Source organism: Anas acuta, chromosome 12, assembly GCF_963932015.1.
Source record: "Anas acuta chromosome 12, bAnaAcu1.1, whole genome shotgun sequence".
Classification (NCBI taxonomy): domain Eukaryota; kingdom Metazoa; phylum Chordata; class Aves; order Anseriformes; family Anatidae; genus Anas; species Anas acuta.
In genome coordinates this window covers 19,861,878-19,932,948 of record NC_088990.1, presented here as the reverse complement: position 1 = coordinate 19,932,948, position 71,071 = coordinate 19,861,878, and the positions used below count along the sequence as shown (strand labels likewise).

Below are 71,071 nucleotides of genomic sequence, written 5' to 3'. Positions count from 1 at the left end.
GTACTGTACCCTGTGTGTAACAGGTTTGCCGAGGGCTTTTGGAAAGTCCCTGACAAAGACCTTCCTTGGTGTACTGAGATACAGCAGTCTTTTAAGGATTGGGGTTAGCTAAATTGTGATAAGCTGCCGGAAGAGATTTTGGGGTTCTGTTCAGCTCAGGGGAAAACACTTTAATCCACAAATCATACCTCGCTGAAGGAGTTTTTGTTCTGCCTAATTGGTTGAATGGCAGTTCATCTGTGTTTTCAGTTCTGTTCAGTGCTTAGGAAAAACACTGGCCTGTCTGAACCCCGGAAAAGGTTGTGGAGAGGCTGACAATAGGAACGATCTCCTCCCTTAGCAGGAGGAGCCACCAGAATCCTGTTTGTGAATCTTGGATGACAGTGGCTATGTGGCACGCTCACAAGGTCTTGGATGGGCTGTAGTCAGCCTGTGGGCCTTAGAGAGCTCTTGCTTGCATTTTTGCAAGCATTTAGTAATCCTCTGTGCCCACAGGATCAATTTACATGAGGTGTTCAACAGTCAGTATGCTCTGCTCCTTTCGGAATCCGTCTCTCTGATTCCTTTCCAATGCCCATCTGCATAACTGGAGAATCTCTCCAAGAATCTCCTTGTTGTGTTACCATTATTTTTAGTGCTAAATTACACTTTCTTCTCTGCCAGTTTAGAAATCCTTCCCAGAATGCAGGCATCCTCGTTCTTGCGTGTTTTTTTTTTTTCTTTTTTTTTTTTCTTTTCCTTCATGCAAACATGACCAGCAAACTTTTTAACTGACAAGCTTAACTTGTGTGGCTTCAGATGACCTTGACATCTGAAGGAATTTCTTGTATTGCTGATGGTCTAGCATGGAAATGCTTTACGCAGTTAGTTCAGACATTTGAGATTAAAATAAATCCTGATAGTGGAGCCTCCATAAACGCGATTTGGATGAAATCACTTTTCTGTGGGACATTGCCATGGTGGGAGCACCATGCCTGGGCTGTTTGTGATCCAGACAAATGCAGCTAAGCAGCCACTAAGACGCACCCACCCCTGCTCACACACCCCTTTTAAGCTAACAGGAAGACACAGCTTGCTTAAAGCCAGGTCAGCAATTAGTGTTGATTAGAGAAGATTTCCCACAAGTACAAGAACTGTGGACCTGGCCAGGAGCAGCTCAGCAAAGCGTGCCTGCAGGGACCTCCTCGTCCTGCGCAGTGGTGCAGCTGAGGCAGCCCATCAATGAGCATGGGGCAGGAGCAGTGCTCGTGTGCCAGCCTCTGCCTGCAGCGTGTCATGCAGACGTGGAAGCTGATCGTGTTCAGCCACCTGAGCAGAATTCTGAGGTCCAAACCTCAGCTGGTGTGAATGGGCTTCAGTTCCTCACATGTGGCTTTCTGTTCCCAGCGTGATCTGTGTGACGGGGAAGGGAGCGCCAGCCTTGGAAAGCTGGCTGTCAGCTGGCAATCAGCCCTGCATGCTGCTGGTGCAGATCAACATATCTGAAGCAATGTGAGCCCCGTGGAGAATTAAATGAGGAAAAGCTGTCCGTCAGGAGCTGGTAAGCCTGCTCCTCACAGATGACACGAGGAGATGTGCTCCTGTCAAGGCAGTTCTCATGCCTGCTGGGGACAGGAGTTGTGGCGGTGAGCAGGAGCTCAAAAAGCCCTGGCTGCAGCGGGGAGGGCTGGCGTGGCAGCGTAGCTGCAGGCTGTACTCCGAGGGCTCCCTTGCAGCCCTCACAACAGGAGCACGGCAGCAGAGCTTCAGGGACTGAGCTCCTGCTTCCAGCTGAGGGGAACGTGGTGTTGTAAATCCCGGTTTTGTGTCTCTTCAGGTGAAACTGCACTGTAGAAAAATATTTTTTTCTGAGGCTTGACCTGCAAACAGCTTTGCAGCAGTGTAGCTGAAACTTTTACACAAATAGAGCACAAAATCCTCTCTGGACACTCATCTACTGGGAAGTGGTGTCCTGCTTGGCAGGGGCTCAGGCATGGGTCATGGACAAATGCCTCCTACCAGCTCCTGCCACCCCAACGGAGCCACCTGCTTTTACAGAGGCCTCCTCAGGGCCAGCCCTGGGGGTGCTCAGCCTCCTCAGGTGGGAACGGATCGGTTTGGGACCTGCTGCTTGTATGCTTAAACACACAGCCTCTGTACAGCTGGGCCTGTAAACTCTCCAGCAACTGGTTTCCTGTAAATATTGCTGGTCTAGCTAACAAAGACCAATGCTTTACAAGCGTTTCACAGCCCCCTAATAACACCACAGCTCGAAAGGCAGCAGCTTAGAGGCCTGCTCTGTGACACCAGGTTCTGAAACGTGTGCTTTAATATCTTGTTTCCGGCCCCCGGAGTGAGGTTTCCCGCTTAGCGCTGTAGGAACAATCGCGGCTTGTATTTGATCCGCGCTTCAAAGCGAGCATTGTGCTGCCACAATAAAGGTCCTGTTTGTGCACAAGGGCCCATCCAGGCCTGGCACTGGCGGGGACAATGCTGGCGTTGACCTCGGGCCGGAGCGTGGTCACTGCCTGGCGCAAGCCACATCTGCAGCATGGGGTGAAGCTCTCCGTGAGGCTCTCTGACACAGCTGTGGAGGGTGGGTGACCCAGAAGGGGTAGGTCTTTGGTGAATGAGCTCAAATGTCACCCTTAATCTCAGAAAAGTTAGTAATTAATATATGTGATCGCTTCCTGATTTTTTCTGGTTTTTGTTGTTGTTTGTTTGTTTTCAAGGGAGTCAAATTCAGTTTGGTGCATGTTTTTTTGGTTGTTTTTGGGACTTGGCATAGGATTGGAGCTGTGCTCTTGCCACAGGAGTGGTCACTGGTTTCAGCACAGGGCCTTGTGGAAGAGGCCTCATGGGTCTGTGTCTTGGTTTTCATTTCTGTAGAAAATTAGCAATGCCTCCCTCACTGTCACGCTGAATCAGTTTTGTAGATCATGATGCGCTCCGAGGTGGCAGTTTTAAGGGCAGGCTGTCATTGTGGGATGCAGTCACGTGAAGCTCTTAAGAAAGGGAAGAAAAAGGAAATCAGTTAATCTCTGATTTCTCCATTGTGAAGAATCTTTTCAGATAGTATGTCAAATCAAGAAGTCTGCACTGAGATTAGACCAGTCTTTGGTCCCAGACATTACTAAAGCTCCTTCTTTTACAGTTACAGCCCCACCTGAAGCTGTGCGAAATGCAGCAAGCCACTTCCAACGTGTCTGAGCAGACACAAGATGAAAAAAAGATGAGTATTCTTGTAAGTCAGCAAATGTCAAGTCTGGCAGTTAGTATGCAGGCAGACCTCTGTGCTGGTTAGTGCAGGTAGGCTGGTGCTCTAGTTCGTGCGGACAACGCAGTGTTCATCGCAGGTGGCGAGAATCAGCCTCAGTAGCTACGTAAATACATACACACTTCACCCCTGGTAAAATCCCCTGTTGCTGCAGTAAATTTGTACTGTAACCCCAGCAGCTGTGCTTTACTGAGAGGTTCCTGCAGTGTAAGTGAGCTCTAGTGCATCATGTCTTGTAAAAAATTGCTATTTTGAGATTGCTGCTCTTGTAGTTGCCTTTGCATCCAGTTATGTTGGTGCTTGTGAATATTCTCTAGCCACCTGAGTTGATCGCTTTGTTCTCTTCTGGTAGCTGTTTTTACTTTTTCTAATTTTAAGCCTTTTTAAGCAGATACCTAAATGAGTAGCCGTATTATTTGGAGGTAATTTTGAGAGGTAAGAGCACCAAGTAAGGCAGTTTATGACTTGTCCTAGCCAGCCAAACGTTATTCTACTCAGTCTTCGCAGCCATCGCTGGATCCAACCCTGCACTCCCACCCGACTGCAGTTACTGTACAAACTCATTGTTCCCAGCTAATTGCTTGTGCCTGTAACAAAGTTGACTTTCTTTAAACTGCAACACAACGTGACACCTAGCATCACGTTGCCTTCTGCCTCGTTCTTCTGTGGCATGTAGCAACCTGATACAGCTACGACCAAGATAAATGCACAAGGCTGCTAAGTCAGCGCAACTCCCCTGTGTTTTAAGAGAGCATTGAACAGAAAAATGCTAACGTGATGGGATCTCGCTCCAGCTTTCACTGTTTGATTAACAAGACTGAGCTCAGAGCACCTGGTCTTCTTCCCTGCCTTCAGACAAGCTAAGCTGTATTGATCACTTTATAAAGAACTAGCACAGTGCCGTGTGGTAAGCTTTCTGTAGGATTGGAAGCACAGGAGAAAAAGCAGTCTAAATGGTTATCTCAGGAAGTCTTCGCCTTATTTTAAACTGGGACGACTGAGTCCTTTTGCAGGCAGCTTGTTTTGGCTTTCTACCGTACTCCTTTAATTTGTAATTCCCAGGCTTTCTTGGTTTCTCCTCTGGTTCCCCATGGCAGCAGCTGCTCAGTGGTGAGGCTCCCTTTGGACTTTCAAGTCTTAATATCTCCAAGTCATCCTTGAGCAACTTTTCCCTCTGGTGGCTTTCACTGCCCTCCTAGTCTCTTGCTTGACCACAGTATGTCAGGATGTAAATTAATGTCCCGTTGTCCGGCACTTTCCTTAGGCTCTGGCGATGGATTTGCAATATGAAAGCAGCTGGAGGATTTAGAGAACCTCCCAGTGCAAGTCTTACCCCACCACAGCACTATGTCTCAACTCAGCAGTGCCCTGTCTGTGTTCAAGCCTGCTCTGGCATGTGCAGGTGAAATTAAAGCATTTTCATTGGAAGTCCTAGGTTGCTGGTGTTGGTGGTTTTTTTTTTTTTTTTTTTTTTTTTGTGTGTGTGTTTTGTTTTGAAGGACTATAACACAGGATCATTACATGGTTGCAATATGATTTGTTCTTCTCCACAGCAGAATAACTGCTGCTGTAAGTCCCTGCAAGTTGTTTCCCTTGCAGGGAAAATAAATTGCAGGGAAAATAACTTGCAGATGGGCCCACAGTCTTTTGAGATCCATTTGCATCTCAGAGCTCATCTGACATCCATCAGCAGTTGGTATTTGTTCAAGTGAAAGAAGGAGTGCTTCTTCCTCACTCAGGTCCCTTTTGTGTGTCTGTATGCAAATTTCTCATAAAAGAAATTCTGGGGAGTCCCCGGCATGTGACTCACGGTGACTCACAACAAATTTTTCATTTTGGTATTGTTTTCCTTTTAGGCTGGGGTTGTGGTTTTTTTCCTCTTGGTTTTTAAAAGCAGAAATAAATTTGTCCTATTTTCTGTGAAATGACAACACATGTAGTAGTGCAAGTTTCTTCCTTTCGTAAGAAATTTGTTCCAGCTTCTTTGTAATACGGATGAACTTGGATGTACAGAAGAATATTTCATCAGTTGGAATGAAATTGATTGGACAAGGTTCACAATATTCTCATAGTAAATATGAGTAACAAATAACCTTAACCTTGTGAACGAATCTGAAAGAGCAAGAAGAAACCTGTGTGTCTGCAGTGCTCCTGGCCACCCTGCAAACAGTCCTGGCTTGTCAGGTCTGGGCAGCACTTTTCTTTCCAGCCTCTCCAACATCACCTGAGTCCATGGCTTCAGCTCTCAAATGTACTGAGCCCAGTTTTACTGAGGTTTTCACTCAACCACATGCTACCTGCCCAGCTGGAAGTGTCTGATCTTAGGATGTGCTGAGCTGGGGTTTGGTGTTGCTGGTGCTTTCAGATACTGGGAGACTAATATTGGGTTCCTCACTCTGTATTCTGGTATGTGCATATGCTACTACTAAGGATTTAATCTGTGTTGGATTCATTTTCAAGTGGTTCAGAATCTCCCATGAAAGTTGTAGGAAAAAAAAAAAGTTTTTTTTTTTTTTAAAAAGACTTCTTTAGAGGGACAAGTCACTTGTTAGTTTAAAGTATTTAGCAAGGAACCAAGATAGGAGGGTGCTAATCCTGTTTGACGTCAGTTTGTTGTGTCATTTTATGCAAATTGAATCTCTGAAAGCTCTATTTCCTTCTGTTAAGACAGGAATATTACTACTTCTGTGGCTCAAGAGAAACGTTGGCATTGTCCATTGGTGTGGTTTAACCCGGCTGGCAGCTCAGCACCAGCACCACACAGCCGCTCGCTCACCCTCCCCCCTCCCTCTCTGGGATGGGGGAGAGAAACGGGAAAGCGAAGCCTGTGGGTTGAGATAAAGACAGTTTATTAAGACAGAAAAATAATAATAACAATAATAATGGTGATAATAGTACCACTAATAATGATGTGTGTGAAACAAGTGATGTGCAATACAATTGCTCACCACCCGCTGACCGATGCCTATCCCCAAGCAGCCGGTGCCCCCACCCTGGCTAGCCACCCCTATATATTGTTTAGCATGACACCAAATGGGATGGAATACCCCTGTGGCCAGTTTGGGTCACCTGTCCTGGCTCTGTCCCCTCCCAGCTCTTGCTGCACCCCCAGCCTGCGCGTTGGCAGGACAGAGCGAGAAGCTGAAACGTCCTTGGCTTGGTGTAAGCACTGCTCTGCAGTAATTAAAACATCGGGGTGTTATCAGCACTCTTCTCATCCTAATCAAAAACATAGCACCCTACCAGCGACTAGGAGGGAAATTAACTGTCCTAACTGAAACCAGGACATCCACTGAGAAGGTCGTAGGAAAGTTTGTCCTGTATGACACAGCAGTTGGTCCCCTTACCTAACACACAGCACCAGATGAAAATCAGGGCAAGTCGGTGGAAAGGATTTGTTGGGTGTTGTTTATGTGTGTATAGTATATGCTCGAGGAAGAGAAAACCAGAAAAGAGGCAGGGAATGACTGAATTATTTAGGTTGGAAAAGACCTCTAAGATCATCTAGTCTAAGAGTTAACCCAGCACTGCCAAGTCTACCAAAAGGAGCAGAAAAGTAATCACAGCTGTAGTAGGAGTTCAAAGGGTTATTCTGGAATGACCAGCCCACTAACACTACTTCTGACTAACTAGTCATGTTGATGTATTCCAGGTTGAGTGTTTTTTTTTTTTGTTGTTTAGCTTCACGTGTTAGCAAATATATTTTTCCTCTAGAACAGCAGTCTCTTTAGCATTAATCCAAAATAATGATTTGACTTTTATAGCATATAAAATTGTAATATTCCATAATTTGGATCAAATTTCCCAATGAAAAAGGATCTCTTGGGTTAATTGGTAACTCCCAGAAAAAAAATATTGGAGCAAAGAAGCTGGCTGTTCCTATCAAGTTCCTTTTACACCTAAGGAAACAGGATTTTGTATGTTCCTTACAAATAAATTTTAAAAGGGAATAGAGATGTAATTCTTTCTCACACAAATGAAACTGTGTGGGTTCCAGCACGTGTTCAGCTCCAGGCAGGAAAGTACTGTCCATCTAAGTGACGTTGGTACAGAGCTAAACAGGCATGGAGGTCAAAGCACGAATACTTCTAAGTGTGACAGAAAGCCCTGGGAGGTGTTTGCTTCTTAACCTGTCCCTGATCTTCACTGGGCAGTGACTAGCAGGAGCTCCCGAGCTGTGGGATGGTGGCAGGAGGAGCCTGGGCTGGGTGCAGGGCTGCTGGACGACCTGGAGCTCTCATGGGAGGCAGCAAGGGGGCTTAGGGGCTGGTGGCTTTGCCTTTGGGCCATGTTGGGCCTCAGCCCATGCTGTCCTGCAGGAGTGTGGAATTCTTGTCAGTTGTGCTCATGCCCCATTTTAGTAGGCACTGTGCTTAAACCTATTGTGCTTGGGAGTAAGCGTGGATGGAAGGGTTGTTAAACGGAGGGAGACAGACGCTTAGAGACAGTCCAAGGAAGAGAAAGGTGGATTTCCATGTTTGTTCCCACATAGCATGGTCAGGACCTGGAGTGATGCTTCATCATTTGCTGCTTATTAACGTGATTTCTAAACTTACTGTGCTCTCAGTTAATGGAGCCCGTTGGATTGATGAGCCCAGATTCCATAGAATAAAATTGTACATGTATTAATTGTATGAAAGACAACAAACATGGAATAGGACAGTTCCATAAATACGTTAATTGGAATAAGTCATTTGTAGCAATGTTCATCTCTGCTCAAATGCAAAGGACTTCTAAGAATTAATAAGATCAATTTCAATAACAGTTGACAAATGGCGGAGTCTTCAGTCCCTAGCTTGAGCTATCACAGATTTTATAGATAATTATTCACGGATATGGTCTGCCAGAACCAAAAACGTTCCTATTGCACTCTGTTCTGGAAGTTATAATAACTCCAGATTGGTCATGTTATGTCTGTTGACAGCTGCAGAGGATCCTTTTCCTCTTTGTCCCTACAGGGATGATCTTTAGACAGCACTGAAAATCATCTACTGACAATGCTAATCTGTGTAACCTGAAACAAAGGAGAACACAAATACAAGGCAGGCAGCATCTCCTGCTTCCTGCAGAAATGCATGGTGAGGTTTGAAAATATCCTGAATCTTTTCTCTCCACTAACATAATTAAATAAATAAATAATGGATGGCCAAATAGCTGATTAAGAAGTTGTATTCTCTAACGGTGGAAGTCTATGCCTTGGTGTGAAAACTCAAATCCTATCTAATTAGTTTGCTAGCTAGACATAGTGGTGGCTTTTTTTGCCTTTTTTTTTTTTTTTTTTTTAATTCTGTTTATATGACATTTTTTAAGTAGCACTTTGTGGAGCTGATCTACTTTGTCTAGAGCTGTGTATTATCAACCAAACTGCCAACTCAGCTTTGGTACTTGATTGTGGATGGTCGGGACTGAAGTTGGAATAAACTGGAGAGATTTTGTCTTCTCTCACTGCTGGTTCCCACGTGCTGAAGTGAGTAACACCTGTAAAGAGAACAATCTTGGGGCAAATACTACACTCAGTAGCTGCAGCTGGCATCATGTTCCCCTCAGCACAGCTTTGGCCACAGGATAAAGGGAGTTGCAGTGCATGATATCCTTGAGCTGTGCAACGCGAAGACTACAAATAATCTGAACTATGAATTCTTACCGCTTCCTCATTTGGAAGCGTGAGACGTGAAATCAGTTCGTAACTGCCTCTGCTGTGGAGCTTATGCATGAAATGTGTCTCTTGCAGTGTGCTTCAGGAGCCTGGTGAAGAGTATGGGAGCTGAAAGACGAGAGATGCGGCAACTGATGGCAAGCGCTGCGGTTGGACAAGGCTCTTGGTTCTTGCTGCTGCTTCTGGAGGTATGTAGACTAAAAAAGGGCTGTGACTTTTCTGTGGTTTGCAGTGTAACTTTTCTATCTGATGCAAGAGGAGGCTATTTCAAGATGGGTATAAAAATGTTGGTGGGTGGGGTCTGGGACAATGGCTAGCAGTGAAGGGGCTTCTTGTGCTTGGTGAATGTGTGGGAGGGCAGTGAAGTGGCATCAAAATTAAAGCTGCTTTTGATCCCTTATAATGATTTTTCATAATGTTAGATATTTAGTGGTTTTCTTTTTTTAAACTCTTTTTTTTTGGGCTTTGAAATATCATAGTGTTTTAGAGTCCAGCTGTGTAACTGGGTATATACAACAGTGATTTCTTCAGATCTTTAGGGATGCCTCCTTGACAACATAATAACATATGAGAGTCCATCTTGGATGCAGACTGTGGTAATTAGCTTGTTTTGGTATAAAGTTGTTTTAAAAATTCTTTGAAGCTATGCCAGCTGACAGGGCCCTTCAACTCCGCTAGGGCAATGCAAGATGTGGAGAACTGCAGGTTACTTTTATTGATCTTAGTCTTTAAAACTATGTATGGCAAATGTTGCAGGCAGCAGAGATCCAGCTGGATTCTGTGGGTTTAAAGACTTTATCAAGAAGTGCTGTGTAAACACTGCATTTTTGTCAAAATGTTCCAGATCAGTCTTCCTTCCAGACAGAAATATGGAGTGAATAAGCTAAGCAATAATGGTCTAAATAAAAGAAGTGATAAAATTTACCTGTGTAGTCAATGTGATGTTGATTAAGTTTTATGTAAATCATAAATTGATAGGCTCTGTTTGTATTTTCTTTTGACTGTGCTACTGCTCCTGTGATGATCAAAAAAGCTGGATTATTTCAGAAAGCATACAGCTCTGAGAGGCTTGGAATGTTTACTTGAAGTTTATTTTTAAAGAATTCTAAAAGGGTGCTACTCAGAAGATACTTCACATAGGAAAAAATATACTTGGAAAAGGCAGTGAAGAGGCGATTGGGAGTCAAATATAGTAAAACTGTCCAAGAATGATTCTTGAATCATTGGATGCATTTGTCTGTGTGCGTGCTTCAGAGAATCTTTTAGAAAGGACTTCAGGATTTAAGTTCCTTTCTTGTAGCAATGCAAGTCTTCTCTAACACTTCAGATATATTTCCTTTATTCATTATTTCAAACATACGGCTTTCTTTACTATGCGTGCTTTCTCCTTGTAAGTAAGTAACACTTCATAAGTACTCAGGATTATATCTTTAAATGAAAATATAACATCCCATGTTAGTCCTACAGGACAAGTGGCTATAGCACAACGTATTATTTACCTCTCAACGTAATTATTTACCAATATTATTTTGTTTATTTTGTTTGAGGCAACAAAGCTGTAAGAGAGCTTTGACGTTCAGAACTGACTACAGTTGAATGAAAGTAGTTTTTAAAACTGCTTCTTTCTTGTCTTTTATTATGTTTGTTTATGTTTCCTTAGAAGAGTCTGACTTTTATAGTTGTTTTTAATCTCCTCAAGATGTTGTAGAAGCACCTACCATCTCTTTCTCACATTAATGACTTTAAAAGCTGTGTTACTTTTTAGCATCTCTATCAGCCACTAACTGATCTTCACCCAAATGCCACTAAGGTTACAATGAGAGGTTGCTGTAGCTGTTCTTCATTACATCTGACCCCTTCACAAACCCAGGGAGCCTACAACTTGCATGCGATCGGCTCATGGAGGAAAAAAACCTGCCAAGGCAGACAGTGTTCTCACAGACAGCAGACAGTGTTCTGAAGGGTCTTAAGGCATTGTGTGTTTTTTGGTTGAAAGTAAAAAGCTGTAATTGTCCAATTCCATCTGTATTTAGCAGTACTGTTGGATTTCTGAGTGCTGCTAAACTTTCTCACAACTTTCACACTTGTCATTCTTCCCAGTATCTCATGATGGCTTGCAGTCTTGGCCCATTTCACTAATTTTGTCAAAACATTCCCACAAATGCAAAGAAAGCTATGAAATCATGTTATTCAATGTCTGCTGGGCATTTCTCAGTCAGACCCAATAACAAGAAACCACCCCAGCTCTAAGGGATGAGCTGTAGAAGGGTGGTGGTGTGTAAAAAGAGCCTGAACCTAGCCAGAGCCCTGTGTCTGCTCTGGGGGGGCAAAGTGCCCAGTGGATGTCAAGGTGGATCAAGCACATCCAAGCTGTTGAGATACTGGTTCCTCCCTACATCCCTTCTCTTCCCCTTTGGGAATGACTCTTCAGTGCTCCACAAACAGCTTTGCTGTAATTTATCTAACGCACACAGCCAGGAAGGGTGCCTGTTGCTGACGTATTTCAGGAACTTGCAGGAACAGCAGCGTATGCCATTTGCTGGTCTCAGTGTTGCTGCTGCAGCTCCCTTAGTTGGATCCACGTTCAGCATTACCAGAGGCATCCTTTTATATGGATATCATTGGCTAGGATGCAGCAATGAGGGGAAAGTGAGCTGTTTCTCTTGTGCTTGTTTATGGGAACACGCGGTCAGTCCTTCCTGCCTGCCGTGGTAGGGTGTGGAGTGGGGCCTGCCCCTGCCCCGCTGGTGAAGCAGTGCTGGCAGTGCACAGTCTTCTCTTGGCTTGAGGCAATTTCAGAGCTAGTTATTGAGGAGAGCTTTAAGAGCATGTCAGCAGTGTCTGTCATTGATATAAATCTATTTTTCTTATGGTTCTAGCAAGTTGGGAAGTTGGACATTTTGGACATTTGTGTGGATTCCTGGATGTCTGGAAATGCAAGTGCTTACCTGGAGTTCAGTGTTTCCTGGCAACTTTTGACTTCTTGTACCTTTCTTGTAGAGATAGGCTATGCATTGATGCTAACTAAATCTGATGCATTTGGTATGTCAGGCATTTTGCACTGCTACAATCTGTACAAGTATATTCTCAAAAGGCGAGGTACAAACTAAACACACTGGGACTTTGAGGCAAACTGTGCCTCAAGGAGACACTAAGAGTGAGCTGCAGGTGCCTCACTGTCTGTGCCAAAGAGTACTGAATACAGGCAGGGTGAAAATGGAGGCGTTGACTAGTTCCATGGATAGTGCTCTTCTGCTGGGTACCTTGGTGTGTAGCCCAATCCTGGCTTTGTGCACCATCTCCAAGGGAATGATGAAACCTGCTGCTGAATTTCTTGTAATTTCAGAAGGAGTATTACAGAGTCCTCATCCCATCCTCCTGCTCTTTCCTTGGTGTCCTGTACCAGCAACAATCAGAAAAAAGGTTAGGCTAGCTTGACAGCCTGATTCAGTCTGACCCGCTATGGCTGTGAGTGCTGTTAAGATCCTCACTCGTTGTCATTGCCACATCTGACAGCTCGAAGGATTTGACTTTTTCTTTAATGTGAACCTCATGCTGCAGAAGCTAAGGGGTGCAAGTGGCCCCACAGAGTAAATGGGGCTCATGAGGACTTCTGGGAGCAGCGAGCAGCAGAAGCAAGAGTTTGCCTTCATAGTAGCATAGCGCTCCAGGGGAAAGACGATGCTTATTTTTGGTATTCAGGTCTCAATGTCTGCTGCTGTAGGACGTACTCTGAAATCACAGTCTGGTGCCTTTGGGCTTTAGGGAAAAAAAAATGTGATGTTTTTCAATGCATTTCTCTTGATACCTTTTTGTCACGTTGCTGCTGCTGTCTCCCATCAGGTGAAAGGCATCTGTTTGGTGCTGGGCATGTGCTGCAGTTCCTGCTCTCCCTGCCGTGCTGCTTCGGTGCAGGCTGTTCCTACCCTGCTGTGCTGCCTGGGCTCTGAACAGAGCTCCAGAGCTGTTTGCTGGCTCTTCACCCATTTCACAGTGGAAAATTCTTCCATGAGCGTTAGTTACAGGAAGCGAATTAACATCTCCTTTAAATGGTCTGGCCTTGTGGGGAGGAAACAGGTCATTTTGTGAAGTACACTGTTTACTGGAAAGTGAATGGACTGTCTCCAAAATATATACTTAACCCAAAGGATGAAAAATACCTGAGGTGTTTCAGTTTCTATGTCAATATCCAAATGCTATGTAGTTCATAGCTAGTAAAAATGTGCATTTTTATGTGGTACAAGAAATTGGTACAGGGTAGCCCACAAGTTTTAAATTTCTTTAAGTAAAAAAATAAAATCTGGGTGTGTATGGCTTGCCAAGTTTCATTTTACTGTAATGTTTTATAGCCTTGTTATAATCCCCTGTAAACACTTTGGTTTATGCTTGGAGTGTGAAACAAATGTAATATCTCCCAGTGATACTGATAAATTTTATACTTGTTTTACTCAGTAATTATAATGCAGCAGCTACTTAAAGGCTGGAGCATGATCTTGTTCTTATGCAGGGCTGGTTTCATGATGTCTTCATTTATAATTACAGTTTCTGCCAGTGTCTCTTTGGTGTATCAGTCTTTTTGGTCAGACCTCAGACTGAGGGGAAAGTGCCTCATTCCTTAATAAAGGAACAGTGAGTAAGAGTGTTTACATGGATTCAGTGCAAGATTAGCACTGTTTTGGCTTTATCTAGATCAAACGGTGTCCTGTAACATGACACTTTCATTCAAGTTCAAAACATTTTAATTTGGCAAAAACAAAATGCAGCCACAGACAGTATTTAATGAGGAGCTAAGGCCAATTTTTGCAATGGCATGGATACTACGCAGTTGGTAGGGAAGGCAACGATGAGCGAACTTGCAGATGTGTGTGTTGTGTGGCTCTTGGCAGTTCTTTTAGGGAAGCTGTGCCTGGTCATGGGTGCAGCAAGTAGTACAGAAATGCTTAACATTCATTACATGGGTGCTTGTTGCTTCGTACTGATTAAGTATCTTCTTTTGATGTGTGAAATAAAACAGGAAAAAAGTAGCAAAAGCCTCCAAACACCATGAAAGCAACAGGAATATTTGGGCTTCTCTAAAGGTTAGTAGCTGGTGCAACATTCAAGGGACATCCATCCAACATTTCATGGTCACCATTTCACGCTGTGTCAGAACACAGGATTCTGCATGTGTCTGCCTGTCTGAATCAGCTCTGTACCCTCTGTCAGATTTGGCATAGTCAGTTATATGACTCTAATGTTTCCAACAAGTAGGTGTTTGCATAGCGGACACAAGCCTTCGTTTTAAATCCAAAAACATTCATCAGTCTGCTCCAGAGGTCAAATCCTCAAACAGTTTGGTAATTCTAGCATCACCATCTTCATGTGATCCCAGTGCAGCCTGGTTAGCAGTTTCAGGTTATGACTTTTACTTGAGAGTACAGCCAGACCTATGGCGAACTCCTCTGAACTGTTTTGTTAAGCAAACTCTCATATCTCTAGACTTTGCTTGACAATTGCAAAATGGCTAGCCAGTTAATATTTATCCTATTGTTATTAAAACTCACAATTCAGTAGGTCTTTCTTCAGAGAGCAGTAGATACACCAGTAGTAATTATGAGCTGTTTCTTGAGTTAGAGTCTCTGAAGCTAAATTAAAAGCAACTGTGGCTTGAGCTAAATGACCAAAAGGCATATTTTCAAAGGCAGACAATCACTTAAAGATGCAGCTTAATTCAGTTCTTATCACCTAGCTATTTGCATGGGAATTTCACTCCTAATTCACTATGGAACTTAGTGAGTCCCAGGGGACGTCTACCCACCTTAAATAAGTAAATAATGTCTGGGGAAAGTCCTACTTGAAATCTCCTGGCTGATAAATGTTTCAGTCTAGTATCACCTGTGGATGATATTCATAGTGGCACAAACCAGTTCCTGTGTGGAGACTGCAACACTCTCCCCATGAGCATGCAAACAAACAAACAAAACCCAAACAGTGGGTTCCAGAGAAAAACAACTGCAGAGCTGTTCCACCCGCTGTAGGTTTTACTGTGTTTAGAGATTTTTTTTTGGTGCTCTGAGTGAAGATGTCTCAAAGGGCAAGACTTGTGTCAAGCTGCCTGCAAAAAAGTGAAAGGAAGCCCAGGCCACAATGCAAAGAAGGGAAAGAAGGTTTTAATTTGTCTGCCCTGGCTCTGGATCATAATGCAAGAGAAGACCCACAGCTGGTGTCTGCCTATTTTCAATTCACAGAATCACAGAGTCGTCTAGGTTGGAAGAGACCTCCAAGATCACCTAGTCCAACCTCTGACCTAACACTAACCAGTCCTCCACTAAACCATATCACTAAGCTCTAAATTCTTGCAAGCTGTGCTGCCCCTTGTAACTCATAAAGCATCATGGCCATCTCCATGGTCTTCTGGACCATGCATGATGCCTGTGTGCTGCTGGGACGTGCTGGCTGGGGCTGTTAAGGCGTTCCTTCCTCCACTTTTTTTTGTTAGGTAAGTCTACATCAGCCAGCATCACTCTCCTGAAGTGCAGTAGCATGCTCTTGAGGGGACTGCCAGGGGATGAAAAGCTCTGGATTGCCAGAGTAGCTTCAGTATAAAATCTTCTGGTGTCCTTGTCACAAAGATTTCTTATTTCTTATTGCAAAAAAGGAGAAACTTTGGTCAGGTTTGGAGTAAGTTGCAGCAAGAAGCAAAACATCTCTGAATCCAGCAGATTAGGCTTTTTTCATCAGACTGTCTCAAAACGTGTGACCTTGCTGTCAGTGGGAAGAGGGCTTGGCCCTGGCATCCCAGGTGCAAAGTGACTCCATGCAGCTAAACATGGAGGAAAATACTTTTCCTCTTTGTGTTCCTCTTGCTTCAGCAGCCATCTTCATCTCCACATTTGTCAATGTAATTGCTCAGAGCCTATCAGGCACTGCATTTGCCAGTAAAGTAACCAAAGCCACAAATGGCCACCTCCTAAATGCTCCCAGCCTCTCGCTCCCCATCTTCCTGCTCAGACCTTCTTCACGTCAGGAGGCACAAAGGTATCTTTGCCCAGAAGCCCATTTGCAGTTCTCCCAGGTGTTTCCTCTCCTGCAGACACCCCTCTCGGAAGTACCAGTGGGAGGGAGAAGGCTTTTCTCCAGTACCACTGCCCACCCACACGCTGCACCCCAGCTGGGAGAGGTGATGCAGCATGGTCGGCTGTGTGGTTCCTGCACTGAACAACTGGAAAAAATGACTCGCTTAATGGGATGCAGACTCATGAGCTGAATCAGCCTCAGCAGGGTTTTTGTTGTTTCAACTGTTTCTTGTATTGAAAACTCTGCTCTATGGCCATCTGCGAAGGCTGGCTGTGTACCAGCGGTGTGGAACCCGTGCTGGTGGTTGGTGCTAATGGGGAGCAAACCCTGCTGCCTCTTGCAAGGGGAGCTGGGGTCACCTGAGCCTCGACCCTCACTGCGGGGCAGCTGGGTGCAGTCCAGGGGAGATGTGCACCTCCGCTGCCCCTGCCAGCAAATGGTGTATTTCTGTGGAGAAGAGAGAGATGGCAAGAGGGTGGCAACTGTGTCAACCCACACTGTATGCTTTGTTACGGCTTCGCCTATCGAATATGTGCAGGATCTGGTGCCTCAGAGTATCACTTCCAGCTACAGCCATCGCTGCCCTTTATCTGGTGTGAGAACTGCACCGGGGCTGTGCTCTCCAGGGGCCTTCAGCAGTGGGCAGCTTTTAAAGGGAGATGGGTTTGGAACATTCTCTTGAACAGCACAGAGAAATGGTGCTGTAATCATGGAGCACCCCATGCACTTGCCTGCCTGAGTTCCCTGCTGCTTTTGCCTTGCCTTGATGTGGTGAAACTGGATGTTCACCCTGCACGGGGACTTGGGGTACAGGGACAGCTGGCACAGGTTAGCAGCAGCACGGCTGGTAAGACCCGGGCAAGGGAATTTCCTGCCTTGTTCAGCGGAGGTGTAGCTGCAGCTGAAATTCTGGGTTTTGCACATTGTAGTTCCAGAAAGATGTGGGCCATGCTAGAGAAGAGCATCAAAAGGAATAGTGGCACAGAAACGGGCAGAGTCAGCAGCAGAAGGGACCGACACGAGGCAGGAACAGCCGGGAGCTGGGACTCTTGGCTTTCTGCTGCTGCTCCCACTGCTGCAGGAAAGGCGCTCCGCAGGGTGTGCACACCGCGCTGATTTCCTTAACACCTGCGCAATGGGAACAGCACTTCCCTCCGTGCATGAATGTCTTTATAGTGCTTGGGGGGCCCGTGGGAAGGAACACTTCAAGTGTCAGGTATTAAAGCTGTAGAAGGAGGTCTGCAGCAGAAGAAATACTGGCTGGTTGCTTTTATCCCAGCAATCTGCTTGTTTCTGAAATACTCAAGTGAAATAGAGGTGGAAGGGAGCTCAGCCAAGCATTGCACTCAAACAGCAGCTTGTGTTTATGGTAGAAGACTGTAGCTGGGGAGTGCAGGCACACAAAGGGGGTGTGTGTGTGTGTGTGTGCGCGCCTGTGCACGCATGTGCCCGAGCTGATGGCACTCGGTGCACACACAGCAGATGCTCCCTGCATGTGCAGCCGCACAAACCTTGTGGCTGAATCCTGAGAGCAAATGGAGAGCAGCCGGTGTTTTGTCTTGTGACTGTATCAGTGTGGCTGCTGGCATTTTCAGCGTGTTTAAAGCATGGCAGAGGGGTAGTGATGTATACAGGAACAATTTGGTTTTGCTGTCTGCACTCAGCTCCTAGGGGCCAGGAGATTTTTTTTTTTTTTTCCTCTTGTGCGGGTCTCATGGGTGGTAGAAATAAGGCCCGAAGTGGGGATATGGCTTGCCTTAAACCTCCCCAAGCCTCCTCAGCCACAGGCACAGGCAGTTTTATCAGCTTGAGACTGCGTCATGAGTCTCGAGGTGCTTGGTAGCTTTGCAAAGAGACAGCATTTCAGAGAAACTTCAGTATTTTTTAAAGGGAGATGGGCTAGGAGGGATGTTCCTAGCCCTTGCACTTGCAGAAGGAAGTTGAAAATGTGAACGAATACAACAAAGCTGGAAGCCAAAGAAAAACTCCTTGTTGTTCTTTAAAACTGTGACCACCTCTGGGATGGGGTGGCTGCTAGTAGAAAGAGGACCCAAGGCAGAGCATGGTAATTCTTTTCTCAGGCTGAGCACTGGCTTTGAGTCCTGAGCAGTGCACAGCTTGGTGCTGGTACCGCTGTCTTTCAGAAGTCACCTAAATCAGAGCATTCCACTCCCAGGCACTGTGCTTGTCTAACGAATGGCAGGGAGATGGCTGCTGGAACAGGAGCCTTCCTTAGGCTTGTCTGGCAAACCAGTAAGGTGCATTCATCCCCTGGTAGGCTGCCCCAGGGCAGGGAGATGCACTGGGAGGAGAAGGATGGTGCTGGGAGAGGTCAGGAAGCACAGAATGGCCCCTCTTTGTCCCATGGTACACCCCAGCAGTTTGAATGAGCAGGAGCATGCTTGCAGGAAGGTTCGGGGGTCTCAGTGCAGTTGCCATGAGGTGAGACACAGCTTGCTGACACCTTTGCTTTGTCTGTCTTTCCCTGGGCACTTGGGGTTGGCTCCATCTCCCACCAAAGTCCCTGAGAGGTGGCCCCAAGGCGGCTGCATTGAGTCCTTCCGTTCTCTTCAGGAGAGGATGCGAACTCCTCAAGTCTGAGGGAACACTGGGTTTAAGCATTGTGCCAGTGCCTCCGTTTTGTACATTTGCAGCATTTTATAAATAGCAGAAAATATGGCAGTTTTCAGCATGTTTTTCTAAATCCCCAGTGACTCACCCTGCACCACAGCATCTTTTCCCATTAAGGCTGTCCATAATTTCTAGCCTTGCCTGTGACCTGGCTGGAGTCAGGCTTCTCTGAGCGCTGCAGGGCATCTTGGAAGGATGCTTCAGCACAGATCTGCTTCTGCTCAGATCTGATCTGTGGAGGAGCTGAGAGCTCTCTGTGCAGCTTGCTCATTGAAATGCAAACCTCATCACAGTACAGCTTGTGTCTGCCAGCATCCCCTTTGACAAACTGATAATCCATGATAATAGAGAATTTTATCTCCATTCTTAAACATCACCAGGCATGATTATTAGTGTCTTCCTATTGCACAATAAACAACACGGAGCCCTCAGCTTTTCTGAAAGCAAGAGGCATGCAAGTTACATCTGCACTGTGGGTGAGCCGTGCATTTGCCGCTTCTGCAATTGGCCAACAAACCCCTCCAGATTTCTGAGGCCAGACTGTTGCTGCTGGCAGCTTATCTCTTTACTCAACGCTAGAGCAGACTCTTGGGGTGAAAAGCTGGGCCTGTTGAAATCAGTGACAAAGTCCTGCTCATTTCATGTGAGTCAGGATTTCATGTTTGATCTCTTCATTTCTGAGAGGGCAGGAGAACCTTTTTTGGAGCAGAGAACATGAAGACAGTCAGCTTCTGGTCACACAGAGGGCGTGCGAGTGTCCGGGTGCTGCAGCACTGCCCTGCCCTGAGCTGGGGTAGGCAGGAGCCGTAGGGCTCAGCTTGTCCGTGCCCCTGCTTGAGCACACAGCGTGCCAACCTGAACCCAGCACCTGGTTCTCACCGTCAGAACTCAAACGCATCTCAACAACACATCCTGAACAACTCTGGTTAGTGGGCAGGCCAGTAACTGCTTTGTATTTCAGTCTCTTGGTAACTTTCATGTGACCCTCACCATCTGATGAGGCAAACAGTGCTGCTAGAATCAAATTTGTAATTTTCTTTGCCAAGCATGAACTTTTCCAAATCAAGGCAGCTTTGATTTGTTCACTGGTATGTGGGAGGAACACTGCTCTTGCATATTATGAAAACACAAGGGGTTGTGTCACCTTCCCAGTGGCTGCAGTGGGCTGTGATACAGCTGAGATCGTCCACGACAGTCTCTTAAAAATACAGTGGCTGTTGCACACTCATATAAATGCTTCTGGTCAACTTTGAATCAGGAAAAGCCCTAGAAGCAGCAGTTCAAAGAAAGTTTCTGACCAAATATAGAGATAATAGCTGGTATGCTTGATCTAATTGGGAGCAAAACCATATATAACCTTAAACACCGTTGCTCATCATGATGCAATAGTGGCACGTGCGTTGCAAGGCATAGTGACAAGTACAGTCCTGATTCCCAGGGAATATGCTGCACTGCCCACTGGCCTCTCCTGCTCCTGTGAACAGAGCAAACTCATAGGGCCAGCTGCTCCAGAGGGCAAAGACCCTGTGCCTCGCCTGCAACACTGCGGCAGAATTGGCTTTCCTTTCACGGTTCCTGAAACCTGCCCTGATTTGCCTTTACTGTCTAAAAAACAGTTACACAATCCTTTACCTCATCTGCTATTTTCTGCTGAAGACCTCAACTGTACCCGTTTTTCATTTTTTGGGGAGAGGGAGTTTTTTTTTGTTTGGTTGGTTGTTTTTGTTTTGTTTTGTTTTGTTTTTTCCTCTTAAGAATCACTTTATTTCCTAGACATTTTTATGTGCCTGGCCCCTTGTTCTTAGGACAACACCTTGATCACAGAGCGCCTTGGAGATAAGCCAGGTTGTGTTGTTTCAAGTTATTTCCTCTTTCTCTTTTTATGGTAAACATTGGTAGAGCTCCCCTGAAACACTGGCTGAACCTCTAGCCCAGTACGTGCTTTTGCTTTTGGAGAAATCCTAAAATGTCTTTTCTCTGCTCCTGAAGTGCCAACAGTAAAATCCCAGATAAGGTGGAGGTAACAGGAATTCAGCTGTGGGCGTGCTGGTAGCAATGGGGACTTTTCTCGTTCTGCCCTGCCTGCCGCCCCAGTGCCTACATGCCTGTACTGAGCCTTGCTACAGCTGACGTACACTTGAGTCATTGCTCAGATCTGCTTCTGGCACAGCCCGTGTCAGCCTTAATCAAATAAAGAAGAGAGAGGAGCAGGGGACAGAGGCTGACTTCTCAGCAGCCAAGACATTACCAGTCTCTAGACTAGGGGCAGGCATTTTGTGATTAGCACCCTAACAGTTGTGGAGTGCAGGTGGGGGTTGTGCTCTGCTGTGTGATCCCTTCCTTCCTCTTTTGTACCGGGGTGGGTGTGTAAGGGGGTCTGCTCCAGACAGCCCATGGTGCGTGCAGATGTCTGTGTGCAGGTGCTTCCCCTTAGTTTCCCATTTTGGCATGACTTTGGGTTTGAACTCCAGCTCTGGCAAGGGGTCTGTCACTGCCGCCTTTGTTTTGTTAAATCAAACAGCACAGCTTGAGCCTTCCATTTTCTTCCCCTGCCTTCTCCCCCTCTCTTCCTTTCTGCTGTCATATGGTGCTCGCAGGGCTCTGCTCACCCTGGTCAGACACTTGCTTCCCATTCAGTGTGTTCTCTTCTTTGCCTTCTGTTTTCATAGCAATAACAAAAAGCCAAGAATTGCCATCTCTCCACCTCCTGCCCTCATCCCTTCTCCACACCCTGGGCACTGTGCAGATAAGGTTAATGTCCATACACCTCACTGAACAGCCTCGGTGAGGTGCTCCTGCCTGAACGTCTGCTGGGAGCCGCGGGAGATGCGTGCCCTCCTCCTCCCTGCCTGCCTGGCCGCGTGCTGGGTCCCCGTGCCACATGGCAGCGGAGATGCACGGCTCAGGCCTGGAGGTCAAACTTCACCGTCACTTCTGCCTGAACAGCGCCAGCCCCACTGCATGAGGGAGACGAGGCTGCAGTTGGTGCTGGGCAGGCAATGAAAGTACGGGCTGGGGAAGAAGGAAGAGGGAAATTACTCAAAATCACAGGCACAATTACAGCAGTTGTTCTGGAGATCAGGAGTGGGAACAGGCTGATGTGCTGTGGGGGCATCCATGGAGCAGAGAGGGGGCACGGCAGGCTGTGCTCCTGCTGCCCGCTTCCCATCTCTGGAGAGAAAGAGGTCTGGAGAGAGATGCTGTGGGCATGGGGCTTCTCCCCGAGCTGAGAGGTCACCACAAGGGAGATACAGTGTCGCTGCCCTACAGAATGTGACACCACTGGTTTATGTTTCCTACTTCTTATTTTTCTATCATTAACACAAACGATGCCCCTGCAGTCAGGTAGCAGGAGGGTACCCAGCCAGGCCAGGCTTCTGGGCCCCCAGCTCTCTTTGTCATAGGCCTTGTCAGTTTGGCCCCATTTAGCTATGGCCAGGGGAGTTGAACTCAAGTTGGCAGAAATCCGGATGAGCTCAGCCAGTGAAACCTGTGGCTTTTTGTGCCTCCAACTGGGAATTTGCCCAGGCGTTGTCTTGGCGGTCAGGGGCAGGCTCCTGATACAGATAAGACTTTGGCTATGAATCAAAATGCAGGAAAGAGTGAATTATATGTAAAATGGTCGATAGCTCCTCCATAGTACAGCGTGTTCAGCAAGGGGATTGGCAAGCTTTGATCTCGTGTCCCCAGCCCCTGCTCTGGGCAGAAAGCAGGCTGGTTCCTGCTGGGCCAGGAAGGCAGGGGGGGCTCTGCTGTGCTCCTCAGGGCCCAGGAACTCCCCCTGACCCTGGCCTCTCAGGGTGCTGGGGTGCAGGGGAACCATGGGAGCAGCTGCAGACCTTTGCAGGCCACAAGCAATGAAAATAGAGGATCAGGCTGCTCAGGCTCTGCTCTGGGGCCCAGGGCAGCAGCACACAAGCAGGCATGCAGAAAGCGGCCCTCAGGTTGGGCCGCAGCCCAGCACTGTGCTCAGGGGCCATGTCAGGGTTCTGGTGACACAGGGATACAACCCCAGATCCTGCTGCACTGCCAGGCACAGGCAGAGAAAGACATGGGAACAAGCTCAGCAGAAGGCCTCATTTTGAGGCCATGGATTTTTTTTCTTGGCAAAACTGATGCTGGAAGCTCTGATACACCAGCCCTCACCCCCTTGTGGCCTGATGCTGTTCACACGAACTCATCTGGTCTGTGGCTCAAAATGAAGTGTTTTTGTGCTCTTAGCGGTGCTTACAAGGACCTGGTGTCCATAGCAATATGTGTCTGCCAGGAGAAAAACCCAAGCAGTAAATTCCCCATGTTGGATCACAGGAAAATCTCGTGTTTCTTTTTTATGAGCATCACGGAGAAGGGCACTTGCTGCCCTTTGGTCTTTCACAATGGCCTGTGCTGAACTGCTGTCGTTCTGGAGGTGCAGGGCTGGACTGGACTCTCCAGAGATGGTTTCTGCTCTCCTGCTCAGCCAGAGGCAGTGGTGTTGAGCAACCCTGGGCGCTCCCAGCACGCTGCCTGCACATGTGTTGGTGCCAAGCCGTGGCAGAGCCCTCCTGCCATCTGCGTCCTGGCCAGGCAATCCTTCTGAGTGGCAGTGGGGTGGAAATGTCAAACCCAGCCACTGCACCAGCTCTGAAGCAACCAAATGCTTCATCTGGAGCTGGGGCTGATGCCAAGATTTGCCAGAGTGGTGCTAGGCACAGCTTCAGCTGCAAGTGGGAACTCCCTTTGTAGTGAAGTATGTGCATTCATGCATGTCTGTGTGTGCACTTGCATGCCCAAGACATCAAATTGGATAATTTATATTTGGCTTACCACTTATTTTTATGCATTTAAACATTGCCAGCTGTGTTAATTATAACTGCATCACACTGAATGCTTCTGTTCTCTCTCTGACTTGTTATTTCTCCCAGTGGTTGTTCTGTCTACTTCATGAGTGACACAATGCAGTTTCTTTCACACAAGCAGTCTCAAGTAGGAAATTGTACCGTAGAATATCCATTTTTTAGCATTTCTTAATTTGGACTGGCAGGATCCTGGGTTTGTTAAAGCAGAAAGAGAACTCATAGCTGGAATCAGCTAGCTACAGGGGCTGAGGTGAACGGAAGAGCAGGAAAGAGAAAGAAAAAAAAAAGTATGTTATCATCTTTTAAAAAGAGATTTAAAAAACATATGCCTCCCCTCCAGTCCTCCAGACTATTGAGCTTTATCAGTTTTTACTGCAAACTACAAATGTATTTTGTGTAATGACAGCTCTTTAATTAGAACTTGGAAGCAATAGCATCTGCTGATTATAGCATGGTCCAGCATGTTCATATTCCTCAGTTTTATTTCCAGCTCTGCAACTAAATTGCTGCATGCCTCAAGGCAAGTGACTTCACCTCTTAGTGTCATTACTTCCATGGATGGGATTAAAACCTCCGTTGGAGATCCCTGGACAGAATCTGCTGTAATGGCACCGTCTTAGGTTACTTTTCCATGCTGTACATGTTTGGGAACCCATATATCAATGCAGCTGATGGGGGTCTGGGGTTTGCCTTGTCCATGTATTCCCCTGTGAGATATTCCATATTTGAACAATGGAAATTTTATAGGCTTTAATTAACTGTCTGGGCAAGAAACAACAGCTTCACAGTAATGAGTCCTCACTTGCTTGGAATGCCATTTAAAACACGATCTCTCCTCACCAGAGAGATATTAAGATCTGTCAATCCAGAGTGTATTGCTAGAGTGACAAAAATAGGGGAAAAGCCATCTCCGTCTGAAAGCAGTGCTGAGTTCTGTTTGTAAAAGGATTTGTTTCCCCAGGGGGATATTATATACTAATGATTATGGAAAAAATGAGGCAGTGCAGTTCAGAAAAAGACATCGCAACTAATTCTGCTGTCTGCAATCTCTCCCCTCACCTCAGTTGTAATATGCAGGAAGATGACAGTGGTTGCTGTGATACCACTGCTTAAATCCTTCCTTTTGAGATTGCCAGTTTGAACATGAGGAGTAGAATATTTATCCTTACAGTCAAAGACAGCAGAGTTTTGTGCAGTCTCTGAAAAAGTCGCTGCAGTCCTTGTCATTAGGGATTTCAAATGAAGGCACAGAAAGATTTTTTTTTTTTTTCTTTTTAAGTAGTTCCAGTCATTAGATCAAACTGGGGCAAAGTCAGAAGGTAAGTACCCAAGGAAAGGGAGGTCAGAGCAGTACTGAGAAATGGCAGAAAGGAGAGTAAATTAGTGTTATGTATGCTTATGGACAAGTGGTAGAGTAAATTATAACAAGAAAGTTTTCATTTGCTTTCTCTTCTTGCTTTAAAAATGTTCCCCAGATCTGTGAGTACAGCACAGCAGAACGTCTGCAGATATTTTGCAATGCCGCAAAAGCTGACCTTAAAAGACACCAGAAATCTCATTGGGAGCTTTATCCGGTTGCAGTGGAAACATTAGGTCTTTAATAGTAAAAATGTTTCAATAACTTTCTGGGATTTTTTCCACTTTGGCACAGCTGTTCCCTGACAGACTGCAAAAGAGGGGAATTCAGTAGTAACAGCTTGATCCGGCAGGATGCTAAAGCCTCTCTGTCCAGGGCTGCCTGCCCTCGGCCCCTACCAACACAGAGGATGCTGAGAGCGCTTGGTGTCTCGCAGGATTACTCAGCTTTTTGCAGTCTAGAGCCTTTCTTACCCACTTGGCCTTGCAAGTGACTCTTCTATTTCTGTTTCTGTGGAAATGAGCCAAAAACCATGCCATTCTCTGAGGGGACTCATTAGCCTTTCTGTCTAGGAAAGGGCTTATTGTTGTCATGTGGAAGCCAAAGAGCGATGATGCTCCTTGAAAATTTATGCCTGGATTTTTCCCTCGTAGACAAGCATCATCTAGATGCTAGATTTAGTAACAGCAGCACCATAACTGAATTGTTTATCACGGTGTATTAAGGTTATGGAGAGGAAATGCCAAGGGAAACAGCTTCCCCCCATCTAAAATTAAGTGTATGCTCCAAATGGGTGTTTATTCTAATAGCGTTTAACCATTTGGGAAGGGGTGCCTTTTAAATCAATTAAACAGAAAGAAAAAAGTGGTATCTTTGCTGCGGCTCGCATGATCAGCACTGGTTAAACTCTGTGTTCAGACCTAAAATACCTGTAGTTGCACAAACAGTCCCTGGGCTTTCCCCACGCAGTGCCAGTGGGGTCAGCGGTGGGGTTCTGGCCAGCTGCAGAGGGCCAGCAGGCTGCTCTGGCCCTTAATGGTACTTGCTGTCTTGTAGAGCAGTGTACTGCAGAATCCTCTCTTGTTCAAATAAAGGCAGGAAACATCTTCCCTCTTTTTAGCCTTACCTTTCCTTCATTCCTTGGTGATTTCTCTCCTGCTGGCAATGACCAGATCCTTTTTAAAGGTAATATGGGCAAGTACCCCAGACTGGGCTGCTGATTCATTGCCAGGTCGAAGTCAAAACAGCAGAGAAGCAAATCAAGCATGAGCTGGGCAGGACACTATTTGGTTAGTTTAGGGGAAAATCCTTGCTTTGGTAAACTGCTTGCTTTAATACAGCAGTGGTAATTTGTGTAGAAGGCTGTCCCTACTTCCCACCATGGTCACGAAGGTCATCTTAGAATTCTTCTTCTAGGTCTCATTTGAAAACTTCCCATTTGACCTGTGCTGAAATGCAGATGAGTATTTACCCAAACAGAGGCTGCTTTTTCTGCCCTTCGTCAACCTTTTGTCATTAATGATAGCAATTAACGTTGGGTTTCATCTCATAGTATATAAAAATAAATATATAACGAAGCTGAATTACAGTCCGCTGTTGTATATGTGTATTTAAGCAGGTGATAATTATTATTATTCCCTTGAAGATTTTTAAAGCATAAAGCCATGCACAAGTAACTTAAAATATAAGCCTTGTGTTGTTTTGTTTATTTTTAGTTAATAGAAAGTTTTTCCATGATGAACTGCAAAGCCTGGCATTAAGCTGCTCTTCTGGCTGAATCAGAAAATACAGCCTACCTGCCCCCTGCTCCAGAGCCGTAGGGTCAGAGCAGGCTCCGAGCTGCCACCGTGCCTCTTACACCCCTTGGGAACTGCCGTCCTCATGGCTGGGGCTTCCTGCTGCCGAGCGGTGATTTCCTGCCTCTGAAGCAGAGCTGTTCTCCCCCTCCCCATACAAGTATGACCTTGTGTATTTATTTTGAAAGGCTGTATGCAAAAGCCTTCAGGGTTGCTCTGTATTGTAAGGAAAAATTAAAACCAAGTAGGCAGTTGCTTCTTTAAAAAAGAAACAAGAAACAAAAGCAAAGCAAGTGATTTTGTGTTGTGTAGTGGGGTGCACTGGCTTCTGCATCTGCTGAGGAGAATGGTTACAGATTTTTACAGCATACCATGACTTATGGTTTCAATTTGTCCCTCAGGTCCCTAAGGCCAGGCCTGCATTAGCAACTTGTGATAACAAAGGAAAAGCTGGTTAAAGGAAAGATTTCTTTTATGCCATTTCTGTATCATTAAAATCCCATTGCAGGTGTATAATTAAAGCAACAGATTTTTCCCCATTTAGGTTATTGGACTTACTGAACTGAGAGATACTCTGCCAGGAAAAATACCCTTTACTAGGAATGTTTGTCATTTCCACTGCATTGAGAAAACCTGGTTTTAGAGACAAAGCAGTTATGTCATTTTTTGTTGTTGTTGTTTTTGTTTTTGTTTTAGCCTAGATTGTGTCTTCAGATCAGAGATGGGAAAGTATTTTGGAGAGCAGGTAGTTGCCTGTAGCGGTCTGACTCTTGGAAGTCCCATCGACTGCCAGTGTCATGTGTGATTGTGACCACCTGTTCTCTGTCACCTAGGCAGCAGCCTCGTTCTTTCTGATAATAAATTAATTCTGATAGAGATAGAATATACATTCTTTCCTACAGAAATACCAGCATCAAAACTGTGGGGAAGAAAGATGCATAATTCACTTACAGGTACTCTCTAAGTGAGTAGCATAACTGAGGTATAAAAGCAACTTTTTCAGTAGAGAAGGTAAGTGCTCTTTTGATTCCAGTTCAGCAAACTGTTTAAGCAATGCTTATCTCTGCTATAGATCTGACTGGTTACAAAATAAAAGAGAGAACTGAAGTGTAGTAGCCAATTCTCCGGTGCTGATTTAAGGCTTTTCTTCCCTCTGTGGTTTTCTTCTGTCTGTGATTTGTAGGAAAGAAAAAAAAAAAAAAAAGCCAGGAGAGCAGCTTCTGGCTGCTGTGGCAGCACTGAACTGTGGCCAAATGGTGCAAAGCACCCTTTTATCCAGGAAAGAGAGCAGCAGACCCAACACACAAGAGGGGAAAAGTTATTCCCAAATTTTCCAAGGCTTCCAATGGTGTTTGCCAAGCAATGTTTAGAAACAGACCCTGCCGGCCACGTTCAGGCTGCTGTGTTTTTGCAGGTGACATGACCAGCCTGGGGACAGCATTGCAAGGGGCTCGGAGAGCTATTCCTGACTCCCCACGTTGGGTCCACGTGCCATTGCGTGCTACGTTTTTGGCATTGCTGAGCTTACAGCAGATAAGGAGAACAGGCCACTAAAAAGAGTGACACAATCGGTGCCCAGCTTGGGTTACCACATTTCAAGGAGGAGGCACAAAGTGGTGGCTGAGCACAGGCAGACTACAAGGTGCTCCACCCAGAGCCCCCACCGAAGAGGGGGAAAGCAGGAGCCCACGAGGCACTGCATGGATGATGGAAACGTCAATGGTTCTTATTCCCACTGGGCAGCAAGCAGATGTGGTAATTAAGGCAAATAACCTTATTGTCACGTACAGGGATTTATGCCTACTGCTACCAGCAATTTTGACAGCTCAGAAATAGGCTGGGTTGTTAAGGCAATGGATGTTCAGGGATGCTGGGCTGTGCTAAGCAGGTTCTGCTGCTCTGAGAAGCAGGGCGAGACTTGTGACCTGCTCATTTTCTCCATGTTTCAGTTCTTCCTATGGAGCTGACAGGCTCTGGGCTGGGAGAGGCTCCAGGAGCCAGCTACTGTTTTCCTCCCCAGTCTGAACCTTGATTCTTTTCCCACAGAGATTTGAATTTGGTGCAAACCTGGGCTCAGGTAGTTATTTTGGGTGGAGATTCTGTAAAAGCCTGTGGTTTTGGCAGAGTTTTGCTTTGAATATTGGGTAGAAGCCTACACTCCAAGCAAAGTTTGAGTGCTGCTAAGGAAGCTACAAAGGCAGAAATGTTCACACAGACTTCTGAAAGTCAAAGTTTCAGATTTATTCAGCACTAGAATACAGTCTTCTCAGTTCCCAAGGCCTTTAGAGCATAATGCTGCCTCAGTGAGAGCAGCAACGTGACCGGCCTACCTTGGAGGCTGCCTGCTGCCTTCTGCTCCTCACCATTCTTCCATCCAAGCACTACTTCATGGCAGTTTTACCTGAGGTGTTTCTGCATGAAAGGGTAGGAGCCTTGTTAGCATCCTGGTATTTCAGTCCTGAACTTCCCTCTGACTGTGGGAGAAGTGGATGGCAAACATGGACATCTGCATTCCAGACCAGAGCAACATGGGAACGGTGAGCCCTGTTCAGCAGAAATGATGGTTTAGCGGTAGCAGCATGGCCTACTGCCATCCTGCTGCTTATCTGGAGGGCCTTGCAGACTTTGGGGTCCTTTCAGTTATATGTGTAAAATATAGTGGTTGAGCCTTAGGCACTTGACCTGCTTGTCTGTCTGTGGGCTTGTTGCTGGTTCCCGGCTAGTTACTGGTCCTGCTGTGTGGGTGGTATCTGGTCTCCTACAAAGCCTAGAGTTTGACAGGGCTGTATGCCACTGAGCTCGATCTTTATTTAAATGCTAATCTGTCAGCAGGCCACAGATGTAGTTTTCTGTCCCTTCCCTCACTGGTCAGATGTCTTGGCTGCGTGCTGTGTTCCCAGAGGATTCTGCTGTGTCCTTGAAGGATGGGGATGTGGCTGTGCCCTTTATTTCATTACACGTTCAATGTCTTTTGGAAATGTCCATGCTGAGGTTCGTGTGTAAGGAAAGAAGGGACCCAAATACACACGGTGGGCTCCTTTCCCTAAGGGGAGGCACAGCATCAGTCTCAAATACTCAGTGCTCTGTTATAGCTCTGTCCTGTAACGGGTTAAATTAAGAAGCAAATATTAATACTACAAAACAGCGGGGGAGCCTGCTGATGTGAGATCCAAATTTGTGGCATCTTTTTAGTTGTCACTGTGAGTATCCTTCATCCCTAAAGCCTCCCCCCAAGTACGCAAATGGAGCATCTAGAAGAAAAGAGCTCTGTAACTTCCCAAGATGAGGACAGAGACACTGCTCTGTTTGTCCTCGTCCAGCATGCTCTCCATGCTGGAGCTGGAAGTCATTTGCTGGCATGTGTCCATCTAGTTTGGACTCTGATCTAAGCTTATTATGGCAGTTTCCTCTGTAGATCTGTACAGTGCTGATTTCACTGCTGCACTGATGAAAGAATAGCTGTTTGGCAGCTTAAACACTACCTCTTTGCTTCCAATACACCCTTGTGATCTGTTCAGAAGATATGGGCTAGTAAGGCAGGACTGTAGGTACTTACAGTTCCCCACCTGTGCTGTGGGAAGGAAGCGTGTGCCCATTTCAATGGGAAGTCATCTGGGATGCAGGAAACCTGCTCCGGAACAGGCAGTGCTGGAAGGCCCTGGGAGCATATATGAGTTATATGGAACTCAGAGCATTATTAAGTATGTTTCTTGTCCCAGGGGACAAAATGAGGAAATGAGCCCCATTCATCTTTGCAATCAATGAGATTTTGTCTGAGCAAGTAGGGTAGGACTCAATATGTTGACTAACCTTTTGGCAAAAGCAGGGATTTAAATGAAAAAGTTTAATGTTATACTAACTCTGCTTGTAGTGAACTCAGTAGACAGAGACAATAGGTTTTAAGAGTAGGATATCAAAAGCAAATCTGCAACTAGGTGGTCCTGGACAGGTTTAATTGAAGGATATCTAAACTGTTTATTCTTTCCCAGGGGCAAGGAGAGTCATGAATAAACCAATGTGTGTTTTGATTGACAGTTAATGGCTTCATTCAGCTCTGTCCCTTATCTCACCATGAGAAATCGTTATTGAACAAAGCTCTATCCAGACTGGGTGTACAAATGTATTAAACCATTTCCATTTGAACCTGATATCCTGATCTGAGGTATTCTATAAATATACAGGTACATTCCAGCAATGATAGTATCTGCTTCAAAAAGAAAGAATTACCACACCATTTTGGCTATTTGTAATGATCACTAAGGGTAGCCGCAGTTACCCTGAGAATAGCTCCTGTTCCATTTTACTGCAAGAGCATTTATATGAAGTATTTTACGGCACTTTAAGCTGCCTGATCGTCATATACAATACAACCTCTTTTGAATTCTTTCCCTTTCTTCTTTCTCTTGCCTCTATTCCCACTCCCTGTAACAGCTGTTCAAGAGCTTGAGCTCCTGGGAGAGGTTTTGCTGCCTTCACCAGTCTTTAACACTGTTCAAAATTTAACACTGTTCATTTACAGGGTCAAGCTGGACAGCTAAGGTGAGGGTGTCACAGGAACATTTCCATGTTTGGGGTGGCATATCTGTTGCTTTTAGATTCCGAGTATAAATAAATAGTATAAATACTATCTCTTATGTGCAACCACTTATCTTCACAGAGCATGTAGGACTGTTTAAAGATGGTTGCATCTGTGCTACGTGGTGACAGCTTCCTCCTAGCTGTGACCTTAAGGCTTAAATGTCTTCCTATCCAAGTTGCTGAGATGACTTTTGCTGGGCCAAGGGAGGGCTGTGAGGGAGGCTGAGCAGGTAGAGCAGGTAGAGCGGGGAGATGGGTTTCTCAAGCAATATCTAAGCCTGCTTTAGCATCTCTGTTGAAAGTAGGAGAGCTGCCAGTGCTGAAGACCAAATAACAAGAGCCAGCCACAAGCTCTGGAAGGAGGTGCCAGCCAAGAGAGTATCCCGCCTGAGCTCCTCTCACAAATCCTTCGTGCTGAGCTGACAAAAGGCTGTGGGCTTGCTGAGCAGCCTGCCCCGGACAGGCAGGGCAGTGCGGGCAGGAGGCAGTGCCGAGGCCTAGATGCCAAACTGGCAGCGTTACCAGCCGTGGTGGGGGGAGATCCAGGCTGAGGCATTTGGCCTGCCAGCAGCACCTCTCTCAGAGGCGCTATTTGGACACCAAGACTACAGAGGCCATGTGGTTTCTCCTTTGAATTTCTTCTGCTGAGTCTCGCAGACCGACTGTGGCCACTTCTCACTGAGCATGCAAATGGACAGCCCCAAACCTGAGTCTTGATTCTAGAAGCACGGGGAAGATTACGGCCTTCTGTTACCTTGTGCCCAGCAGAGCCAGTACATGGGGTGTACTTTGTTCCCCGGATCCCTCAGGAGCTGCCCCGTGCTGCTGGGAGCCAAAGCACCCAAAAGAAGCCAAGGCACAAAGGGGAGAAAGGGACCGGCCTGTGCCAGCCTGGCCAGCCCTGGGCCTCCAGGGAGCTGTGGGCTCTGGGCTGTGAGAACTTGTTCCTGTAAATTGACCTAATCTCTCCTTGGCTGTTCCGGCTGTGCTGTGACTAATGCGTGCAGGTTGCAGTTAGAGGGCTGACGTGTGAGTAAGAGTGGGTTTTTTGTTTGTTTGTTTTGGCTTTTTTTCTTTCTCCCAGTGAGGCACTGTCAAGTCTGGGCCAGCTACTAGGGATGTAACAGCCTTTCTTCAGGAGGCCACACAGTCTACTTGCACTGACAGAGAAAGGGAGGTTTTTAATGAAAACTATTATCTTCTCTCTCTCTCTGTTTTCTGGGTTAGTGCTCTTTGTCAGGACATTAAACTGGTTTATTTTTTCCTTACCCATCCCTTTACACAAAACACTCTTCTGTAGGTGTCTCTTTTAACAACTTGTCTTGCTTGAGTGAAGCATCCTGATTACAGGAAAGCTCTGGGATGCTGGTTGAGCTTGGCAAAGTCATGAAGCCCCCTGACATTGGCAACTGTTCAGGACAATCCCACCATGCATAAACCTCCTCCAGAGAAGAGGCAGGAAGGGAGATCTGGTGCTCGACTTGGTTTGTACCCCAGGAGCAGGGTCCTGAGTAAGGCTGCCCTTTCTGGTCTTGCTAACAAGGGTGAGCAGTGTGGTGTGGGCCTGTCAGCACAGCCCCGCTGCATATTATGACACGGAGGGGGAGAGAATTGCGGGTGTGGAGAACTGTGGGTGTAGAGAAACTATTCAGTGGAGGGGTGAGGTTGAAAGAAGAGGATAGGGAAGAGCCAGAGGCATAGGTGTTAATAAGGATACCGGTGAGGGCACTCCTGCTGTTGTGGCATCATGTATGACCTTCTTCTGGGTGAACCCTCTCTGTTGGGGCTTTTGGAGTGGGGAAGGGTCTTCCAGAGCATCTCATCCTCTGACTCGCTCAGGAACTTACCACAAGGTCCTGCAGCTCCATGGAATGACAGCCCTGGTGTCTCCAGTGTCACAGTTCCTGCACACCATCAGTGGGTATGAGTTTGTGCCATGTATAGCCGCTAGCACAACCGAATGTGTAATGGCATTCAGGTATGTGCTGTCCATGTCACTCAATGATCTACCCAAAAAAGAGAATTCAGAATTAAAACTGGGCTGTGTTGTTTCCTCTCCTGTTTCTCACCCCTTCTTTGCCTATAGCAACAGAGGACATATGTAATTCATTCCAGAGTGGAAATGCGGACAGAAGACCTGGTAGAGTAAGTATCCTCAGATGAGGAAGAGGTGGTCCTTATGTTATCTGTACCCTTTCTCTGTATATAAGACCTAGTAGCAGTGAGAAAAAATGAAATTTGCATTTTCCCATCTGCTTCTTTGGATGTAGGTGCCACATAATACAGAACATCAAGGAGTTGTGCTGAAAAGGAGCTGGTCCACAGCAAGGTCACTCATGGGTCAGGAATCAGGAAGCAGCAAAACACAGTCTGTGCCACCCTGGGCAAGGAAGGAGGTTAATGTTTCATGGTATCATCAGCTGAGCAGAGTAGCTCTGTCAGTGTTTTGTTTGCTAGAAATTGTTTATTGACAAAGTGGAGTTCCAGACCATCCAAAGGAAAATTCCTTAGGAAACTGTTGGGATTTCTTCCAAGGTAGGAAGAGCTATTTGGATCATGAATTGAAAACTGACCCAGGGATGCATACTGCCGTCAATCATTTGTATTTAGGGAAGGAAAGATTAAAACATTCTGAGGCAGAGCCAAGCACTTAAAAGGCAGAAGCCTTTGCATTGATTCCAGTGGTAAAAATGACAAACCTTGGGATTTTATGGACCGATTGCAGAGAAATGGTAAATATGAATAGGCCAAATACCAAGATCCTCGTTACAGAAAAGAGCCACTTGAGAGTACCTAAGGTCTGGCCTTTCATCAGGGAGATACAATTATTGAAGAAGCTCTCATTTCAGTCCTCAGTCACAGCTTTGTGCTCAGCATCCTCAGCAGCCTTTTTTTTTTTTCCTCATATGTCAGCTTTCTTTTTGTTCCCGTGCCCAAAAAAAAAAAAAAAAAAAAAAAAGATGAAACTACCTGCTCTATTTTTAATCCTATTTGTCTGTAGATAAGCTGCATGTTAGATGATTCATAGATCTTTATCACTTTGTAAAGTTTGGACTATAAAAAGCCTACCCCTCTTTTTTGACTGGTAAACAACTACGTAAGCCTTACTGCTGTTACTCAAAATCTAAGCACATACAGCACTTCTGAGATCATTTGTATGATCCCTAATGATTAGGTTCCCATTGCAGACCCTGTGGCCTTTGCAGAGCCAGCACAGAATATGTCCACTTGTGTGGCCTTCAGGAAGCATGACTGCCTGTTTTCAGCCAGAAAGACCAAGCCAAGGAGCCCATCTGGTTAAGGAAAAGTTGGGCATGGGTGCATACTGACAGTGGCTGGGCTCAGCAGTCTGCATCTGACGGTCATAACTTTAAAACCTAGTGCTGCTAATTAATATGGAATTTGCATGTGATGAAGGTTGGTGCCAGCAGGGCTCTTCACACTGATCCATCTGTTCTTAGGACAAGTGTGGTGGCTAGCCTTGCAGTGAGCTCTTCTATGTCTGTGAGTTGCTCAGTGGCTGTGGTAGGGCCCTGTTGTTTGGTTGTCAGAGGAATGAATGAGTGGTACGATGTCTCCTCGGTTAGGAGTTAGGCTACTTCTCTTGAAATGAAACTCACCAGTGGAGCTAATTGCCACTGACTGCCCTTTGAATTACCTTCTTCAGTTGGCATGTCTTCTCCAAGGTGAGTGGAGTCCAGCCCAGATCCACAGGAGAGGAATTTCAGTGAAAAAGTGCATCAAGGGCATTTGAGAAATTAGTGCTAGCTTCTATGAGCAGGATTTCCTTAATATCTTTGTGTTTTAGAAACAAAATATTTGTGTGAATTTTCCTTTTTTTTATTTTTTTCTTTCTTTCTATGTAACTAAGAGCATAGGCTAGAATGGAGTGGAATTTGAGTAGACATTGGACAAAGCGTGAAAAAGCCTTGTCTTCAAAGGTACTTACTTCTCAACAGAAGCTGGAGCCTCTTTTGAACTAAAACTGTGGAACTGGATTAAACTAGCAACTTCTTTGGCTGGAAGAACAGCAAATCCGAGCGTGGACTTCTGGGGTTCCTCAAACTTTGTACACGAATCTCATTGCCACCTAGCCCAGCTGTAAGGTGGTGGTTGCCCTTAAGGACAGTGTACAAGCTGTTGCAATGTAATATTTTACAGTACCTATTAAACCCATCAGCTGACCCAATGTGTACCTGAAAATGTTTATCTTCTATCACACATTCACCTCCAACTAACAATTCAGTGGTTGCAAAGACTGTTTAACCTTTGTCCACAATTTTTCTTCCAAATTGAAATCATACATTAGTCTTCTCTCCTTTTTAGTGCGTATTAATATGCTTTCTGCGTTTACTTTTTTAAATGCAGACTAAAAGGGAGGAGGAAATAGCAGTGAGACTGCTCTGGCTCACTAACCTTTTCAGGCTACTGAATACCACTGGGAAAACTGGAAGCTGCTCTGTAGATTATTTTAGCAATTGTACACAAATACTTTTAAATCTGGACAACTGCTTGCACAAGGAAGGTTTTGGTTCTGAAATAGTATGTGTATATATATAGTGTGGAGGAGGATGAGCAAGGAGAAAGAGAGCAAATCTGACTTATCTTAAATCATGTTTGGTACTACTAGCAGAAAGCAGCAAATATTTTGCATTCCAGTCTAATCTCAATGTACCAGACCCAAACCCTTCACATAGAAAGAGAGGTTTGATGCTTCAGAGACTCTTCTGCTTCTTCCAGCATTTTTCCTCACCTCTTTTGTGGCCACTGACACAACTTAACATACAAGCTGCCTGAAGACTGAGCCCTCCAATTGCTGAGAAACTAGTGAGGGTGCAGCCACAGGAGTGCAAATGGTCTTCAACCTCACGGTTACCAGATTGTACTGGTTAGGGCTGAAGCTAGAGGGTGACACAGAAGCTCAAGGAATTGGAGGATGAATTCTGCCTCTCAATGTGATTGGGAACACGTGAGTCACAGCTGGGAGTACTAGCGGGGTAGGTGGCTAATCCTAGACTTGCGTATCTGTATTCTCCCTGCTCTGGAGCATCTATTCATGAGGCAGCAGTGTTGGTGGAGCTGGAAGGAGGGCTCTGCCAGGGAATAAGGCCAGTATGGCAGGCCTGTTCTCCCAGCACTCCCAAAATCTGAGGAGGAGGAGCCCAACATCTCCAGCGTTAGTGTAATTACTAATACAAAGAGGTTGTCCTCCTGGGGACCCCTGTCATCTACTCTTGTGAGCAGTCTAGATCAATACTCCCTGTTTCTCCAAAATGCCTAGGGGTCCGATTCTGCTTTGTGTACAAATCTTTGTGGAAATTTATGAAGACCAATTTTAAATGGTCACCCTGCTGGGACACTGACAGCAGACACAGAGAAGCTCTGAAGAGTGGTGTTTTCTGCAGTGTATTAAATCACAAATCCTGCCGTACAGGATGCAGCAAATAAAACCTCTCTACCGGTCAGCTAAAATTAATATAAATATATAGGAGGTTTGCAAAGTTGATCTTGCAGGATTAGGCTAATTAAATGAAGGGAGGAAATCTGTCTGCCTGAATAGGTGAAAATAGAAAATTTCTGATGAAGAATTTATCTTGGTGTGCTGGTAACTGATGTTACTGCATGAGTTTGGCATCTCTTAATAGTTCTACTTTGTGTACCTTGTATTTTCATGCTGAGCACTGAACTGAATGTTTCTCTGTGGGTTTGTTCTGTTACAAGCTATTTGTTATTTAGCATCACAGTCATTTCTAGAGTTCATGTCTGTATTTCTGGTTAAATGGTTGCTTATTACCTTTATACGTTTATATAGCCAACAATACAGTGCTCAGCCAGGGGTGTCATAGTAACACACTTTCTTCTAACAAGGAGGAGTTATACTGAATTTAAAAAGAAACCCGACCCCTAGAAAACTAGCATGTGAGAGGTGGTGTTTATATTGAATTGCTGGATTAAGCTGTGCAACCCTATACGCAATCAAACATGGCCAGGTTGCCTCTCCTGCCAGGGATGCCACCCACATCTGTCTGGGTTATGCCTGCATCAGCTGTTTCCTCCAGCCCTGCACCCTGTGCTGAGCCTGCTGTTGCTGGGTGTTGCTCTCTGCCTCCTGCAGCTCCCCCAGGCTCCCTGCAGCTCTCAACACCCTCTCCTACAGGCAGTCGCTCCTGCTCGGCCCCGGGTGCCACTGATTTCCTGAGCCTGCTTGTGCGAGAGACCCTGATGGGCCGAGATCATGGCAAAAACCTGGAGGTAAGTGAGTGCAGATTAAAGAGATGTTTTTTATCAACACATCTGTAGATAAATGGCAAAGCACAGTAGCGATTCTGCAATTCCCTGTGTTAGGCAAGGCTCCCATGGGCAGCTCTTTGCAGGAAGTGAAGAAGCTTTCTGGAAATACACTGAAATCCAAGAAACAACACGTACGGACCTAGAGCACAGGTTCCCTGATCAATTTGTTCATTAGGCAATGATTTGTTCTGAGAGCAGAAGCAGAATTTAGCTTTCAGAAGTAAAAGCAGTGCAATTTCTAGACTTACTCTAGGACCAGTTTGCCCACTTTTATTCAAGAGGTAATGAAAACAAACCTTCCCACTCTATAGCGCCTAATACTCTTTCTGTATTGGTGGCCTATTTTTCTTAAGGACAGGGAGGGACCATTGAGTCACTCATAATCTCTTGCCCTCCTCCTCCTCTCATTTAAATATTAATATGATGAATTATTACTAGAGTAACAGCTGTGCACTACTCATATCACAGAAACATAACCTTCTCCTCATCAGATCACAGCTATTCCTGACTAGCATTTTCTGGTCGACCTTCTCACTTGTTGTGTACTACTTTTTAAAAATCAGTTTGTTAGTTCTGGTGTGGTGTCACTAGAATAAATGTTTTGTTCTGTTCTTTCTGCTTAAATATTTATGATACTGAGGAAGTCAAAAGATAGCTTCAGTAATGGTAAGTTCAATGTCTGTGTGTATTCTCTTATGAGATTTGTTTGTTTAGAGAGAAAAGCATATGAAGGATTAAGAACAAGCAAACTAACATTTAAAAACCTCTCTCTCTCTCTGAGAACTGCCAAAATAAGAATATATTGTCTTTTATATAAATGAAAGCATTATATATTAGTCAGATGATATCTCTAGATAATTAAGAGCAATAACTAACATTGTACTAAGTACTAACACATTGCATTCTCTGTAAAGTATTGTAAGAGTGACTGCCGATAACTTGTGAGACAAATCTGTAAAGACTAATGAAAATAAATATTTAGCATTAAACAAAGAAAAGAAAGGCTATGAAAGAGAGAGAAAACACTACGAGTTAGCTCAGTAAGACTAGAAATACAAAGGTAAAGTATTCACAGACAGATTTGAAAATGTTATGAAATGTTAAGTTCTGTGGATAAAGGTCCTCCTCCGCTAAACACCTTCTGACTGTTTCGTGTGTTTGTGCATGTGTGTACGTGTGGTTTAATAAACCCACACATTCATTCTCTTTTAAAATGTCACTCCTCGTTGTGCTTTCATGGTGGCTGGTTTTGTTGGTTTCTGGACCACTGCACTGGAGAAATCAGTTTTCCTGGATTTTCCCATTTGCTTATACTGAGATCTAGATGAATTTTTTCCCAAACTTCCTTGAATTTTAATTCACTGCTCTTGTTATTTAGGAAGAAAAAATCTGAAATGCTCTTACAAAGGCTTTAAAATGAAATGTCCATATTTTGATTTGAAAATTCTCATTTTAAAATGTTGATTAGCAACCAGTGTCCTCAAGTCAAACAAAATGCTTTCAATTTGAATAAATGATTGTTTTATTGATTTTCTTAAGTACCTCATGAATTTAATAGGGAACCTGAAAAAAGAATTGAGTGTGGCCCAACTTATATACTGTGCCCTTCTTTTCCCACTCCTTAGGAAATTTGTAGAAACCTTGTTTTCCAGACAGCCTTAACAGTGACCAGAGGAAGGGAGGAGGGAGATTTTCTACTGCCTGTGAACTTTTCCCATTCAAAATCAATGCCTAACCACATTTCTGGCTAGGGGAGGTGGTGAGAAGGAAGACTGAAAACAGAGGGCTGAAAAATGTCTTTCTACAATCACTGAGCTCCCTGATGTAATGTTAGAAGTTATGCTGTTACTTCTTACTTTTCAACTCAATACTTTTTTTTCTGAACAAGTACTTCACTGGATACAAAGCACCCAAGCCTGACTGCTTGCAATTCCCGTTGTAGCCAGCAAGGGTAAGCTAATAGACTGGGACATGCTCATCCCAGGCAGGATTTCACTGGCAGGTAGCTAAGTATGCTCTCTCTCTCTGTATATATAGTTATACAGATACTTTTTCCTGTGTGTGTTCTGTTCCTCCTAAAGTTCATGGGAGTCGGAAATGATTTTTATTTTCTTTAACTTACAATTCACATCATGGTGTTTGTTGTTTGTTTGTTTGTTTTTTAATTCTTGTGAAGTGAAGATATTGCCAATTATTTGACAAATATGTTGCCTTAATAGGGGGAAAACAAAACAAAACAAAAACAACTATATCTTATTAAACTTGTAGCATATCTCTAGATAAGATCCCATTACAAAGAGTCCCTTCAGATGATTATCAGCCGTGATTGCAAATGAACCTTGTAGCAATCTCGTAACAACTGTGCTCATGGACGGAAGAGAAACCTGCAGTCAGAACTACAAATAATTTACGTAACACAATTTAAAGCTCTAACAAAATGTTCCCTTGTTAAGAGGATTGCTATACTTAATGTGTGAGATGGAAATACTTTCTGAAGGTCAGGAATGCATCGAAGATAGATTAGATCTCTGCAAAAGACAAAAAATAGTTTTTTAGCAGGAGTTTTTCCTCCGTCAGACATTCAACTTGGCATTCTCTGAAGCTTATATAAGCACAGCTTCATTACTGCAAATGCTGTCTTCTCTGCAGAGGGAGAGGAGTGTCAGTGCTTCATCTCTGCACATGGGAAAAGATAACTGAATGTAGTCTGGGGGCAGCCACTGCTCTTTGCCACCACCACCAGCACAAATAAAGATTTGTTTTAAAGAAGAGATGGGTGGATTTGGGGACATATTTCCTAGGCTTCTGCCTGTGACAGCTCTCAGCGTTTTGCTGAAGGATCACAAGCAGCTTGTGTACCTCCTTCAGGTGAGATGCTGAAGCTGCAGTGGGTGCCCAGCTGCCAGCAGCAGGTGAGCGCAGGCAAAGTCCTGCAGGGTGGCAGCGGTGTGGGATCGGGTGAGCTCACGGCTGTGCTGTGGCCCCAGCCTGTGCAAGCAGGAGCAGCAGGATGGAGCTGTCTCATTTCAGGATTTTCTGCTCATGCCCATAACTCAGTAAAGGTTCCAGGCCCAGGCCGGCCACGGAATGACAGGGAGCTGGAACAGCCTCTGCTAGGGCTGAAGACCTGGGCTCGGAGCTGTGCCTGTAATCCAGGAAAGGCATCAGGACACTGAGTTGTGCTCTTCAGCTCAGTGACCTGCTTGCTTATGCTCCATCAGGAGTTAATGCTTTCTTTGTAAAACTGTCAAAGTGAGCCACAAAACCTGAATTTGACATGTTGGAAAACAGCTTTGTGAAACCTGGCTTTTCATAATAGGACTGAGGGGACAGGAGGGGAGTCTTGAAGTGCTTGTCATGTATGATAGCATGGAAATAATAAGAAGGTACAGCCTCTGTAACCATCAAAATGGCAGGCTAATGTTTCCTGCCACTTCTCTTCCCATCTCCTGCGTTCCTACAGCCAGCCAAAGGCTGAGATTATGGAGAAGCTGACACTGGAGCCTATTTCATAGAACCAGAATAATTGTAGAGAACAGAACAGGATAGGACACGTTGAATGGGGCACTCCACAGCCCCAGTGCTGAACGTTCAATGCCACTGTGCAGTCTTCCCTGTACCCCCAGCCACCTCTCAGCAACCCATGCAGAGCACACCAACAGTGCTCCTTCAGTCTCAGAAACTCTCTCCAAACCACCCTTTTTTAGCCCTAATGTGTCCCTGTGTAGGAAGGCCCCCATCCCACCACCTCTCTCAACACGGCTAGTGGCTTTCCAGCCCCCGGGACACATCAGGTAAAGGCCACCTGGAAGTGCAATGCAGCCTGTGTTGGGTGTCTGGGCAAGGTGGAGAAGAAGCTGTGCGTGCGTCTGTCCCTTTGCCCACGAAGAGAAGTGATGGGGAGCAGGTACACGTGTGGGGAGCAGCTGTAGGGCAGCGACATGGCTAGGCAGAACATTGCACCTGCAACCACTTGCTGGCTCTGGTGAGGCTGGGGAGCTCCTGTGTTAGGACTGCCGTGGTGCCCCCAGTGCTTGCTCTTTTTTGATAGACACAACTTTGCTGACTGCTAACTCTTTCCATGGAAAGGTTTTGTGTCAGGTATGTTCCCAAATCTGAACTTTGCTGGAAAATTTAGCTTAAATGCTTTGTCATTTTAGAAGAACTGGTTTGGAGGAGAGCACTGATTTTATCTTACCTTTAAAGCAGGTGAACAAAAAGTCTTTAAAAGTCCCTTGCCTGTGCTACGACAGGAACACACTCTTAAAATCTGGAATCAAAAGTGCTTTTTATTATCTTTGCGGAAAATTGCCTGATGGCTTTGAATGGGAGACCTTAGGTTTTGTAGACTGGATAGAAGTGGTAGCAGATGAATTCCCCAAGCAGTCTGTCAGTACTGGGCGTGCTCCAGCTGAGCTAACTTCTGAACAGGAATTTTCCTGTGACTGCATCCATGGACTGCTGCAGGCTGTGTTGGGTTTGGGCTCCTTAATTGAACATAAGCGGACTGTTCCTCCCATGAACAGCTTTTAATGGCTTCTGTTGGCTCAAGGTAAGAAGCTGGAGGCAGCTGCCTGGCTCACAAGCAGAAGAAAAAAGGACTGAATAGGTATGGAATTTTTAAGGAATAGGCTGGGGAAAATAAAATAAAATAAAATAAATCTTGTAAAAATGAGATTTGAATTGGAAAGGAGAAAAGCAAATAGAACCTGGGAATCGACTGGGAGATGGGAGGAGACTGGGAGAAATTGGTCGAGTGGCTGAAAGGGAGTGGAGAGGCTGGCATGGAGGGTGTGCAAACACAGCTTCTTGGGGATGTCCCGGTGGTGGGGAAAATCCAACATCCTGGACAGAGTCTAGAATAATCTGCAAAAAGCTGAGAATTCAGAGCTTCTGGGATCTGCAAGTGATAGAAGAAGTACCAATCACTTTGAAAAGCTGAGTGGGAGAATAAAGTACCAATCACTTTGAAATGTTCTAGGAATCTCAAATTGTGCATCTGCTATTAAAGGCTACTGTGACCCTGATCTTTGTGACTCACTTCAGGGAAGCGGAAATGATAATATCCTGGTAGCTGTGAAGATTGAAGAAAGTAAATTAATGGGTATTTGCAGAGCCCTTAAACCCTGTAAAGTAGAAAATTCTTCTGTGGTTCTGTCCTCAGACCAGGACAATACGTGATGAATAAGACACAGGGCAGTACATGGATTTTATTTTTCTTGGTATCCAATTACTGCTAATCAGGTGAGCACTATCTGTCTTGTGCAACGAATGGAGCAGAGCACTGAGCACTTGCAAGAAGAAAAAGGAGTATCTGCTCGTGCAGTCAACCTGTGCCGGAGCAGATAGAGCTTGTTCTGATTACTGTGATTGTCAGGGCTGATACAGCTCCCTTGAAAGGTCAGAGAACTTTACTAGCTGACATTAAGGCCCATATTCCCATGTTCTCCTGCTATCTGAAACATTACAGCAATCAAGAAGATAAATTTTCTTGCTCCTCTGTGTAAAAAGGTTCAAAAGTTTCTGTTACTGCCCTGCAGTTTCATTTGATTTCAGCAGTTACTGCAGGTTCTTGGTTGAAGTTTTCCAACCTGACAATGGACTGTTGAAGCCTTGCCACTGATTTACCATTCCTCCTATCAATGATTACATCTGCGTTGTTTACTAACAAGTATCATTGGACCCAGGATGATAAACACTGGGTACATGGCAGTACTTTGATCGCAAATTGTACGTATAGTCCTTGAATAATTTTTACTAAGAGCAAATGAATTGCCTTAATTATTTAAATGGGGGTATTATCACAGACCATAATAATCTCATTTTTCTCAAGTAGATAGTCCATGCAGCTGTGGAAATACCAGCTTGGGTAATCTGTCATGAGAAAATAAATAGCCAACATCTTGAAACCTGTGCTAGGTTGAGGGGGAAAACAGCAAGTGCGTGTGTGTGTGTGTGTGTGTGTGTGTGCGTGTGTGTGCGTGTGTGTGTGTGTGTGTGCGTGTGTGTGTGTGTGTGTGTGTGTGTGCGTGTGCGTGTGTGTGTGTGTGTGTGTGTGTGTGTGTGTGCGTGTGTGTGTGTGTGTGTGTGTGTGTGCGTGTGTGTGTGTGTGTGTGCGTGTGCGTGTGCGTGTGTGTGTGTGTGTGTGTGCGTGTGCGTGTGCGTGTGTGTGTGTGTGTGTGTGTGTGCGCGTGCCAGACGGGCTTGAGAGTCCTAAGTCCTCCTTGGGGCTGCTGTTGGAGCAGCATGGTTGGGGCAGCAGCAGTGACGCTCCTTGTCCAGCCCTGCCAGGGTGGTTCAACTCTGATGGCAAGAGGCGAGACTTGTGCCCGTCCTTGGCTTCTGGGATAACTTTTCCAGAAGTCTGTAGCTAGAGAGGCTGTGTCTGTCTTGGAGAAGTAAGCAACAAAGCAAAGCTTAGAGATTTGTAGGCTGCAGTCTGTCCCTGCGGGCTACTGTGTCAAGGCACAGACTGCCAGGAAGAGTTTTCCCACTGTTGTCTGGTGGCTGAAGCCTAATTGTTCGTTGCTTTGGGTGACTAAGTGGAATCCCCCACTGTGTAGCCTGACCTTGTGACAAATATTCTCCCACTACTGAGCACAAGTGAATGCACTTGCACACCTATCCTCCGTGACACTGGGTGCAAGGGAACAGAAACTGGCCTTTCAGCTGGATTGTGGCACCGTGAGCTGCTGGGGACATCAGACATACAGCCCATAAAACAGCTCTTGCTGTCAGCCAGTACAGTGTCACAGGGCACATCTGTGATGACACGGAGGTCTGTTGAATTGCAGCAATCATGAGAACGAAGTATTGCAATTACAGCTGGTCCAAAGGTTGACACTCTGCTTCTTTGAATCATCTCTCATGCTTTTGTTTTGGGAGTGTCTAGATTAAACAATAAGAAGAAATGTGAGATAATGGCTAGCAACTTTTCTGTTTACTAAAATAGGCTTATTGATTTTAACTAAGGATTAAATGCTTCTCCAGTGTTTGATAAAACGCAGAGAATGAGGGCAGAATATCTTTCCCTTGCCACTAAATACAGCTTTAGATGTACATGTTATCTCTTAAGTTTTGGTTTTAACAGCATTGGACCAAATGTAATTGAAATCTGTTTAGAGATTTCAGTGCTGGAGATAAGAGAATGCTGATACACTAGGAAGTGGAGGGTTTCTCTACCTGTTTTAATCTTTCTTAATTCCAGCTCACTTGCAAAGTAAATCTTGCTACTCAGATCATGATAGAACCTGCAGGCATAATGATACAGTGAAATATTTACCTCTACTAGATAACTTTCTCTATTTCGAGCTGGTTCTTGGTACTTCTTAGCACTCAGTGTCCTGTGGAGGCATTTCTGAGAAGCAGTCTGCATGGGCTCTGTACAAGAGAAGCGTGTCTTTGTGGAGCAGGCTCTTTGCACTTCAATGAACAGGCATGTGGACACGTTTTCTCAGAGGTCAAGAAACAAAAAACGATAGACATGTTTTCTTTTCCAAGCACAGGAAAGAACAAAGTCTGGGTTTAAAGTTCTAGGTGTTTGTGTTTTGTTTTGTTTTGTTTTTTATATGCTTGTGATCATTAGGGACAGTTGGATCTCGGGCACTGGCATTCTCACCGAGCTCTGCAAAGGCTGGCAGCCTTGGCCACCTTCTCTTTTACCCTCTCAATCTCTTTTTCTCTCGTGCGCACACACACACAGTGTGTGAACACCCACTAACAAGTAGATTTGCTTTTATTTACTGGCATTTATACCTAGGCAGGTTTATTCTGTTTCTGTTTGCACAGCCTTTAATGGAGAACAGATAGGTAACAATGAGTAGATTCTCCACATCTGAAAGCAGGAGGCCTCTGAGGTATGGCCACAAGAAGGGTCAAATATGTAATTCTTGGCTGAAGAGAAATACCTGCAGAAGTCTCAGGCTAGCAGGCCTGATGCCGGGTCTGCAGGAGGAACAGGGGTGGGTGGCTGTGAGGATGCCTGTGGGCAGAGCTGTGTTCCAGACACGCTCCTGCACTTGTAGTGCCTGCTGCAGACCAGAGACTGGTTCGTGGCCTCTTTGAGGCCAGCTCTCCTGGCCCTGCACGCTGCTCAGCTCCGGTGTGGGAACGTGCGGGTCTCAGACATGGGAGGTGCACAGTTTATTACTGCTGCTTGTGGTCTTCTGTGTACAGCACGTGGTTTGGTCATCGGTGGCGCAAAAGCGTGGCAAGGAGTGGGCTGCCTGCTGGGGTTAGGAAAAGGAGCACCTTGGCAGTGAGGCGCTGGGGGAAGGCTGCAGTTGCTGAGCTGCGGTTAAATCTGCTGAGAGCTCTGCCGTGGACTTAAGAGAGCTGAGAGTTTGCCTCTATTCCAAATAAATGCTTTATGTGGGGATAAATCATTGGGCTTTACCTTCACGGAGGCTGATAGGAACAAAATGAGACAGGGAACTGCTTCTCTGTTCTGTCCTGCTATCGCAAAGAGGAACAGATAGTACTTGGGGTCAAATGAATAGATAAAGATTAACCTCCGAGCAGCTATTATTGGAGCCCATTTAAAGCAGGTTGAGTTGGAAGAGACTTTGCTGAAGCTGCTGGGAAATGCCAGGGTAAGAAGATGATCCCACTGTTTGGCACCAGTCAGAGTCTGGAGGATCTCCAGTGCGTGTGCTGGCACTAATAGCATGTAAGGAGGGGAAAGCTCCTCCTCGACAGTAAAAGACAAAGCAAGTTTAGACAATTCTACTCAATTTTTCCTCTTCAAAGGAAAAATTATTTTTCCTGTTTTTCATTGTAGTGTTGTTGCAAGCAAGTCTATTTTTTGCTAGAGCTGTACTGAGCCTAGAGATCCTGTGTTTCATAAGGCTGATACCCACTGCTGTAAATGATGCTTCTGGGCATTATTATTATTTTTTTCTGTGTAGTAGTCAATGGTACAAGTCCCTCTTTCCTGAGCACTACAGACAGTTGCCCTCTGTGGAGTGGACTGAGATCTTGCATCATTTCCTGTCATCTGTCCAAAGCTATTTATAAAATGTCTGCTGATTCTGGCACATGGCAAAACCCAGATTTCATGAGAAAGCAAATAGTTCAGAAATGTGTTCCTTCACGGCAAGTGTCTGAAAACTGGTGAGAAAATCTGAAATATCCTAGAAAATCATAAAGAAATTTCAGGTATAATGGGGCTGGAGAATGTGGGGAAATAAATAGTCCCATATAGTTATATTGAAAACCTTTAGAAATAGATAATGCAATATGTACTGAAAAAAAAAGTTATGGAATATTAAGGTACAGAAGCTGGTTCCAGAGCTCTCTGTTATTAAAATAAAACCTTGGGTTTTGATGTCTGAAGATGTAACAAAAGCAGCTTAGGTTAGCTTGTGCAATGCTGAATATTTGCCATCTAATTTGATGGTAGATTTCCCACATTTCTGATATCCACTGAAGGGAAAAAAAAAGAAAGACAAGAAGGTAATTAGCACTGCTGATGATGCTCAGGTTTTCTCTCTCTCTGGCTTCAGGAGAGTGGCTGTGGTAGGAGTCTGACAGCGGCAGTAGGAGGCACTCAGAGGAGCAGCGTGCTTCCAAGTGGATATGCTGCTGCTGCTAAGCGCTATTTTGGGAATGCTGAAGAGTGTTGGCCACAGCCAACCCTGAGCAGCAGCACTCTCATCAGCTGCCCACCCGCCTGCCTCGACCCTGCTGGCAGGCACAGTGCTTCTTGCCTGTTGATCTTTCACCATCCAGCACACTTTTACTTGTCAAACAGTTGCACCCATGAGCTTTGGGCATGGGCACTGCTGTGTGCAGGGCAAACTGAATGGGAGGTGTCTCTGCCTGAGAGGTCATGAATTAGTTGCAAAGATCCTATTTCTTCATGTGCCTCAACACCCAGCTTGTTTTATCCCGTTTTCACTGAAGTACCACTGTGACTCGTGTAGCCGAGGCTGGATCTGAGTCAACATCCCAGTCATGAAGGCCCCTGCAGGAGGTAAAGCTAAGCAGCAGCAGAGGTCTGAGACTCCTTCAATACGACCAATTAGTCCTGCTTTCCAGTCCCCAAAGGTCTCCTGGCAGCACCAGGTCTCTTCTTGATCACTGACAAAGATTTGCTCCTGGCTGTGCACCAGTCCATGTGCAGTTTATTGCAAAGCAATCTTTGAAAGTGTTTGAAATGTCTCAACTCACTCCCCGCGCCTCCTTTCTCCCCTTACGAGCTCGCAGATAGCTTTTGGTGCTATTTGATATGTAAAAGTCGCGTAGCCTCAGGCTGAAATAAGCGTATCAACTACTGCACGTGTATTTGTATTGAGCTTTGCCCTTTGTAAATGTATTTCAAGAAGATTCTGGTGTTGGTGAAAATGTTAGCAAATGTTAGTGTGATTTTTTTCTCTGTAAATGACGAGCACTGCAGCACCAGCTGTATTTACAATTGCACAGCAGAGGCTTTATCTGTGTAATGCAAGAGCAATTAAAATGCTGCAAAATGCTTCATGTAGGAAGGCTTTCTGTTCTACAGGAATGAACAAGAATAGTTGCGCATGGACATATGTATAGTTCTGCAGTTACATGCGGTAATTCTAGGAGGAGATATGCTTCTTCTGCATAAATCCAGCTTCAGACCTTTATAACTTCTGCTCAAGAGCTGGAGTACTTTCCGGTAGCTATCCAAAAAACAAATGCATTTCGCTTCTGCAGAGACCACCCCATCCTGCTTCCAGGGCATGTCTCCACTCTGGAATACCCAAGGTATTACAGATATTTAAATGACATCTGTACAGCAATGCGCTTCCTTACCATGACAGCAGCACCGCATCCAGTGCAATAACTAGCACAGAGAAGCCCTAGACAATTGCTTTGGTGCCACTTCTGCGAGCAGGCATGTTCTCTAAACTGCTTCTAAACTTGAGATGTTGGATGTGGGGCTCAGAGCAGTGCCTCAGTGCAGTCAGGAGGCAGGATTGAATGGGGGAGGACTGTCACACACAATTGCCTTGTACCTGAAATGCTGAAAAAAGACACCAACATTTGGTGTTTCTTGTTTCCACTTCATCCTATGCTTTGCCTTGTCACAACAGTTCTGTTCTGCTTTCTGTAGAATATTTTTCATCTGTAGATTCATCCACTGACAGGATCTACAGCATCACTACAGCACAACGCCTGTGTCCCGCGCTGGGAAGTTAGAAGAAATGCAGATCACTTGGAGCACCCAAGCACGCAAATGTTGGTACTAGTCATCCTTTAAAAGGTCATTAAACCTAACACACACTTTGGTTTCCTACGGCCTTCATTGCCTACCTTGGTAAATTTTCTGTGCATACTGATAGCTACCTCTATGCAAGGTTAGACAGCAAGGAATTAAAAAAAAAAAAAGCAGAGAAATCTGGGAGAGCTCCGGTGAATTTGCAAGTGAATTTCACACACTGAGGCTGCCGCTTTCAGTGATGACCCAGCTACAAGGCAAATTTTCTTCATCTTCCAGTATTGCCAGGGCTTTGCCAACTTCTCCTTTAGGCAGCTGCTCTATCCATGTGCTAAATGTTGGTGAAGACACAGAAAAAGTAGGCAACAGAATTGCCTGTCTTAATAAAAACGAGAGCTATTAAGAGGAGAGTCTGCATGCAGCTAAGCTGTACTGTAGTGTCCCAGATTGCTGACGACCTACCACGGGTCGTCAAGGGGGAAGGATGTCTTGTTCTGTTTTAGTTTTTTAATGACTTTTTTTTTTTCCTGCAGAATCACAGAATTTCCAAAGTATGTCACAGAACCCATTTATTTCCAACCTCAAAGTTAAACATTTTCTGTGAGTGACTTTCTTTCTCCACCTTCATTTGCCCTTTGTCCGTTGCTACCTTTGGTTTGCATTGGTCTCTTTGTTAACAGTCTGCTCTTTTCCATTTTCTCTATTGTTTCACACAGGGATGAAGATCTTAGGGTTTGCCTTTTTCCTTTCTTCTAAGCCCCCTAATGCTCTCATATCTTCTTTCCTGATCAAACTGTAGATGGGTACAAAGCTTGCTCCAGCAAACTCAGTTCTACCAAGTGAGTACTCGAAGTGACAGCATGCTGTCTGTGCTAGATAGTTTTGGCTATTGTCAAGCAGAATTTAACTAAGAAAGAATTTTGACACAAAATTTTGGTAAAGTATTTTAAGATGATGACTTCTGTGTGGTTAACTGCTAATAATGTTGGCATGAAGTTGACTTTAAAATCTATTGGGAAAGCATTAAAGTCAGCAACCCCAGAGTGTGTTTGTTAGGAAAATCTGTTTGTGTAAACCAACCAACCAACCAAAAACACTGCATCCAGTATGGAAAGGTGCAGTCAGACCTATCCCAGGGAATAGCGGTGCCCAAGAAATGAAGCCACCTGGGCTGCTGGCTTGTCAGTGAAACCCGATGTTAACTAGACTTCTGTGCTGTATGCCAGCAGCATGAAACTAGCCTGGCAGAGCAAGTGATTTGTAAGGACTTTGCTTAGCACCTGCAGAGAACTAGGCTACTTGGAGAAGGCAGCAGTTAAAGACGCCCCAAACAAACCATTACAAAAATCCTGGGAGCTGTGCCAGGAAAACCAAACCACGTTCAGGGGCCTGGTCACCCTTGCAGAGCACAGGTATGCAGGAATAAGCCAAGGAGGCAGCAGAAACCATGTTTCTCAGAGCCCTCCCCATTTTCTTTTGCTAAATTGGATTTGCTCTCCAAACCCATCCCCATGCCCATGCAAAATGCATCCTAGGCCGTGGTAAGAAACGTGATCAGCCCTTAAAACCATCTGCTGGCAGAGGCAGCTGTCCCTGCCTCCAGCAGGGCGCATGGGTTGCGGTGCCAGCAGTTCCTCCAGTCCCGTGTGCTTCTGGACTCTTCCCATGTGTCCTGACAAATTTGGCTGCCTGGGAGCTGACCCCGCAGGACCTGGGGTGCATCCATCAGGTGTCACCAGAGACACCTTCATTGAGAGGGGAGTCCGCTCAGTGTGAGCTACAGGCTTAAGTTCAGCCTCTTCTGAAAATACCTGGGATCATCAGAGTGCTGTATAGGCTCAGAAAACAGTGATTTCCCACAGCAAAGCTCCGTGAAGCAGTGAAACTGAGACAAAAGCTTGGAGCGGCCAAGTCACCTTGGGCAACCTTTTTAAGTCTTGTCAAAATCTTTCTTCCCTTGCCAATTGTAATGGGTGTGGCTACTTAAAAAAAATACTTCATTCCCTTTTATGCCACAAGTAATGATTCATACTTGGACTGAAATATTACACTGGAATTTGCTGTTTGATCTTTTTGAATTTGGATCTAATAAATGACTCATTGTTTCAGTTCTAATTATTTTTTAATTGCTGGGCTTTATGGCCTTCTAAGACCAGTCCTTTTCTTACTCTGCATTTTACTGACAGTTAATATCTGCAAATGTTTTCGAATGGGACGGTGTCATGTATCATCTATGAGCTACCCAACTGTGTTCATATGGGGAAATGGGGAAACAATTTGACCCAGTAATTTACAACCTAATCGATAGGCTATAAGAAATCTGGATATGGATTAGCAATTTTTCTGGATCAGATAGCTATTAACTGCAACATGACACACAATTAAATTCTGAGCAACTCTTAAATCATGTGCATGATGACTCTGTAAGTAGTGAGGCTGAAAACAAGCACCATTCCTGTGCCAGTCCCTTGAGGCATGATTTTCCTCTAGACTGAAGGACCTCATTCACAAGCTCCTTGCACAGACTATGCTCTTCGAATGGCAGAGAAAAATGTTGGGGGAAAAAAAGATGTTGTTTTTTTAATTAGGATCCCAGAAAAACAGTGGTACATCTGGACTATGTGATTTATGAGTGAGCATGTGTTAACTTTTTTTCTTTTAGCTTTTTTTTTAGCTTTTTTTTCTTTTAGCTTTTGTTTTGTTTTGTTTTTGCTTTTTTTTTTTTTTTTCTGCTTTTTTTTTTCTTACTGCAGTACCCTAGTATCAGCTGAAATTTTTGAATCTCATAAAGAAAATACTTTGTATGGGTGGAAGGATTCTTTAATTAAGTAAATAGCTCTGGCTTTTAGACATACAACCACTGCTGCTCCTGCCTTTTTTGAGTCCCAAATCTCTTTCTTTAATGCAAGTAAATTCTCCTTTGTGGTTTGGCTCTCATTGCTGTCCTAACATCACCTCTTCCAAATAAGCACTCTTGCAGTTTTTTTATAGACTGTATTTAAATACAGGCCTTCTGGAGCAGCCAGTGCTGCAATCCTCCAGCACTGTTCTGCTGGGTGGCCAGGAGCTGCAACTTCGTTTCTGACTTTTCTCCACTGTTGGCAGCGTAGTTGGGTGCCTATAAATTAGCAAATATTGCAATGTACAGTGACAGTTTGTCTGCTGACTCCTGTGTGCATGGTACTCGTACTGTACTGAATTATCAAGACTCCCCTCTTCTCTCACACCCAGTAAGACTGGATGCAGCTGTTCAGAGAGCAAACTTCTTCGTGCAGTCGAGCAGCGGTAGCAGTGCCAGCGGGGCTATGCCAGAGGTTTCCTTCCTGGTTTTTGCTGGGCAGGTGAAGAGGGGTAATGCTGTAGGTTGAGGCCACAGCAAACTGGTAGCTGGTTGTAGCTCATGTTGCTCCGTGTTCCTGCTTGGTGGACGGCAAAGGTTGGGCCTGTTGATATTTTTTCTTTCTTTTCAACGCTTTCCCCCTACATTTCTGCCCTCATGCTCTTAAAAAAAAAATAATAATAATTCTATAGAGCCCTTTATTTTAATTGGCTTGAAAGAGCCAGAGAGCAGGGCTGTGACCTGTGCTGGAGGGCCGAGGTGCCCGGGGACTGCCGTTGCAGACACATGTATTGTCCTACAAGAGCCGTGACAAGAAGCTGCATTGCAGCCTCAGACTTGCAGGCCTCTGGCAGCCTCATCTGTAGATTTCTTTTCAGGTACACATGCCTTGGGATTGTGCCCCAAGCCACCTCTTCGTCAGGCATCAGGCTACTGAAGTGCTGAGGAACTGTTTTTCGTTTCTTCCCTTTCTAACTTACTCCACAGAACAATGCGGATTCTGCCTGCCGGGAGACTTTTCTTACTGAGTTGGAGCAACATGGCAGCACATTTGTTAAAATCAAAAGCAAAAAGAAAACAAGCTCTGCGATTTAAAACTGAAAGGGTCAATTGGATGCTGCTGTCTGGATGGCAGCAGGGGGAGGCACAAAGCCCTCTGCACTGAGTAATTTCTATGCTGGTTCTAGCCATAAATAATCTGTTTAACCAGTAAAAATGAGCATTAATTGTTTTATCTTGAGTCATCCTACACTGAAAAGGTGTATGTGGGATTCAGGGAAACCCCCTGCCTGAGAGCTGTACTGAAACTTGGTGGCACTGCCAGACTTCTGCTCCATGCAGCCCCGGTATCTTCATGCATCTTTCTGCATCTGTGAAAACATCTCTCCCTGCAGTGAGATGGCTGTATAAAAGTCTCATGGGGAAAAATGTTAATGTTTGAAGTATTTTGCTCTATTTTAGTTATAATTTTCAGGAAAAAAAAAATAGAATTTTATTGTCTCTTCCTCTGCCGGTAAGGAAGATGCAATTGCAAAAGAGGAAACAAGGAGGTTGGCATCTACGGAGCTGAAAGCCACAGCAGATGTTTGTGGGGAAGACATTCAGGTCTTCGTGACACTGAAGCTGCAGAAAATCTTAGTCAAAAGGTCCCCATCTGAGAGGGACAGCCGGTGTCTGTCGGTCCCTTCCAACGCCGTTCTCCCTTCCTGACCACGACGGACACCGAAGGCGCGGGCGGCTGGTGCTGGGCCTTGCAGCTCTGCTCCTCTTCCTCGCCCGGACTGCCACAGGCCCTGTGCCTGCTGCCGGAGCCGAGGCTGTGCAGCAGGAAGCTGGCACCGCCGCTCCCTGCTCTGTGCCCGGCCTTTCTTCCGCCGTGCCCCGTCTCCACCGGGGCGATGCTGGCCCCGCCAAGCCCAGCCGTGCCCCGCGGTGCTGGCAGGGCTCGGCCCGAGCGCCCCCCACCACAGCCGAGCCGTGGGGCCGGGCAGGCCGCCGGCGGTGCCCGGAGCGGTACCGGGGCGCTGCTGGGGCGCTCCTCGTGTCCGCAGGCCCCTGCTGCCAGCGGAGCCGCAGCGCTCGGGCCTCCCGAGGCGCCGGCCGAGCTGCCGGGTGCCGGGGCCGCGGCTCCCCCCGCGCCGGGACCCCTCGGGCCCGGCCCCGCCGCCCGGCAGCGGCCGCGCCCCGCCCGGCGAGGCGGAGCCGGCGGCGGCCCGGCCCCTCCCTGCCCTCCGCGCCGGGTTACATGGCGGCGGCGGCTGCGGCGGCGGCGGCGACTGCGACGAGGCGGGCGGGCGCCGGGCGGGAGCCGGTGGCGGGGCCGCGGGGCCCGGCCGTGTGAGCAGCGCAGCCCCCGATGAGCCTGGGAAGGCCCGTGAGTGCGGCGGGGCAGGGCGGGCGGCGGGGCAGGGCAGGGAGCGGGGCTCGGGCCGGGCCCCGCCGCACAAAGGCGCTTTGTTCCCTGCCGCCGGCCCCGCTGCGCCCCGCTCCCGGCCCCTCCGCAGTGCGGCGGCGGGCGGCGGGCGGGAGCTGCCCCCGGCCGGCGGCCGCCTCCCGGGGCCGGGCCGGGCTCCGCTGCGGGGCCGGGGGCAGCGGGCGGCGCCGCGCCCTGAAGGGCGTTTGAAGGTAGGGCCGGCACCGCGCGGCCGCACCGCGCCTCCCGTGCCCACGGCGGCCGCCGGAGGGGGCGGCCCGGGGGGGGCTGCCCCGGGGCCCGGCCGGGCGGCGCGGGCACCTGGCGGGGCGCTGCGGGGGCCCTCGGGGCCGGGCGGCTCCGCGGGTGGCCGTGCCGGGGGGAAGGGGCCGCCGCGTGTGGAGCGGGCACGGGGCACGGGGCACGGGCAGCGCCGGCTGGAGCCAGGGTGGGCTCCAGTGGGTGATAGGGGTCAGGAAGCGATGGGAGCTGCCGTTCGGCCTCGCACGCAGCCCTTGCTTTTGGGGTCACCGCGTCCCAGCCGCTCCTGGCCGGTTGAAACCCCCCCGGCGTGCGGCAGCAGCTTGCTGAGGGCCGGGGGCCGCGGGGGGCCGGGGCTCCGCGTTCGGTGTTGAGGAGCAGGGCTGGAGGCTTCCCCGAACCGACCTGAGGGGGGGCCGCACCGCTCCTGGTTGTGTTGCGGGAGAAACTGAGTGGATTTCTTTGTGCTTTTACAGATCCTTCGGAAGACTCCTAAACTCATAGTAAGGTTTGCCGGCTGCCAGGGTAGAGTTCTCTAAGCGGTGTGGGGAGCAAGTAGGAGGCTGCAGCGAAGCGGCGGTGCCGTGGGTCGGCGATGACTCACGCTGCCTACTGACTGCAACGTGGCTGGGCTGTAAAAAAACCTCCTGTGCCCCGTGTTTTTATAGTTGAAGGGATAGTACTTAGCAGGTTGTATAATATGTCATTAGTCACTCCGAGTCTTTCTCCTGTGAGTAATGATTCGATCATTACGTGGCCTGCGTTACGGAGTTAACTTGTATCTTTCCATCTTATTTGGATTTCGGAAAAAGTAAACGTTTCGTACTTGACTGTGTTTTAGTGTACATCCTGTTTCCTGAAAGCTGTGATAAATCCACATGCAGAAGTTTAGCACGAATTCAGGCGGCTGCTTGCATAATGCATGAAGCTAGTCATGTGTGTCGGTGTCTGCCAGCGCTAGGTATAATTTCAAAGAGGACAGCCCTTCTGTGGGGCACTTCTGTCGCCCGCTGCCGGGAACTGAACCGTTTTAAAGGCATAGCTGTAAACCACTTAAGAAACTAATATCTTGGTGCTTCCCTCTTTAAACTTTGTGGGAGGAAGGAATAAAAGTACCATTAAAGAAAAAAAAAGCGGTAGTTGTGGAAAGGTGACAGATAATCTAAGCAAAAACATCAGTGCCTGGGTGAATGGCCAATTCAGCACAAATCGGGTTGATTAAAGACCCCTTCTTTACAATATAGTCTATCGTGTTTACAGGCCTTTGGAGCACGTTACGTAACTGAGGAAGGGTTTGTCAGGTTTTTTAATTTCTTGTTTATTTTCGGACAGGCAGTTGGACTGATAGCTATGACTGACGTTGAAGCTGAAAATGTATAAAGTTTATTTGTGTTGGTGTCATTCTTTGAAGTATGAGTGTGTTTGTTTTTGAAAAAAAATCATTTTCCAAAGTTAAAAGTGACTGTGAAATGCAAAGAAGAAAAGATTTTTACTTTGAGCTTATTTTGGCTTGAAAAATGCCTTGACCCATTCTAGTAAATTATCCTTTAAGTAATTATGGTTTTAGTCTGAACGAAAGAAAGTTTAGGGTTAACTTTTATTTTCCATCCCTCCTATCCACTTCTGGTCCACAGAGCAATTTGTCTGAAGTGTCTGTTTGCTATTAACTCTGGATGGGGAAACAAGTCCGGCCACTTCACCGGCCCCGAATCGAGCAGGGCTGTGAGAGCTGCTGCAGGGAAGGTTTGGTCTGCAGGGGTTGAAAGGCTGTGGTAGGTGAGCTGCCGAACTTTCAGGTGAGAGGTACATCTTTGATGCTGTCTGTGCAAGGTGAGGTGATGGGAAGCGTAGTTAACATGCTGGGTTAGTTCAAAAACGTGTTTTGGTTTAGATGAGGGTCTGCACGAACCTGCTGCACACCTGTTGTGTTTTCAGTTACAGTAAGTGAAAGATCGCTTCCAAATTACTGAATCTTAATTTCGGTTGTTCTAATAATGGGACATTTCCACTAGGACAATCTTGAATTGTCCTCACCCCTCTCGCCTGAGGGAGTGTATCTGTCTAGGACTCTCGTTTGGCGTGCTTTTTGTGGCTTTGGGATTAAGCCACTTGCATAGGAACTTTGTAGCAGGATAGGGTCGAACCGAAGGCTGCCAGAGATTGAGTATGTCATCAGCAGTTGTTTTTCTCAATCAGAATGATTTAGCTAAGAAATCATTATATTCCTTCTGAAAATGTCTTAACTCTTGGTGATCTAGTGGAAGAGCATAGTAGAAGGCAATGATTAAAAATGCATCATTCAGGGATTTGGAACAAGAAATAGGTCTCCTGACTCCCTTTCCCTTGAGAGAGGCAGTAATGGCATCACTGCTCTCCTGCTGCTCCTACTGTTGCTGCCATGGCTTCGTCACAGCGTTTGGGGGAACGGCTGAGCTGCGGTGAGATGAGCAGATCCCGCTCCTTGCTGCTGATGAGTCAGTGGGACGGATTTGAGCCTGCTCCCGCGTTGTTGAGCGGAGCTCGCTGATGTAGGGCTTCCAGATGTGTCGCACAACTGGAGCGAAGCGACGTAGCACTGCCGCACATTGAAGACATCAGCAGTGTGAAACAATGGGCTTAATTAGGGGGGAGAATAAAACTGGTAGTAGATGGTCCTAAGGTTATAAAACGCAACTTAATGCAGGATGTTTGGACAGAGGCCTTGGACCTCAAGTTAGCACGAAATTTAAAGCATGTGTAAGTTTCAAAAAGGAATTTCTGTAACAGTTTTGGGGGGAGGATTAAAAGGAAAATGGTTTGGAGTGAAATAAACTAGTTTACAGGCAGCAGCTCCATATGAGTGAGCTTGAAATTGGTGCATGTGAAGGAGAAAATGATTTTAGGTGTCACGTAAAAAATAAAAATCAAGAGGCCAGGCAGCAGAGGACAGCTTAACAGTTCATGCAGAACAACTGCGTTTGGTGACTTCTTTTTTTTTTGTATACAATCCAACAGAGGGTGGCATGTTTCTTATGTTACCTTTCCTTCCTTGCATGCTTTGTCACGTGGAGGTGTGTGCCCGGGCACCGGGTGGCTGGGGCAGGAGGATGCGAGCCAGGTGGTGGCCTGGAGTGTCTGGGTGGTGGCAGACCTGAGCCCTAGGAGTGGTGGTGGTTGGTGTGTGAAAGCAGCCCTAGCTGCTTGCTAGCGTGCCTTTTGTGTTATTATTTCTGCGTGCGATTCTGATTAGTGAGTTAAGAAGATGTTGTTTAGAAAATGTTAATAATTTATTGGTTGCTGTGCTGCTAGGAGTATGGAAACTTGTTTTGCTTGTTCCTGGCTGTTTCACTGAAATGTTAGCACAGTTTTAAGAGAATACATTCACGTAATTAATAGGATAGCTTGGAGAACCTTTATGTTTATTTAGAGGACTGGTTGAAGAGCTAAAATATGTTAATTTAAGACTGAAGGAAGGGCATCGAGTGATTCAGTATTGCTGTAGTTCTTGGGGTCACATACAAGTGACTTGGAGTGGAACTGGCCAAAATTTGCCATGCCATGTAAGGTGTTCCTTTTGTTTCTTCTGTTTGTAGTGTCTTTGAGCTTTTGAAAGAAGTTATGAGGATATGCTGCAAAAATATAACATGGTCGTCTTGACCGCATTCTGCTGCTGCAGACAGGGAAACCTGCTGAGAAAATTGCTGCTTTGGTTTTCATAAATAGTGATTGCATTCGTTGGGCTATTAAAAAAATTAATGATGTCTGAAAGTGCCCGTAGTACATCAGAGGATGAAACGGTTATAGAACATACTGGTTATTACGCAAAATGTAGTCATTTATTTATTTTTTTGTAATTGAGATATTGTAACTGTGGAAATAATTGATAAATTAGTAACATTTATCGAACGTGTAGGAAGTACCCCTGTGATTTCTGCAACAATCAGTGTATAGAGGCAAAACCGTGCTTTGAGTTATGAGTTAGCTACGATTTAAGCCTTGTTATAAGTGGCACTGGATGCACGCTATGTATTCTTCAAATTCAGCAAATCTTGGGAGTGCACAAACCTTACCCTTTTTTGTGAATGGCACCCACTTATGTCTTATTATGCAAAATGGTTAAAAAAAAAAACAAAAACTTTTTTTTTCTTCGAGTAAAAATTGAGTGGAAAGAATTATTTCAAAATTTGACTGAGGTGTGGGATATTGTTGTTGCTGTTATTAGCTAACAGCTGCATTGGAGAATTCCAAGTTTTCTATGATATTCCCTTTATTAGAAGTCAATAGGGTTTTTGATTTGTGAGCCTTGCATTCTCAATGGGTTATATATAAAACTTCCACGGTGTATATTTAGAAACAGCTGTCTGGTGGTTATTGTCAGTTTCTCTCCACGAGAAGTATGAAAAGTGTACATCATTTCTAGTGGTTCAGCTTCTGCGGCAGTTTGTTATTTTGCAAATGGACACAAGTTGTGTATTTAGGACAGCTTGAGAAGGAGGAGGAGTACGGCCTTCTGTATGTACCTGGAATACTGATCTGTTTTGTCTCCTTTTCAGGTTGTCACGGAGTAAGATGGATGGTAGCTTTGATTGTGATTGTGGTGAGCTGGAGCCACCTGATCATTAACAGAAGGCATCTTTTGTAAATCAAGAGCTGCCAGTTTCCTGTTTAACTAGACTGTAAACAAAGGAGAGGAAGAAGGAGGAAGAAGAAACAAATAGTGCTTACCAGCACCATAGAATGACGCTGCTCAGGACCAGTCCAACACTGAATGTATCTGCACTGTGAGGAGGAGGATGTTAATAGAAGCCTATTATGTGCATATTTATTCACGTTTTTGTTAAATGTTAACCAGTTTAGCACAGTAGAGCTGAGTGCATAGTATGTCATTTCATTCCGTTTGAGTTTCTTGTGAGTATTTTCTTTAATGTCTGCAGAAATGCTGCACCTTTCTTGAACTATGAATGCTGCACTCTTTCTATCTTATGCTCGGTTTGAGTTCTAGAGCTTACGGGCTCTAAATTCAAGGGGACACAACAGGCCTGGCTGGCTCATGATGAAAGAAGAGTGTCAAGAAACCATCTTGCAGTCAAAGCCACGTGCTTCTTCTCCCTTTCTATAAGACCTTTCCTTCAGATACCAGTGGAAGTGTCTCCGCGTGTTTACAGAAGCTTAGTAGTTTGAGGAAAAAGAAACGTAAAGAAATATAAAATGGCAGAAAAATTTGAAAGTCTCATGAACATTCATGGTTTTGATCTGGGCTCTCGGTATATGGACTTAAAACCACTGGGCTGTGGTGGAAATGGCTTAGTTTTTTCTGCTGTCGACAATGACTGTGACAAAAGAGTGGCTGTCAAGAAAATTGTCCTTACAGATCCCCAGAGTGTTAAACATGCTCTACGTGAGATCAAAATTATTAGAAGACTTGACCATGATAACATTGTCAAAGTATTTGAAATTCTTGGTCCTAGTGGAAGCCAGTTAACAGATGATGTGGGCTCCCTTACAGAATTGAACTGTGTTTACATTGTCCAGGAATACATGGAGACAGATCTGGCTAATCTGCTAGAGCAAGGCCCTTTACTGGAAGATCATGCCAGACTTTTCATGTACCAGCTGCTACGTGGGCTCAAGTATATTCACTCTGCAAATGTTCTGCATAGAGATCTCAAACCAGCTAATCTTTTCATTAATACTGAAGACTTGGTGCTGAAGATTGGTGACTTTGGTCTTGCACGAATCATGGATCCTCACTATTCCCACAAGGTACGTGAAGAGTGGGAATATTTAAGCAATAAACTGTGCCTCCTTAAAATTGTATATTTCTTCCTTCTTGCAGTATTAAATAATATTGCCAGTCCTTGTCTAGGCACTTAGAGTAAAATGTAGTCCATGGAAGGCTTCTTTAGCAAGCAGGATATCATTAGGGAGCAAACGCAGTAGAAATGAAATGTCTGCAAATCGAATAAAACAGATCTCTGGATGACATCTTTTATCTCGGATAGGAACAATAACTGCAGCAGAAAATAAAACTTTATTAGATGTATTCAGAAAAGCAGATTTCTTTTTAACAGTGAATACAGGACTTGAGGTTTTCAAGAGTAACATGAAGAGGCATAACTGTGGTAGCCTTAGATAAGCTTACAAACAGTGTACAAGTACACAAATTGTGTGGCTACTTCCTGGAATTTATTCAGAGATGCTCTGTTCCTGGTTCAAACGCTGTTTCCTCAGAGTTCATTATTATCTCTGTGTTTATTTGGCATCTGGGAATAAGAAAATTATCTGACTAATAAATAGTATCATATTTGTCTGCTGCTGCTCATTCATAAAGACAGCACTGTCTTAAAGGGTAGGAAGTTTAGTAGGTAGTACGTGGGCTAGTGCTGTCTGGGAGCATGAGACCAAAGTCTTGAAGTACTGCATTGAAATGTAAGGGGAGGAGGGGGAGAATCTAAAAACATACCTGTTAAAAATTTAAGTAAGCATTTTGTTCTGTTTGTTTATTTTTATTAGGGCCATCTTTCTGAAGGATTGGTTACTAAATGGTACAGATCACCCCGTCTTTTGCTTTCACCTAACAACTACACTAAAGCCATTGACATGTGGGCTGCAGGTTGCATCTTTGCTGAAATGCTGACTGGGAAGACCCTCTTTGCAGGTGCGTACAATAAAAATGTGTGCGTGTGTGTTCCTAAAGCAAATGGTACTGCCTAATTCTGTTCCTAAAGAAAGGTGGAGTCTTGTGGCTAGTATCAGTTCTCGCTGACTGTCAGGATACGCTGTATTATTAGACAGTTGTTGAAATGAACTACAAGTTGATGCATTTGTAAAACAGAAAATATTTCAATATTTTCTACTCATACCAGTGTGTATTTAGATAAATACCAGAATTTGAGTAAGCATGTATATGGTAAATTTGCTTGTAATTAAGCTAAATTTATTGAGTGCGTAAGAAATGTTCTAAATACATGTTGTAGTAAATTGCTAGACCAGGGAGTATTTGAGAGTTACAAGCAGTCCGAGTATCATATTCATAAAGATTTTTTGATATAGTCAAATTAATCATGTCTTGCTTCTTTATATTTTAAATTATGAAAGAATAGGCCTTCCCCACCCCACCCCACCTTTTTTTTTTTTACCTTTTTTTTTTTTTTGTCATCTACAGACTGTTTTGACCTGAGAAAAGTGCCAGCTTAAATATCAGTTTTTCTTGTGTTTTAGTGGTATTAGCAGGACTTTAGGATTTTAAAATTCAGTGTGGCAAACCAGGGAAACATAATATTCAAACTCTGGTAAAACAGGCACTTCTGTTAAAATGGTGGTATTCCTGGTAAAATAGGAAGCAATACTCTGGTCTCATTGGGCGTGTAGACGTTAGTGCTTTAGTGGCAATCAGAAGCATGTTTTTGAAGCAGATTTCTGGATCGCCATCCTGTACCACAGTATTGCTTTACCTCAGTACACGAACCAGAGTCTTGTCAGACAAACAACCTGCCATTTGCACTGCCAAAGATCACGCAATGTGCTCCACCTGCGTTCAGTCCACAGAGAGGATGAGCTAGTCTAGAGTAAACCCCTGTTTTGTGTGACCCCTGGGGGCTGTGCAGCAGCAGCTGTTTCATTCCAGTTTGCTCTTGGATTTGCTCCTGTTGGCTCTAATTACTGAGGTAACATAGATAAAAACCACAAGGATCTGTGCTTGTAATTCAAAGTTCGCATTTCTTTTAAATACATGTGAACTGAAACCACACCTCTGCAGTAATTCTTTGCTTTATACATCAAGGTGAAGAAATGAGAGCACTTTCTCATTAAGTGCTTTAATGGATTACTGTCACACTGTAAAATCATAACTTTATAGAAATCATTGATTAATATGCAAAGAGGATTTTCTTAACTTGCGGTGAGTTGCTAACTCTTTGAGCTAATAACTACTGGAGCAGTGTCCTCTGTGCGTTAACACATCTCTTATCAGCCGAGCGTTTAGATTCCATTGCATTGAGTGCTTCTGTTGGAAAAGAGCGAAACGTGGGAGAAAGCCAGTGGGTTTCAGCATTTGGCATAGATGGATTGCAAATGCTATGTAATGACATGAATAGCACTTGGTCTGTTTGTTTTGTTTTTCCTCATACAGCAATTTAGATTTTTTTTAACTTAAGATTAACCAAAATCCTCAGTTTATAGACCCATTTATGTACCCTAGTTGAATTATGTAGATACATAGGAAATATTTTTAGATCTGGATGTGTCCCTCTAATTTAGCACTACCTTTTGTTTTCTGGTCTGAAGTAGAATGGATTTCTTAATGTCATACATTTGGAAAGCGAAAATGGTTGGAGATTTCAGTTAACCTGTCCTGAGACTCTGAATAAAATTATTTTGCAGATTTCTTTGAAGGGCTTAGTTTGATCAATTTGTAACTTCCTGTCTCCATCTGAGCCATCCCTTAGGAATCCTGCTTCCTGGAAAGCTGAAGGGGAAGAAAGAATGGAGGTGAAAATCCCAGAATACCTGGGTGAGGGAGGGATGGAATATCAATGCAGAGGAATTCAGTAGCTGTTTCAAATAACTCTGATTCTTTTTTCTTTTAAATAAATACTTTTAAATGTTAATTTCATTTATAGTGGACTGAAAAAAAGCTGATTAATTTTAGGATGAATAGGACATGATATAATGATAGATTAAAATCCTATTTCCAGCAAATTTCAGACAGTGTAGCGTCTGATAGATTATATTAGTAATTTGTAATAGCCTGAAGTAGGCGGACAAAACAGCTTTTCAATCCAGCAAATAAGTTAACATGAGGCAGTACTAATTCAGCTGGGGAATGTAGGTCTTGCTCAGTTTCTCTTTACTGACTTTGCCTCCGATTTTCTTTCTGTCATCTGACAGATACATGGTAGGATTTCTGATGCAGACTTATGCAAACTGCTGAAGTGAATTGATAGTGTGTAGATCTTGAGATGGTACAACCTGGTTCTGGCTCCATTTATTTGTTTGATGCCACATCCAGTACTGCTGACTGCCTTGAGCTTCTTGCTAAAGGTGGGCAGCACTGGTATGCAAACAGTCTTGCATAATGTCATCCACCACTTGACTCTCTGGGGTGCTACGTGCTTCTTGGAGCTGAGCAATAAATGGAAGTAGACAATGTATTTCTTGGTACTCCAATTTGATTGCATGCTGCTGCTGAAACAACGATCTCATTCATTACTCCCAAATTTACCAACGTTATAGGCCCTTACAGTTCTTCAGCTTTATCTGAAGTTTTACTGTGTAAAAGTGTAGCAGAATTTAAATTATAATGCAGTACTGTTTTTTTAGTAAGATTACACTGCTTAAATGGCAAATAGTTTTTTGTCTTGCATGTAACAGTAATACAGGATTTCAGAGTAGAACATTGACACAAATGAGTGTGGTCTGTGAGATCTCCTGCTGAGCTAGGCTACAACCCTTTTTATCAATAAGGGACCTATAATTCAAAGTTGGATCCAATACTGAATGAATTGGGTGGATCACCTGAAAGGGAAGGGATGCAATATATGGTATATAAGGAAAAAGTAGGGTATTGATCGGGCCACAAAGATGGTCTGAGGGCTGAAGCACCTCCAGGGAGACCTCATAAAGGCCTTTCAGTACTTAAAGGGGTCTTATAAAAAGGACGGAGGGACTCGTTACTTGGGTAGGTAATGATAGGGCAAGGGGGAGTGGTCTTAAACTAAAAGAGGATAGATTTAGATTAGACATTAAGAAGAAATTCTTCACAGTAAGGGTAGTGAGGCACTGGCACAGGTTGCCCAGGGAAGCTGGATGCCCCATCCCTGGAGGTGTTCAAGGCCCCGCACGATGGGGTCTTGGCCAACCTGATCTACTGGGTGTCATCCCTGCCCGTGGCAGGGGCTGGGAACTAGATGATCTTTAAGGTCCCTTCCAGCCCAAGCTGTTGTATGATATGACTGATGAGGAGTCCCTCATACTTGGTAAAAACATTCTTACCAAAACCTTGCGGTTACATTGCTTTATCTATGTGTAGCAGTCCTGTAATTCTTCATGAATAGCATTTTTGAGAGCTTTTCATACTTAGCACTCAAAGTTAGTACCACAGCTTTTCCTCTCTTGAAGAATCTTGTACAGAAAATATAGCTGCTCAGAGCGCAACGTTTTCCTGTGCCATTCATACACAGGGATGAAAGTGTTTGAAGCTGATATGACAGCTTGTATTTTCTCTCCATCTTCAGGTGCACATGAACTTGAACAGATGCAGTTGATTCTAGAATCAATTCCTGTTGTACATGAGGAGGACCGTCAGGAGCTTCTCAATGTAATTCCAGTTTACATTAGAAATGATATGACTGAGCCACACAAACCTTTAACTCAGTTGCTTCCAGGCATTAGTCCAGAAGGTAAGTTATTCTGAAAAAATGTTTTCTATATTTCACAAATAGTAAAATAGTGGTGAACAGCATAAAAGTGTATGCCTATAACTGTTAAAAGCAAATTTAAATTAGAAGAATCCGTGCGTTCTCTGAAGATCTGAAGAAGAACTGTATTCTACTGTAATAAATAAATAAATATATATATATATATATATGATTGCGATAGCTATGTGATCATATTTGGAGTAGAATTGTGCCTCCATGCTGGACCTGTCTACATGGAAAGGCTGATTAAAATTGCTATATTTTGAGACACTGGCCTTTTAAATATAAGAGAACATTGGAATGGTGTCAGTTTAAAACAAGTCTTTGAATTTATTTTGTTGTTAAAGTCTCCAAAACAAACTGTTTTGAACCTTGGTTGCTGACAGCAATGTTTCATGACACATGTTGGTGGATACTGTTTCAACTTGAAGCATTCTTTCTTGTAGTAGTTTTTTTTTCCTGTTTTCGGATAAATTATTGTAGATCCTAGATTTGATCTCTACTCTTCTGCATTTCCTATGGCTGCCAAATTATTATTATATTTTTTTTGGCCATTAAGTGTTAGTACGTGATATATCATGGGTAGCAAACTATACCTTTTAAGCAGGTGAACACTCCTTTAAGCACTGCACTTTAATCTTTAATACTGGATGTCTGAAATGTTGTTTTTTCTCCTTTTAAATCATAACTTCTGTTGCACAGCACTGGACTTTCTGGAGCAAATTTTGACATTTAGTCCCATGGATCGATTGACAGCAGAAGAAGCTTTGTCCCATCCTTACATGAGCATTTATTCCTTTCCAACGGATGAGCCTATTTCAAGTCATCCTTTTCACATTGAAGATGAGGTAGATGATATTCTGCTGATGGATGAAAGTCACAGCCATATTTATAATTGGGAAAGGTAAATTTATTGCTTACTGTAGCATGTAATGTGACTTAACTGTTGCGTGTTTGAAGCCATGTTGCTTCTTAAGCATCCTTTCCTTTTCTACGTGTTTCTCAAGTTGACTTGAGAATCATTGGGCTTGTGGCTCATAAGACTGATTAGGGTATGCTGACACATTCCTGAGATGCACTTGGAAATCTAAAATCTAAAGTTTAATCTATGTTACTACTTTTCTGTGCCCAAAATATTTGTCTTTTAAAAATAAATCAAAATGAAGAGTGTTTTAAGTATGGATCGCTCTTTTTCAGTGCGTAGTGCTTATAGCAGTAAAGAGAATTTCAGTAGTCGTATTTAAAGTCAGACTTTATGGAAGAGCTCTGTCAATAGAGTGAGCTATCATACATAATTCTGGATTTATATCTTTCAGATGTGTATATGAGGATTGCTTTATGCCAGATTAAACTTATAAAAAAAAAAAAAAAGAGGAAGAGGTACCTAATTTGAGGAAAAACTTAGGTTATTTTTATTGAATTATCATTATTCTGTAAGAGAATATCTGTAAGGACACTGTCACTGTCTTGTGAGCTAGAAGACTGTTTTTCGTTGCTAACGCATAGGAAATTGTTTTGCAGATACCATGAAAGTCAGTTCTCAGACCATGACTGGCCTATTCATAACAACTATGAAGCTGATGAAGTTCAGCGTGATCCAAGGGCTCTTTCTGATGTTACTGATGAGGAAGAAGTTCAAGTAGATCCTCGCAAATATTTGGATGGAGATCGTGAAAAGTATCTGGAGGATCCTGCTTTTGACACCCACTTCTCTACTGAGCCTTGCTGGCAGTATTCAGATCACCATGAAAACAAATACTGTGATCTAGAATGTAGTCACACTTGTAATTACAAAATGAGGTCATCTTCATACCTAGATAATTTAGTTTGGCGAGACAGTGAAGTTAACCATTACTATGAGCCCAAGCTTATTATAGATCTTTCAAACTGGAAGGAACAGAGCAAAGAAAAGTCTGATAAGAAAGGCAAGTCTAAATGTGAAAAGAATGGATTGGTGAAAGCTCAGATAGCGCTTGAGGAAGCATCACAGCAACTTGTTGAAAAAGAAAGGGAGAAGAATCAAGGATTTGACTTTGATTCATTCATAGCAGAAACTATTCAGCTTAGTTTACAACACGAGTCTACTGATGTTGATAAATTAAATGACTTGAATAGCTCAGTATCTCAGATGGAGTTGAAAGGATTAATATCAAAGTCGGTAAGCAGAGAGAAGCAGGAGAAAGGAATGGCTAATTTGGCACAGTTAGGAGCTCTGTACCAAACTTCTTGGGACAGTCAGTTTGTAAGTAGTGGGGAGGAGTGCTTCCTCATAGACCAGTTTTGTTGTGAAGTCAGGAAAGATGAACACGTTGAGAAAGAAAATACTTACACCAGTTATTTGGACAAATTTTTTAGTAAGAAAGAAGATGCTGAAATGCTAGAACCTGAGCCAGTAGAAGAGGGGAAGCCTGGGGAGAAGGAAAGAGAAGAGAGCTTTCTTAGTAACAGTGGAGAACTCCTCTTCAACAAACATCTTGAGGCGATAGGTATTCCTCAATTTCATAGCCCTGTTGGTTCGCCACTGAAATCAATACAGGCCACGTTAACGCCTTCTGCTATGAAATCATCTCCCCAGATTCCCCACAAAACATACAGCAGCATTCTGAAACATCTAAATTAAAACACTCAGCAGACATTTCTTTTATATTCATGAGATGTGTTTGTCTTTTTTTATTACTAGTGTAAGTAATTTTTTTACTTGAATCAGATGGTGTAATTTTGGTATGGATTTCATTAGCTTTCTGTTTACCATTGTTTTTACAATCCAGAATTACTTTCTATACATAAGTTTTGTTTTTAAACTGGCATGTCGTTTGCACACAAAATTAAAGAATAGAGCAAAATAATGCAAAATGCAGGAGGTAACAAAAATGCACTAAACCAAGTAAAAAAAAAAAAATTCTCTCAGTAAAACGGTGTCCATGTTTTGCAGAAAAAGAATCTTGCCTTGAAATTTACACAGTGAGACTGTACATAATTGCATGAAAATATCTATTTTTCCCAAAACATTTTTTCATTCATGCGTATTTTAGAGTTTTTCATACTGTACACATTTCTTAGACACATGATACCAGCAGCAACTGAAATGAATGCAGAATTTGGTACGCATGTGTTATCTACCTCAAGGTAACAGCAGTATGTGGCAAAACATTAACCACCCATAGTGCTTCTCATTATGCACTTCTATTTAGCCAGCATTATTGTAGTAGCTATTCTTATTGAAAATCATTCAATATTTATAAATGTTCTGGTATGCATTCTTTATAGTGAAGTGTTAATATGCAGCACTTTTATTTATTTTAGCAAATAAGTATATTTCTGTAATTATAGAAAGTCAACTTAATTTTTGAGTTACTTTTCAGATAAAAGTTTTTGTTTAGCACTATGGTTTTATTGCCTACATAGCTGGATATATATTAACATCAGCTTATTCTGAGGCTATCAATACATTTTTTCTAGTTTTCATTTCAAGTAAAGCACTCACTGTGTATAGGAATTTGTAATTGGAGGTGCTTGATCTCTACAAAAGAAATTAGGAATTGCTTTATTATAAAATGCTCCTAGAAGTCTTAATTGTGTTCATTTAAAAAAAAAAATAAAAATTGTAATGTTAGTTGTGTGCATGGAAATAATTAAGGTACAACATTACTGTAGGTTAAAGTTCTATATGGTGAGACATTTTGTTTTTACTGTATGTTTTTACTGAATGATTCCTGCCCCCTTCCCGCTGCCCCTCAAAAGCAAGCATGAATAAAATTAGGTTAAATATAGCATGTAGCATCTCGGTCTTCTGAAAATTTGTTTTACCTTCTGATTTTTTGAAATACTGGATGTATCATTGGCTCCCCTGTTTAAAACGAAAGACAAATAAAAACATGGCCAGCAAAAATGACTGTTGTCCTCTGATGCTTTGTACAGTGAAAAGCAAACAGCTGCCACTGTAAAAACAGCCAGCTGTGCTACAAAGGCAGGCCTGCTTGCCTCATACAGGGGACAAGGAGCTCAAGGAAGCCTGAGCTCATATTCTGTGTGAGAAGTGCTGCTGCTGGGGATGCAGAGTGCAGCCAGGAGACTGCGAGTGTGCTTCTGTTCAGTGTGCACAGCCTGTACTTAGAGTCACGTGTAGTGGTATGGCTGAAAGTATGTGTGTACCACAGTGCCAATAACCATATCTGTTCAAAAGACAATTGAATTCCAGACTGTAAGTGAGCAGTGGTGTTATATCAACTGCTCAGGCAGAATATTAAAGTGGAAAAACTGCTGCACAGGCATGCAAGCACCCTCATGTCACTGGCAAGCTAGAGTGAAGGTGATCCTACGTGTCCCTCAGCCAAGAAACCCGCTGGAGCGTTTTCATAGAGATCTCAGGAGTGGGATGCAAGGGGATGTTCAGAAATGTGCAGACTGAGTCTGTTGCAGCATGCCTTAGAACAGCAGTATTACTTTCTTTTCCAGTTCCTCCCATCAGAGCCATTCCTGAGGTAGCTAATGAGCCATACAATAAAGCTGTGTCTTCTGGCAAACTCCTGTAACATTTTCCATGACAGTGTCTTAATTCTTCCTTTTTTTTTTTTTTCTCATCCCTGCTCCTCTGGCAGGTAGTGTGGCTACAACTGTTAAAACAGGGAGCGTGGCAGAAACCAGTCACCTTGGGAGCTGGGGCACAGTGCTTCAAGGGGCATGTTATGTGAGCGTTGGTGTAGTCACTTTGCTTCGTGTGCGTGGGGCTGGAGGGAGGAGGAAACACATCTGCTCTTTCTCCTAGGGGAGGGACTGCTTTGAATTGGTGTGGTAGTCAGCTTTTCTGAGATTGGATGAAAGGAGTGGGAGGAAAGTACTTAGAAACTGGAAATGAAATTCAGGCTAAAAACACATCCTGTGCAGAAGTGTATTTCAAAAAAAAACCAACAAACTCAACAGTACTTAAGAAACTCATTGTGGTCGAATGGAAGCATTTTACACAAGCAGCAGAGGGTCAGGTGTTGAGGCTAAGTCCAGCGCGGACTGCCTCTGAGCTCTGGCTGTGCTGTGGGAGCAGCATGGGACAGATGCTGCTGGCTGCTGCAGGTGAAGCCCTGCTCTAGGAGGGCGCGTGCCCTGGTGGTTGGAGGGTACAGCCAGGCCATCATGTTTATTAAGCAGAAGTAATCCCTCATGTGGGGAAGATTAAAGAAAGTGAAGTGCTTTACAAGGATCACGTAGAGTTAAATCTATTGCTAGAAAAAAAAAGATAATCCAAGCATGGAGTTGGGTTCTTCGTAGGCAAGCTGCAAGAGTCCTGTGGTGGGAGAAGAGTCACAAAGTGCAGGGTTTTGGGGAGCGTCTCCGTGGGTAGAAGATGGTTCCTGTCCCGCACTCATCTGCCATGCCCATCCCTGGAAGAAAAATAGGACGGTTACACGAATAGTTCTTGGGCTGTGACCTAGCAACTGAATTGTCTTTAAAAACAAATTATGGAAAAGGCTTAAATTATAAACCAGATAAAGGGATGACTGTTCAATGCCAAGGTGCTTGCCAAGTAAAATGGAACACCCTTATTTAACAAAAAAGCAAGTGAGAAATGAGGATGCCAGCCATCTTTTCAAAGTACCTTCTCTGTGCAGTCTTTGATTAAAATCTAACAGTAACTTCAGCTAGAAGAGATGTTGTTTACCATTATTTACAGACCAGGACAGAGCATATTAAATGTGCTGTCATCACATGAGACCTAATAATTGGAAACCGGCACGACAATGCTGAACAGTTTGTTCTGATCAGGAGTTCTCAGTCACGGTCAGTTAACTCTCTCACAATTGTATTTAATTTTAATTAAATAAGATTTGCTATATATAATCTCATATGTTTCTATAAGACTTAGCCCACGCTGCTGTTAATGGTATGACTACAGCATGCGTAGCACATCTTAGCTTGCAGTGAGTCCTGGCAGTGAGCGCAGCGGGGCTGGAGGCTGCTCATCAGCTTCTTCAGACCAGCAGGGAGCTGGGGCAGCCGGGCAGTCTGTAGTGCCACAGCTTCTCTGCCACTAGTCAGCAAAGTAGCCAGCTGAAAATGAACTGGGCATGCCTAAATAGGCAGCAATCAGTCCACTCAGTGCAGCTAAATTTGTATGCCTTGGTTTACTTTGTTTTCCTCTCACCTTGATTTTTTTTCTTGTTTTCTGTGCTGTAGAAGTTCTTAGAACTGTGCCTGGTACATACATTTAAAGCCTTCCTAAATGCTCTCTTTGGCTTATTGCCTGGGGACATTAGTTTAAGGACATGTTTTTGATGCTTTTTTTTTTTTTTTTTTTTTTTTAATCCAGGGTGGGTGGGAGCTTCCTGTTTGCAGGGAGTTTTTTTCTTCCATATGGGACTGCCATTGGTCTGGAGCTCCGTGTGTTCTGTCTGTCCCCTTCTAAAACCTGTAACAGTCAGAGCTGGCATCTTCTGCTAAATGTGGGCTTGTCACCCCCAATTCTCTACAGGCGTACATCCTACAAAGTGCTGAAATAATTTTAGTTGGGTTCCCGAGAAAGCCA

At 44.6% G+C, this 71,071-nt stretch overlaps 1 protein-coding gene across 4 annotated transcripts; it reads left to right on the top strand.

The window, feature by feature from the left end:
* The first annotated feature begins 37,955 nt into the window (after positions 1–37,955).
* MAPK6 (mitogen-activated protein kinase 6) lies at positions 37,956–68,443 on the top strand. Of its 4 annotated transcripts, none has more exons than XM_068695691.1 (6): positions 37,956–38,125; positions 58,690–59,899; positions 60,650–60,794; positions 64,372–64,536; positions 65,257–65,458; positions 66,076–68,443. In XM_068695691.1, exons 2-6 carry the CDS (start codon positions 59,345–59,347, stop codon positions 67,172–67,174), a joined length of 2,166 nt encoding a protein of 721 aa, XP_068551792.1. In that variant the 5' UTR covers positions 37,956–38,125; positions 58,690–59,344; the 3' UTR covers positions 67,175–68,443. The 4 variants fall into 4 exon arrangements, with proteins under 4 accessions (XP_068551792.1, XP_068551790.1, XP_068551793.1 ...); XM_068695689.1 differs by lacking the exon at positions 37,956–38,125 and adding an exon at positions 53,699–53,857; XM_068695692.1 differs by lacking the exon at positions 37,956–38,125 and adding an exon at positions 53,960–54,108.
* The last annotated feature ends 2,628 nt before the right edge of the window (positions 68,444–71,071 follow it).

Bases quoted from the DNA above. Each gene is read 5' to 3' on its own strand.
- MAPK6 (XM_068695691.1), top strand. From the start codon at position 59,345: ATGGCAGAAAAATTTGAAAGTCTCATGAACATTCATGGTTTTGATCTG. The intron at 64,537-65,256 runs GTAAGTTATTCT...TCTGTTGCACAG, and splicing joins TCCAGGCATTAGTCCAGAAG to CACTGGACTTTCTGGAGCAA. The intron at 65,459-66,075 runs GTAAATTTATTG...ATTGTTTTGCAG, and splicing joins CATATTTATAATTGGGAAAG to ATACCATGAAAGTCAGTTCT.